The sequence below is a fragment of the Sturnira hondurensis genome, unplaced genomic scaffold (assembly GCF_014824575.4).
Source record: "Sturnira hondurensis isolate 20B ecotype Veracruz unplaced genomic scaffold, ASM1482457v3 Scaffold0022766, whole genome shotgun sequence".
Classification (NCBI taxonomy): Eukaryota; Metazoa; Chordata; class Mammalia; order Chiroptera; family Phyllostomidae; genus Sturnira; species Sturnira hondurensis.
Window position 1 is genome coordinate 2,179,003 of NW_028095397.1, and position 70,730 is coordinate 2,249,732.

Here is a 70,730-nt window from a genome sequence, read left to right on the forward strand (position 1 = left end):
CAAATACATTTTCGGGAACCCAAATTCCAGGCCAATATTAAATCCCCAGGATTTGATTCCTTCAGCTCCCCAGGAAAAACCATTCTTACTTTCTCCACATTATTTTGTGGGATGGCACAGGAATGATGCTCGCTTCTCGTGGCTCAGACTTCAGGCAAGCGAGATGAGTAACAATACAAGTCACTGCCCACAAAGGCATGCTTCAAGAACACGAAGATAGGAGGCATTAAAACAGTTAGCTGTATGTTCTTCACAATCGGTCCCCTCTGGGAGAATCAGTCCATCGGTGTGACTAAGAGACTGAAGAACAGGAGGTCGGCAGGCAAGTACAGCTGGCGCTAGAACCTGCCCCACTGAGGACACTGGTCAGCTTTTCAGCTCACAGTGGGACACATTCAAATTGGACATTGCCAGTGAAGCAAGCCAAAGTCAGAGGAAAACCCAAGGAAAACATCCTTAAATCTTGCTGCTGGCTGCAGTGGTCGTCATAAGCTTCACTCTATGTTTTAAAAAATGCCTTCTCCCCTGCTACAAATTCAAGTTTATGTATTTAAAGTTGGGCTTTTGGACTTCTATTTTAGTGAATATCCCAGACATGGAAAACTCACTCTTAAAATCTGAAAGAAGTCTCCTTACCATCCTTCTGCATAGAACTCACACTCCACCTGAAACTGTTCTTCTATTGATCTCCCACTTGGATCCAAATGTAGTGGGGAGCCAGATAGAAAGGATTATGGTACACTTCTGTTGTGCCGAAATGAACAATCCCATCTATCCTGACACAGAACACCCTCGTGCACCGAACAGAAAGATGACGAGAAACTTGGAAACACACAGAAGACATTTCCGGGCCTGGCGCGTGCTGTCTCAGATACATCCAACTCTGCAGCAGCGAGGGCCAGCTTACCGACCACCATCCATTAGATGTAAAAACACTGTGCCCGGGGCTTGGGGCCCAGTAACCGCCAGAGTCAGTCGCCCCGTAAGATAGTAACCCGTTTAGCATCTAAGCCAGCAATTTTTTCCTAACATTTCTTTTAAAAAATTAAGACAGCTAGTTCATTGATGTCCTTTGAATGAATTATAACATTTTACTGGTGCTTCATTTATTAATAAGTTAAATAATATCTTTGATAGGCATTTACATTGTATTCGCCTGATAGTATAATTTTAATTTGTTTGATAATTACTATTATGATACATTTAAAATAATAGTAGCCCTAAACAACAAAGCTGTCCGCGTATGAACCTGGTGCAGAATTGACATTTAGGAACGGAGAGGCCGGACGGGTCCCCCGTTCTATTTTTCTCGATTCCAGCTGATGCTCTCAAGGCACGATCACGGGGACACTGACACATCCCGGCCTCCCCCTCCATCCTCACACCAAATAAACCGCTGATGCTGAGGGCCCAACGGCCCCTGCATCTCACCCACGCCATGCCCTGAGTCCCCACCATCTCTGCGTGAGCACAATGCACGGCGGCCCCCTAGCTGGTCCCCTCATCTCCTTCCATTCCTGTCTCCGTCTGTCTGTCCTGCACATAGCCGCCAGGGCGCTTTATGTTCAAAACACTTCCTTGGCTTTCTATGGCCCATAATATAAACTCAAACTGCAGGGCCCAGCACAAATAACGCCCCTATCTTATTACAAAATCACAAGCACATAATTCTGTAGCATAACAATATTGCACTGAAGCACACCGTATGACATTTTAGGTGAAATGTTCAAATTAAAACAATACATTATTACACTCACATTCCCCTACCAACTGCACTCCAGCAGGCCTCACTTCTGCCGGGCCCAACAGTGCAAGCCAGGCTAAGGACCCCGTGTGGATGCACCCAGGCCCTGTCTCACCAGCCACACCTGGCTCCTGCCTCTCCATTGGCTAGGTGAAGGGTCAGCGCCCTTGCTCTCTAAAGGGCCTGAGAGTGAGTATTTTAGGCTTTCAAACCATATAGTCCCTTTTGCAATTACTCTGCCCTCATGATGCAAGAGGTGTCCCCAGCCAATCCCCGCCCGAACTCCTGCCGGCCTTTTTCAACACCTTCAAGCGTCGAACCTCCTCCTGCCCCAGGATCTTGGCACGCGCGGCTGTGTCTCTGCCTGGAGCAGGTTCTTTCCCTCCTGCCTACTCTGAAACACAAACAGCTGGCCACTAGTCAGTCACCTGGGTGTGTAATTGCACACCCCACACAGGAGTCTAAATGGAATAGTGCTTTGTGCAAGCTTCACTTCTGGAAGGTTCTGGATCAAATTCTGCCCTCCTCCCTGCCCAGAAAGAATGGTTCCTTCCCAAAGACCCAGGGCAGACTGGGCATGGGAGCCCCGGCAGGGGCCAGGCTGAGTGGGACAGGGCCTCAGGATGACAGCCACTCTTCGAAATGTCCAGAAGAGGGTGGCTCAGGGCCGGGACAGGGAAGCCGCTTTGCGTCGGGTCTGAGTCCCTTCCCACAACCAGGCTGATCGAAGTAACACAGCCAGATAACATGGGTTTTTTTCTTTTTGAAAACCGCCCTTACTGTTTGAAAATAAATTCACCAGCTCCTTCCTGCAAATACAGGTAGAAGATGCTTCTTTGTGGAAATCTTTTTGAGGAAATCAAAGTCAAAACAAACATTAAACCAGCAAACAAAAACAAATCCCCTTTCCAGATCAGGATTAAACGCTCTCTCACATCATTCCCCATTCGGTTTAGCTTTTCTGGCTGTGAGTCCTCGGAGTTTCTGCTGTTTGTCCTCGTGAGGTGGCACCCGACAAGCTGCCACGACTCAGCAGAAGGCGGTTACTTGCCTCTGCAAGCTGGTCCCTTGCTGGAAATTAGGTCCTTGGCTCCCATACAGGAAGCGAAACGCTGTGTTTTCATCTGCTCATTGTTGGCATCCAAGTCCCGGGCCACACACGGGAAAGAGACACTGCTTTGACTTCTATGCAGAACAGAAACCTGGTCTGAAATACTGTGGGAAAGATGCCCGCCCAGCTCTCAGAGAGGAAACAGTGGCTATGTCCCAGAGGGTCCAGTCCCTTTTCGGGGTGGCCCACGAGAGGCTGGACATTTGATCGAATAGCTTTGTGCCTACAGCTGGATAAACTGCGCAACTGCCCAGGGTCATGTGTTCTTCGCCGGACAAGGAAAGCGACGCTGATGTGGAAACCAGGAGATGCTGGGCGGGAGCAAAGGAAGGGAGTAGGGCAGTGGGTGTCAACAGGGACCTTGGGGACACAGGGCCCTGTCCCAGCACCATCTCCGCTTCTCCCGCCCTTCTCAGGTCGGGGCTGCCCTGTTCACACAGCCCCTCTGGAGGTCTCTTTTCTGCTAAGTCTGACATCCTTGATTCTTCTCTCCCATCACCTGCAACCTGTCACTGTGTCAGAGGGAAAAGAGCGCAGGAGACAAATGCGACCTTCCCTGGCTGTCACTGCAGGCTCCTCTCCCGAGTCGGGGTTGCCCCTGACCCACGGACGTCCCCTCTCCCTTTAAAAGTTGTCCTGCCCCGGACTTGTGACCACCTCTAAGCTGCTGTGACCCGGTTTGGCCCTTCGACCCTCTTGCCTTCATTCTTATTCTGTTTGCCGGATACCACCCACCCCTCACTGCCTTTGAATTACGTCTCCCCTATTTTTCCCTGGGGGATGGGGCAAACTGGCCCTCAGCAGGGCTTTGCCTGCTCCAGGTTGCCCTCCTACACTCCTCGCGGGGGCATCCGGGGGCCATGGGGCTCTGAACACACCACGCGGGGCTTTGAAGGGGGACAGGCAGAGGCCTTCTGCTCTCCTTCCAGAAGCACAGCTTGAGCCCAGATTCATCTTCCCTGGAGATGCTGCGTCCTGTCGTTTACTTTGTTTCTGGCAGGACTCTGGGGCAGCAGGAATTGTGTCGTGACCTTGTCCCCGGACCTCAGCGAAGGCAGTGTGCCTTTTTATTTTCAGTTGTGGTAAAATGCACATAACATTCAGCATCCTGCCCACCTCTAAGTGTGCAGGTCAGGAGTGGCAAGCATATGCCCACTGTTGCACAACCAGCCTCCAGGACCCTTTCATCTTGCAGACCTGACTCCACGCCCCACTGCGCAAACAGCACCTCACCCCCTGACACTCGCAGATGTCTCAACCGGAAGACTTGGCACCGAGCAGAGCCGGGCTCGGGCTCGCCGACTTGTGCAGCGGACTGTTTGATGGAGGCGCCAAGAGGAAGCACGTGTAACCACGCGTCTCTATCCAAAGGCTTCGCCGAAAGCAGCATCCATTTTCCGGGTGACGACAGACGTCAGCGTCATCTTCAAACAGAGGTGGTGTCTCTCTCATGTCCCCTTTTAACTTGGTTTTTGGTCGCAGCCAATATAAAGGGGTTTTCTGCCATTAATAAGGCAGTGACTCAAACCGCAGCGGCTGTCCCAGACGTGTGTTTACAGTGCTGCTTGGAGCATGTGGTCTGCAGCCACGGAGGAGGAAAATGCGCTCCCTGGACCAGAGGAAGGACTTCCGGGAGCAGGGACAGCCGGGGCTGGCGGCTTTGTGGCTGATCTGGCCACAGGAGACGTGCTTACTTTGTATATGTACACACACGCACACACTTGCACACCTCAGTGATCTCAATACCAGTGTTGGTGAGGTTGTATGAGGAGGAGTGTAGCGAGTGGACCTCTCACAAGTGTCGCTGGTGTATGTGAAAAACAATACCACGTGTTTTGGGAAACTGCTCAGAAGTTCCTTCTAAAGTTAAACAAACTTACCCCATGTTCTTGCAATACTCCTGTTAGGTCTTTACCCAAGAGAAATAAAGACTTCTGCCCACAAAACATCTTAAAAAGAAATTTTTATAACAGTGTTATTCATAATATCCGTCAAGCGGAAAACACCAGATTCCCATCAACAGGAGAAGAGATCTGTGGTGTCTTCAGACCCCGGATGGGTCACTGCCAGGTGGCAGAGAGAAGCAGGGCACTGCTGTGCACGGTGACACTCATGGATGTCTGACCGGTGACCACGAGCACAGGGGCCCAACGCTCAGAAGATGACACTCCTCCACAGCTTCATTTATATAAACCTGAGGGTGGAGAGTGCAAATCTAGAGGAAAGACAGCCCCCCGCCCCCGTGGCTTCCTGGGCCTGGGGGCAGGGGCAAGGGGACTTCCTGGGGTGATGGAGATGTTCTGTATCTTGATTGTGGTGGTGACGTGGGTGTGTAGTTCTATCAAACCTTGTAGAACTGAGCGTGTCCAATGGGTGCATTTTATTACATGTCAGTTGTCCCTTCGTGAAGTTGATCAGAAAAGGAAAAAAAAAATATTTGGTTGCTGGTTTTATCTAGTGTTATATCAATAAAATACACTTACTCAGTTTTATAATATGACCTAATATATAAGGCAAAATGTTTTAAATTTTATAATAAGAGAGGAATATCCTTATGATCTCAAGGTGAGAAAGGATTGCTCAAAACCGCAAACCTGAAAGAGAAAAGCAACACGACCCATCTGCCCCTTTCAGCCCCACGCACACGCAGCTGGCCGGTCCTGTTCGCTGCATCTCGCGGTCACCGGCATGTTTTTGCATCTAAGGAAAGCTGTCTGAGTTTTCTGGATGAGCACAGAGAAAGTTTCACTTTTCCGAAGGTGCTTCTCTCCCCTTCTTGTTAACAAAGATGACTGTCGGTTTTCGATTTCCCGATGTCCAGGAGGCTCAGGGCCTGGGACACACACCCTCGGAGGCTCGGGGCAGGTCCCCACTCGCTGTGCGGACGTGGATCTCACGGCACGTCTCCAACTGTCAGTTTGTCAGGCAGTGAGTTAGGGTTTACTGGGGATGACAACCTGAGCTCACGAGCGTGAACACACTTCACACACGGAAGACACTACTTCATTTACACGCACCCTTTCACCTCTGTCCTCCCTACACACAAACTTCCGTGCTCTCGTCTTTGGGGGAAACTGCCCACTTTGTGGGAATGGCTGATCCTGCCTCTTACATCCATTGTCCCGTTTTCTTCTGAGTTCTCTTCGCGGTTTGCCCATCGCTTCCCTCCTATCTGGCTGGTGTCTCCAACAATATCCTCTCCCTGGGTTTTACTTCTTTTGACAACAACCCGTTTCTCTCTACCCCATGCTACCCAAACAAGCAAATGAGAAGCAGCTTCTTCTTGCTGACCCTTAGATGTCCTCATCCCTGCCCTTCTCCGAACAATTCTTTAGCGTCACGACTTTCATACACCTGCCCCTCCCTCTTACTCTGCTGTCGTCGCCTCCTACTTCTACCCCGAAGTTGTACATTTCAAGGCCAACAACGCCCCAGTGATAACATTAAAGGAACACTGAAAATGTCACCCGCACAACGCCGGGCTTCCCCGCAGCAGTATGGGTCGCCGCCCTCCCCCTGCACTCCATTCTCTCTCTCTCCTTGCCCTGTCCTGTGCTCCTGTCCCACACGGGCTGTACATTCAGCCAGTGGAGCTCGCTCTTTTCCACCAACACCCCTTCCCAGGCCGGTCCCACGGATGCTCTCTATGACGGAGGCCGGCCCTTGTGGGGAAGCCAGCGAGTTGGGGTTGTCACCCCTCCTCTGAATGGACACGCCCCGAAAACTCCCTACCTCTACGGCCCTGCCTTCGTTTCTTGTATTGTTTTCTTTCGCCTTTTCTGGGTGAACCCCCTCCCTTTAGTGTGGAGCTGATCAGTAGGAGATGCCTCACTGTAGTGTGTCTCTCTCCAAAAGCCTCCGCGACATGTGGTGTGTGATGGGCAGACAATGACGGGCCATCCTAACAAAAATAAACGTCACAGCAGTGTGCGGTGAGGAAGGATGGCATGTCCGGTTTCCCCCTCGTGGGCGTGCAAAAGGGCTCTGCTGTGCTGACACAGACACCAGCGAGGTACGTGTGTGCACACACCTGAGGGGGGCGTTCCTCATCCCTCACGAAAACAGGGGGACCCTGTGAGAAGGACTCATGTCACGCTGTGCCACGGAAACACTTCATCTCGCCAAAGGGAGTCTAAATGTGCCCCCCCCACCCCGTTTAAATCAACCACCATGTTCCGTGTTCCTGCTTCGGGATGTGGGGTTGGGTCGGTCATTGCTTCAGAAAGTTAGTTACAGCCGAACAGAGAGCAACAAAACAAAATCGCCACTTGCCTCTCAAATTCTAAATCAGCTTCTAAACTCCAGCTCTGAGAGAATAGCTTCAAAGAAAAGGTTTTTCAGTGTGAAAAGCCCGAAGCGTGTGAATCAACAGCTGTTGCACCAGCGAACTGGGTGCAGACAATGACCGGAACCGAAATGATTACTATTCATGTCATGGCTGCAGTCTCCGGGCCGTGAGAGAAGACTCAGAATAGCTGGGGCTGTTCTAGAAAGACAGGTGGGCTCTTCCTCAGCTCCGGCCGCAGACCTCCCTACCTGACCAGCGGTGTTTATCCGGGGGCCACAGGGGTGCGAGCGCGTTGGGACACGGCTGCCGCTACCCGGCCAAGAACAACCAAGGGCTGTGTGACTATCTGAGGCAGTCCTTGCTCCTGCATTTAAATTCGTTTTGGAGCAACTTCAAGAGAACTTGCAGTGTTACTGATAACTCCTTCCTGGGTCAGAAAGACATTTCACTCATTGTCTTCCCCAACTCAGTGAGGCCTACAGTGGACACTACTGTCCATGCACTGGGCTTGGAGCGGGGCCTCGCTCCCTCAGGCACCGCTCCGTGTCCCTCTAAGGGGCCCTCCTGTCCCTCCTTTGGGAGGGGTTCGGAGAGTCTCAAGCCCTCACCTTGTAAACACAAGGCGTTCGTGGGTGTCACGCCATTACACAGAAGGTGCCCACACAAGGAGTGGTATCTGAGTAGGGCACAGGTGACAGGAGCAGGAGGGGGTCAGTGACTGGTCCCCATCACTGATGCTCATCACTGCTGGCAGATTCCTCCAGTGGGATTCAACAGTCTGGGCAAGGTTAGCTGGGAAATCCGAAAGTCAAAACAAAACAAGTGACGGACCAACCCCCGCAGCCAAATTGCTGGACCCAACACCTTTCTCAGCTCGGAGGACCGGGCTGCAGAGAGCCCAGAAGCAGGGCCTGGGTCCCAGTGAATCAAAGCCCCGGAGGGATCAGCGAATGGGGCTGAGCCACCTGCGTGTCACCGGAATGGCTCTTAGATGTTTGTCAGCAGGATTGGGCTCGGGGATGACCAGCCCAGGGACCCATGAGACCCCTCTCCCCGGGTGGCAGAGAAAGGCTCGGACTACTGGAAATGATGTCCAGACGGGACAACATACTGAGAAAGCTTTTCTCCTGCTTGGCAGTTCTGGGGGTTAACAAAGTACAATGACAAAAGTAAGAGTAACCACAAAGAAAGGGTAGACGGGACAGTGCCGAGAGCAGAAAAACCACCTGTCACCTCATGGACAATGGAAGCTGCCCATTTGGTGTCATCAGCAGCTTGCCCCAGAGGCTCTCAGGCTGACAACCTTGCTCTGAACTCTTCTGTCTCTGGAGGGTTCTAAAGAAGCCTTGGTTTAAGGCCTCTTGATGAGATGAACGCCTGATGGTCCCGGGAAGATGATCTGTGTGTTTTAAATTGGAAAGCCTGAATAGGAGCATCAGGGCCTGAGTGCTCATGGCGGCTCCACTGCGAACAACCCCCAACAAGGCCTTCTGATCAGCCACGCAGGGCGGCCTTCTCCTGGAAGATGGGGTCTCTAGGTGTCAGACGTTCCGAGCAGGGCGCTCGGGGGGAGCTGCTGCGTCGATGTGAGACGGGATGAGCAGGCTTCCAAGGCAGGCCTGGACCGCAGGAGCTGGCCACAGGGGCTGGCGGTGAAGTCTGAGCTACGTGGGGCGGCCTCTTACTAATTAATTCATAAGGCAAAAGCTGATGAACACCCTAAGTAGTTGACTTCATTGTCATGAAAGCTGAGGAAATACCGAAGGCCAAGGGACACTGGGTGTCTCTGAAACCCACGCTGATCATTGGAGAGTGTTGTTTATTTGCTCCACTTTCCCTGAGGACGGAGGAGGAAGTCTTGGTTAGTAAAAGGCAAGGCTTTGCAGAGTTCGTCGATAAGGGTCTTGGTGAAGTGCGTGACCTCTCACTGGGGCGATGGGTTAGATTTCCCCATAGCAGAAATTAAAATGCTGAGCAAACGTTCAGGCCACCAGTCTTCCTTCTCAGCCACGAAATGCCAGCGCATCCCGAGAATGAACAGAAGCGACTGGCAGATGCACAAATCGGCAGATGTGTCCCGCCCACTTGTGGGGTGACGGGGTCGGAGGCACTCAGAGGAAGCCGAGGCTTTGACCCCACCCACGTCCCATCGTTGGACGGTGTCCAAGCCGTGCCCTGGAAACATCCTTGGAAATACTCTTAAATACCCAGCCGACGGTGCTTCAATGTCATGGCCAATTTAGGTATATTATTATGGGTTAAACAATGAAACACTTGTCCCCAAATCCACCAATTTCTTGCCTGAGCAGGCGGCGGTTTTGTGAACATGACCATTAACTTCAGCAGTGTCTTCCCTCTGAGTCAAGGGCGTGTGGTTAGAAATGATCCTTAAATCCCTCCAAGACCCTTCCTCTTTGAGTGGTCCGTTGTGCAGTAATAATTTTAGTTCAATGTAGATGGATTACTTAAAAGGCACCCTGATGAATCAGCCCACCCACAGGAAGCCCGGATACACAATCACGGGCCTGAAATCCCGCTGTGTCAGCCAAGGGCATCGCAGGTTTTCTGACGTGGGTTCTACATACTACACCAGTGTATAGCAGATACAGTGTGGCCACTCCACAGATTCTAGTCATCGTCTGCCACGGTGCAAACATATCACAGTATTATTGACTATATTCCCTGTCCCCGTTCCCCCCATCCCTGCCCGCCCACCCCTCTGACAACCAGCAGGACGGCCAACTTCGCCTGCCTTCTTCCATGTGCACAGGACCCAGAGGCCGCCTCCTTGTCGGTGAGGCCGCCCGGGCCCTGCTCTGCAGCCTGTGGCTTGCTCTGCCTTTGGAGCACGCAGGGAGGGAGAGGTCCTGTGTCTGCGCCAGCTCCGGCTGGCTGGCCCCCTCTGCCTTGGGCTGTGGCTAGCAGCGGCCTAGTTCCACCCGGGCTCGCAAACAACAGGCCCCTCGTAATTTCACGCAGTCGTGATTAATGACGCCTGCTCCTGGCGGCACCTGGGGAAGAAGGCGTGGTCAGGGCTGGTTTCCCAAAAGAAAGTGGTCTCTGAGTAGGCCTGCAGTGTCTTAAAGTGCAGCGAGACGGGAAACCGATTTACAGGCCCACCTCTCATTTTAACGTCTTTGCTGCAAATCCTAAGTGCGGTTTCTGAAGCAAAGCTCCATGTCAGGGCTTTGAACGACCTGTTGTTGTGAGCTGGAAATACATACGGGAATAGAAGCACAGGCTCCTGGTCACTTCTACCACTTAAATCCCTAGCTTGTATTTGTGTGGAGTTTTGATCTGTGAAAATACTCCAGAAAAGTAAGTGTGACTGAGTGACTGTCAGGCCAAACTTCAAAACCAAGTTTGGCATTGAACGGCGGAGCTGAGACAAGGAAGGCATTGGAGAGAAGTGGCTTCTGAGTGGGACTCCAGGAATGGCCCGGGCCACCGGCGGCATCGCTGGGAGCCTGTATGTTTTGCCGTTCAGCCCACTGTGTTTGACCAGGTGGGCTGAGAGAGCGCTTCCGAGATTGACTGTCGACACGCTCTCTGACTCTGTGGTTTTATGACTTTGCTAGAAATGACTCGGTGCGGAGGGGTGAGATGGCTTCCCTCCTGCCTCTGCACGGCTGACCAGGTGTACTATCTGCTTCTCGTCCTCGGGCCCATCTGCTCCGAGACGGGGCAGATTCACGGCCCTGCCGCAGGCGCCCACTTACCTATGCTGCGAATGTGCCGAGTCACAGACCGAGTGTAATTAATAAGTTAGGACTGAAACGGCGGGACAATTAGGTAAGCTTCTCAGCACGGGCGTGGGCCGAAGAAACCAATCATAGAAGTGCAAGTCGTAACGCGGAGCAGACCCAGGGGAAGGACATTCGCCCCCTCCCGCAAGCAGCCGTGTCGAGTCCGCTGGAGACAGAGCATAACGTTCGGACAACACATTTAAATGGCCGGGTTGCCAGCCCCGGATCCACAGGCGATTATTGACACACACCTCTTCTTCCTTTATCCAAGTGATAAATCCTCCCGGTCATTTTCTGTACGGCAAGGGGAAGTCATGGAATCCTTACAGTCACAAGAAGCACAGGCCTTCCAGGCCCCCAGCACAGCTGTGTTTTCCAGGGACTCCATTCTGGTTTGCAAGCAGCCGCAGACGAGGCTTGAGAAAAGCTCAAGCTGACAACAAAGAAAACACGCGAAGACTAAGGTCTTCTTATCTGCAATCAGGGTTCATCTCTGTGCAATTTCCTCTTCCAATCCTGATGTTTGCACCGGTGTCAGGACCTTGAGTTTATTTACGGCCCCTTGTTGGACTCCGGCCCTGTGGGAAGCCTGGTACCAGGCTTCCCTGTGCACCGCACCACGGAGATAAAAGTCATCCCAGAGCAGCCCTGGAGGGGGGCAGCTGTCTCCACTCTGCTCTGCGTGACCTAGCAACAGCCGAGCAACAGCCTGCACGGGGGGCTGGCCTTCACGGTGGGCCTCTGCCCCAGAGGGAAATCTGAAGGTCGGTCCAAGGACATGCACTTTATGGCTCTGCCTGTGGACACCGAAGCAGGCCTTCGAATACAGCCTGGTGAGGTGAACGTGGGGAGAAGCGGCCAAGGTCGAAAGGAGTTAAAACCAAAAGGAACGCGGTGGCCCTGAAGTTTTCAGCTTCGCCACTGGGTCTGCCGCCCAGGCTCCTGCCAACCGAGGGGAGAAAGTCAGCAGAATAAGGGAGTTCCCACACTCCTGAGTTTCTGGTGCTGTGATCCCAAATCTCGTAGAAAACTCACCCAACTCCCTTAGCATTTTTGACTTGACATTTGTAAAATTTTCCTGAACAAGAGTCTTTGCCAAAACTCGAATATCAAATATTAAACATGGCAGAAGCAACGCCCTTAAGAGGCGATTGTGTTTAGTAGCATCTTTTATTCGTCAAAAATGAGGAGGAGATGTTCGTCTGGGTTTCTGAATTCCATTCGCTTTGTTAAAACAGCCTGGCAGCCAGGGGACCCTGACGAAATTTGCCCTGTGACAAACCTAAACGGTGACCCAAAAGGAATGACAAACCAACCTAATGAGAAAAGGCTGTGAAAGGCCAGCTCTCTGCTCTTCCCACAGGATTTCTAATTACAGAGAAATCAGCAGCCGTGCCCGGGGTTACCCAGGAGTGCTGGCCGTGCAGAATGGCACCTTGGAGGGGGGTGAATTTAAAGTAAATGGGCTGGAAATACTGGCGTTCCGAGCACTCTGGTCTCGAGTGTGCTGATCCCAGGCTTTGTGGTGGCTGATTCTGGGGAGCAGGCCCATCCTTGCGATCGATCCCTGATTGAATGGGAGAATCGTCTTTCACATAGACCGCCTGTCCCAGATCTGGACAAGCAGGGTGACAGTCAGCCCGGGATCTCGTGAGCGGTCATCCACTTTCCCCACTTCTGAAGTAAATATGCTCTGGGCTCTCTGACTTACTGGAGGAGTGTGTTCCTCTTCAGTGCAGTTGCATTTTTGTACAGCTCGAGTCATGTGGGGTATATCAAATGCAATTTTTTCTCAGCTTAAGGGAGCTTCTATCTTTTTCTCTTCCTGCTCCCTTCTATAGGAAGTTTATAATATTAGATAAACTACTTAAAATGTGCTCTGATGAATCAGCCCACCCATGAGAAGTCCAGACACACTGCCCAGTCCCTGAAACCCCGCTGTGTCAGCCAAGGGTGTCCCAGGTTTTCTCCAATGAGCTCAGTCAGTGAAATAGTGCAAAACCCAAAGGAAAAGAGAAGCTGTGTTTAGCTTTTAGTAACCCTGAACTTGAATTATGACACTTATTATGTACGTGAATAATGGGATGCACTTGACCCCCTGTTCGAATGTCCTATTACGCACGGAACATGAAAGACGGCCACGCCTGTTGAAGGAAGGAGCTAACTAGTGCACCAACAAGGAGTGTGGCAGGCGTGGCCCCCTCACTCACTCTGGGCCTTCCTCTCTGGGGGATGGGCAGCAGGTTTGATGCAATTCCTGCAAGGTGACCAGCGTTAGAAACATTTCCTTTGAACTTGGAACAGCGTTATCTGGTCCCTAGAATCCTATGTTCCCTGATCCCTAAGCAAAGTCCCATATTTCAGGGTGAGCCCTCTGGGATGGAGACAGAGGAGGCAGCAGACAAAGCCTGGAAGCTTCTGGCCGTGTGAGAGAGAAGGCTGGTCTGACACCTGTCACCGTGGCAAGGCGACTACATGAGCGCGGTGGCTGGAGTGTAGGGACCTGTGGTGGGCCCTGCAGGAAGGAGCCCAGGGGGCTCAACTCCAGACACAGCAAAGGACAGCAGGAATTTGGGGCACAGAGCAGGTGGGAACAGGGTCTAGGAGAATGCAGTGTCCTTGCTAAAGGGGCTTGGCAGCTTCTTGCCGAAGGCAGGTGAGATGAGAAGAAATGACCTGGGGCTGGAGGGGATTTGGAGTTTGGTCAGATGTGGAGTTATCAGCTCGCCAAGGTTGGGGTGCTGGCGGAACCAGCAGGGCTGGGGTCCAGCACGGCAGATGCTGACGGTCAAGGCAGGGACGATGTGCAGAGGCTGATGAGAGCTGGGCCACGGAGAGAAAGCTCATGTGTAGCAGTGCACACAGGGTAGGTGGCGCACGGCCCAGCCCAGAACCTGAGGACGGTGTCACGTGTGACGGGTGGAGGCGTCACCGGCGCTCCATGGGACGGGCACGTCTAGGGAGGACCGATGTTTAACACAAAAAGGAGATCAAGCTCTCCCGGAATGGGGGCCACACTAGCCAGTTCAACGGAAAAAAAAAAGAGTTGCAAAACTGTGTATTTAGTATAATTCCATAGTTGATCAAAGTGAATAATAATAAACAGGAGTTCATGCGCAGGGAAGACGGATGGGAGTGTAAACAGAATTGTTAAGCAGTTTTCTTTGGCAAATGGAGTTAAAGTGAAGGCTCAAGTTTCACGTTATATGTTTCACTAGTGTAGTTTTTAAATTAACGTGACTTTGGGAATTAGGAAAAACTATTTTTAAAGTGGAAGAGGGGCCCCAGAGCCCTGATTCCCGCTTCCCACGGTCCAGGAAAGAGTTCCCCCCAAGTGGCTGCGTCCGCCGACTCACCGCCTCCTGGGCCCCGCCGTAGTCCAGTCACCAGTGCACTTGCCCAGGCCAGGCACGCCATTCCCCAAGTTCAGACCCAGACTCAGGCCATGGCCATGGGCACGTCCAAATGCCAAGGACACTGGAGGAACGGATACGGGGACAAAGGTGTGGTGAAGGGCATCAGAAAAGTATCAGGAGCAGGTTCTTAACGAGCCAGCAAGCACGAGCACAGGTCCAACAAACTTTCAAAGGAAATCTGTGCCCCAGGTTCCGTGGGGAGCATGGCTGGGGGGCCTTTCCCAAAGGCAGGGAGTGAGAACCATCCCACCTCTGGTTTGACCTCTACCCCTGGGCTGGACACTGGGCTGCACCTCTGATTAGCTGTGTGACGTTGGGGACATCACCTAACCTCTCCGATGTTCGGTTTCTTCGTCAGTAACATGTGGGAAAGTATGGCATCTCCCTCATCAGGCTGTCCCGTAACCCACATCACGCCTCAGTGCAGGATAGAACTCCCAGCTCAGCGCCTGACACATGATGAACAGGAACCATCTGCTGTTCAAAAAAATTTTTTTAAAGTGACAAAAGGCGGCAAAACAGAAACGAACCCGGAAATAACCACTGACAACCCTTAATATGCTAAAACACAAAAGCATTAAATAAAGGTTTATTGGCATCTTATCACATGTGAACATCACAGCAAACTCTATATGATAAGCAAGTACCAAGCCGGGTGGTTGGGGTGGAGTATGAGACACCATTAAAATCGAAATTCTACGTAATCGGAGGAATTTGGCGATACTTTGTGGACTATTTCTCTTCTGTTTCTGCCCCTCCATATTTGTCCACATCAACAATAACTTGTTTATAAATGTCCGGGCCAAGCTTTGAAAGTATTTTAACTTCCCCCACTTTTATCAGTCCACCCTCCTGTGCCCTGTTGCAGCGAAATTCTGCCGCCTCCGGAAGCACGAGGCTCGTGCCACGCAAGTGGGAGTGAAGAGATGGCGCCGTGGAGCCAGGTGCACCCCCTTCGTGCACACCTGGTGACACCTGGGGTCTCTTTGTTCTCTGGGGTCTGCGCCTGTTCGCTGAGAATAACATCACACCTGCATTTCAGAGTCGTTAGGATTGAACGGCTGTATTTCTCATGCCTGGCACTCACCAGCTGCTGAAAGTCATTAGTTCCCTATGTTTCCATAAAGAACCTTAGTGCTCATCACCCTCCTCACCCTTTTACAAATGAAGCCATTCACGTAGCGGGAGTTAAAGCCATCCACGGCCACTTCCCAGGCCGACACTGTCCACTACTGTCCTTCCTCTCATTAGCTTGTTGAACTCCAATGGAAAAAACTCAGCACAATCAAAAAGTATTCTTTCCCTCGTTCTAATATAGGTAAGCTGCCAACACACTTTGGAAGTAGGAGTGAGTTTTATAGGAGCTAGTAAGTAGTCTATGAACGGCCCAAAGTCCTCAGAGATACTGAAAACTGGAGTTCTGTTCTCCCAGGATCTCCACGGCAGGACATAAGCGTTCTGTGTGCTTCAGCCCCTGGTGCTCTGGGTCGCAGAATTTATCCGCACGGGATGCTCAGCCAAGAACAGGCACTGGGAGTGGCCAGGTTGGCTCAGCACCCAGCCCCCTGCCCTTAGTAGACAAATACAACAAAACACAAGTCACTTCAATGGGGACGCTGTGGTCCTGCCCTGCTTTCCCATCTGTGTCATCTTTCTCCGCACCCGAAGACCACCCCCGGGTTACCCTCCAGAGCCCATGACCACGTGCATGATGGGAAAAAGCGAAATCGGGAAACCTGTCCTCTAGGTGTTGGCCGCTTCGGTTGAGGCAAGTTCTTAAGCCCTGTTTGCTAATGGACAGCGGGTGTTCCAACCTACCACATAAAGCAGTCGGCCAAGAATCTGTGCTTTCTTTGAAAATGCGTTTGTTCAGTGACATTTTAAAACTGGTTGAATTGTATTTGGTTACTTAAGAACTACCTATACTTGGTTTTTGCCCTCATTGGTCCACTTGCCTCCTTACCTGGCTCCAGGAGAGTTCTCACCACACCCAGAAAGAGCCAGAAACGTTCAGTGTTGCTACGGCGACTGCGGCTGTCCTGTACCCGGACACCCACATTGGAAAGGGGCCGTCGCCGTGACGGGTGGCCCTGGGTTGTCAGCAAACGCCTGCTGCAGCACACGCCCCGTCTGGCTGTCTCTGTGAAGTGGGCCGGCCACAGTCTGCTAATTCTAGCCCCAGGAGTCTGCGGACAGGCTCGGGCTGGGTGGGGCAGACTCGGAGGCCTCTGGGACATTTCTGTGGTTCTCAGGGCTAAGTGGCTGCTTCTAGAAACTGCCTGTTGACTGGGTGCCTGTTGATGGCCCCGCCTGCGTGGTGAAGGCACTAACATACTCATTTCAGAGGTCTGAGTTGTTTTACAGGAAGGGACAAGACTGACAGCTGAACCTCTAACCACTGCTCACACATTCCATTCTGTTGATTGTAAACAATTTTCCTCGGACGCAAAGCCCTGTCAGAGTTATAACTGAATGTGGACATTCTGGGGTCCCATCAAGTACATATAACTTAAACAACGTATACACAGGATTAGGCATAGAATCCTGCGCTGCCCTGTTTGTATAAGTTGGAAGAATCACACAGAGAACTAACTCTTGACAAGACATGGATGTTTGCTTGTTTCCAAACTAGGGCCATTTGATTGGGCTGTTAATTTCGGCAGGTCATTAACGCAAGAAGAGAGAGGTGGCAAACACTTTCTAACTGCTGCCTAGAGGCCACCATTCCGGACGAAAATTCTGGACTCGAACACAAAGCAGCACATCTGTCCCATCTCAGTTGTAAGGAGGTCGTTTTTCTAGACGGTTCCGACTGGACCTCATCGCCCACGGCAAGGACCCACCCACCCTGATGTCTCTGTTTCACACCTTAGTCTCCAAATAATCGCCCCCAAACCTGAAGTCTCGGGACACCCTGTGTCCAAGGAGGCTCCCGTGTTCCTTACTCAAAGCCTCTGTTCTCTCTCTTCCTAACCAGTTTCAAGAAACCCTTACACTTCCCTGGCCCACTGGGATGATGAGCTGCGTTTATCCGTTTCCAGTTTTGATGGGTCTTTTTCTGGGACTGACCCTCCCTGCACCAAGCTCTGCCCCCAACACAGTGGGCAAGTGGCTGACCACTGCTTGGGGCCGAGGACTCCACCCAGGGCCTGGCCGACCTTGGAGCCTGTCGTTTTTCTCTGGCAGCGACCAGCCACCTCCTTCGAACAAATAGTCTAAAATATCTTTGAGAGTGGTATAAGGGAGGTATGACAAGCCATTCTCGTTAACTTCCTTTTTAACCTTTGATGACTGAGTTTGTTTCTCAAAGGTTGAGGAGGTGGAAGGTACATGAGCAGAAATGAAAGAAATTTACCCAGACGCGCAATCGCCATTCCCAGGAAACCAAGCGTCTATCACAGTGTTAACAGACGGTGATTACGGTGAAGTTTTCTAGGGTAAGGTCGAGCGTAGGACAGATTCCCAAAGCTTTGTAAAATCAAGCCATGTTTGATCTCAAACGCCCCTTAGAGAAAGAAATGAGATAAAACTAAACTTTCCCCCATCTCCCCTCTGTGCCCCTCTTTCTTTCACTTTCACCTTCAAACTAACCAAAAAAAGCCCCAAGTCCAAAATCATAGTTCAGTTTTCCAGCCGGCACTCTCTGGGGACAGCACAGTGGTCAGTGTGCCCTGGTACCCCCAGGCCCCTTGGAGGAGCTCTCAGGATGGCCCAGGCCTGCCAGCAGTCACTTTGCTGGCCAGGGGACAGACCCCAAGGTGATGTCTCTGTATCAAAGAGAGAAGGCAGGACTCCACATGACCGAGTTCTTCCACTTCGATGCTGGTTTTGTGCACTCTGCGTTGGCGCCAGCCCCTGAACAGAGAGTCAGAGAGGTACGCGCGGAGTGACTTGCCGTGGCTTCCTACAGTGAACTGGGAGCCCAGAAATCTGGATTCTGGTCTCACTGGGCCTCAGTTGCCCACGTCAGAAAGGAGGCCGTGGCCTGGCTGGTCTCCCAGAGGGTCTCCTGACTTGTACCCGAAACTGTGTGTATGTGTCTCATGAAGGTGCCTGGACCACCCCCCCCGCCCCCCCCTCCGTTAAGAACCATTCAGCGTCTTTCAGACTCCGAAGATCATCTGAGTGATGAGTTTACTGAAGTCAGTCCGTTTGGCTTTGCATGATTCCAAAGTCATAATTTTCTCAAATGTATTCCGAGTAGCAAAAACACAGGGCGCTTATGTCTTACGGCCCCAATCCTTTGAGGCATGCCTAAAAATTAATCTGCACACTGATGATAAAGTAACCTAACCATTAGAATTATCTGCTAGAACTTTTATAGATTCTGAATAGTTTAACAAATTATTTAGCAAATACCGGGCTACCATTTAAGCAACTAATGATCGTGTAGCCTCAAGTTTGTGTGTGCACAAACCTAGATTAGAATATTTTGTGTCTCTAAAAATAGCCATACAATTTTTTTTCTTACCAGTTTGGAGTTATCTGTCGTAGGTTATACACAGAATCTTAAGGAAATCCAAAATGGTCTTTAAGAATGAGTTGCTTTAAAATCACCAATGGAAGTTTCTCTCCTTGTGGAAAATGATCCACAAGTAGCCTCCCCCTCACCCGAGAACTGGGGATTTGTACTCGGGTGAGGACGTGGGGCAATCCCACCACTCGAACTGTTTCAGCAACGAGAACTCCGTTTTCACTTCTCCGGTCTTCCATTGATGTGTGCACCTGAAAAATGAAGATCCTGAACTTGAACTATGTGTGTTCGAACCGCTCCTCCTCAGTGATGCTCTGGGGGTCCCGACAGGGACCCCCAACACCCTGCCGTCGGCTCAGACCCCTGGAGCTTGAAGGACACTCGGTGGTGCTTCTCCACAGCTGCTGCTCTCTGGTCCTTTTGTTCACTAACGACGCGTCTTCTCTCTTGTGCTCAGTTCACCAGGACGCCCCCAGAACCCAAACACAGTAGTAAATGAGGAAGACTTACGTTTACAGCTTTTTTTCTCTGTATGAGTGACAGTACTTTCACAACATCTCTTTAATTTTCCTGCAATTCTTAAAAGCCAAATTTCCCCGGTACACCTTGAAAGGGTTCTCGGATTTATCCAGACTCTGCGGACGCCACCATCACAGGCAGCTCAAAAGTAAAGGCTCGGTGACGAGGCCTCGGCCTGGCCCCCCGGATCTCTGAGTGTGAAGCCCGCCCCCCTCGGAAGCTGCAACAACTGGTGTGCCGCCGTGAACTCCGCACGTTGCTGCGCAGTGACACACCCGTGATGACGGGAGAGAGTGGACCCTCCCTCCAAAGGCACCAGGCTGATGACTCAGGGGTGGACGTCTCTGGGATGTCGCCAGTGTCACGGGCTTAGTTTCCACCCACGTTTTCCTTGGGTAGTTACACGCCTGCTCTATGAAAATCAGTTCAGATCTCATCGCTGTTTTGAACAGACAGATCTGACAAGCTCTGGTTTGAACTCTCAACACTGACAGGCTGGACCTCGCACTTTTATGGGGGACATTTTCTCCCAGTGGCCACAGCACCTGCCGGAGCGACACCACTGCCCCACCGGAGCCGTCAAGACCTGCACTCCCTGGGAACACCCCCTGCGCTCGCCCCAGGTGAAGGGCAGAGCCAGCAGGCCCAGGACCCTGGAGAGGTTAAGGGTTACACCTGTCCCTACTGCTGGTTCCAGAAACACTCTCTAACTGAGGGTCACAGATTCTACCAAGAGCAACGTGTTCTCGCAGAAGGGACGCTGCAGTGCCATCTCCCCCAAATGCGTCACCACCCGACTTGACGAAAAGGAAAGGGAGACAGCAGACAGTAACAGGTCTTCCTGAAGTCACATCGCTTCCACGCCTGGAAGTTCCGGACTCTTCTGAACCCCGGTCCAGGGCTCTGTGACACCCCACCGATGGAACCTGCGGGGACGACAGCCCCTGGGACAGCCCTTCCTGAAGGGCCCGAGACGCAGTCCTCGTTCTTCCTGGCCTCGGTTTCAGCGTACGCCCAAATTGGTTTTTAAAAATTCATGAAAATATCAAAGTTAAAAGCACCAGACTGTTCATGTTACGAAACGGCAGCTTCTGTTGTTTTCTTATTACTAATTACAGTCGGACGGAAAACTTCTGGAATGTCCCTCGCTTTGTACTTAAAACAGGTGCTCATTATTAAAGTGCGGGTTGTTTGGGACGATTTGTTGAGTCCGTTCGAACGCACCCACTGGGGGTCTCACGGCAGCAAGCTGTTTGCCGTCGAAACGCAACAACGGAATGTCCACCTCCGGCGCTGCCGGGGCTTCAGGGAGAGGCAGCAGGTCTTTGAACCATAAGAAAGGGTCGGTTCCGGTGCCAACGCACAGAAAGGCGCAGTGGGCGGGCAGAGTGTGAATTCAATACACCAAGGTGGATGCTTGGGAAAACAAGTAGTACGTCATCTAGTATCTTTAATTTTATGTACATGAATATCATGTGTCAACTTTGTACATGAGATACACACCGCATTTCAACACTTTACTCAACAGGTAAGAATTTACAGTATCACTGACTAGAGGGCTGTCCACTTAATATACGTAGATTAAATCTGCACTTTGCCAGGAAAAGAATTTAATAGTTTACGATCATAGAAACACAGACATTTAAAACAAGACTTTATAAAATAATTTATATATATATATATATATCTTCTAGCATCTATAGAGAGGCATGATTTGCATTTTGTGGATGTGTGCAATGAATGGCATATTTTAAAATTTTAGGTAATAAAATAATTTAGGAGCGGTTCATGCAGTGGTCAAAGCAAGGGATGGGGGTTCCTTCGAGACGTCCTCTGTCTGAGACATCAGCAGGCTCCGCGCCACTGGGGCAGGCTGGAAGGAGTCTCCCCCGCCCGGGGCACGCCAACATCCACAGACACGCCGACACCCTTCCTTCCACAGCACGGGCGCGGGCCCCGAGGCCTCCCAGCCTCAGGGGGGCGCTGGCTCACTCTCCGTCTCTCCTGGCGGTCTGCGTCCCGCACCTCTGCCCCAGGTCACTAGCAGAACCTCCTGGTTTTCACAACCTTGCTCTGGTACTTCACCGAGTGGCCCCCGTGCCCAACGACGTACACGTCCAGCAGGTAGGCTCTGCCCGGCTGGAGGCCTGTGATGGTCTCCGTGGTGACTGCTTTCTGCGGGTTCTGACTGTGGAAGAACTTGCAGAGCACCTTCTCCGACCTCTTCCTCGTGTCTGGTCCTAGACACTGGTTCTGCTCTCTTTTCTTCTGGTCCTCGCCATAGCCGTCGTCCACTTCCCTCTTGTAGACGCAGAACTTGTTCCTGTCCTGCGTGCCCAGCCAGGCCACCGTGGCCGACGAGCAGGTGCGCAGCTTGTCGAAGGCTTTGATCCTCGTGTCCTCGGGCAGTGAGGGGAAGGCGTGCTTGCCCGGCCGCGTGCTCGCCAAGACTTTCAACACGGACGCCCCTCTCTTGTTTCCTTTCAGGCGGACCAGATACTTGGCTTTGGGCTTCCCCCTGAGCAGGAACTGCCGGACGCCTTCCACGTTCTGGGACAGGACCGGTTTCCCGTCTCTCCTCACCTGGACCTGCACAGCGCCCAGGCAGGAGTGGACGAAGAAGGTGACCTTCTGGTGGGAGGAGACGGGGGCGAACCGCAGGAACTGGGTTCCCTTCCTCTTCACGAACACATCCGTCACCCTCCCGTCTTTCAGCTCGGCCGTCTTCTGCTCGGCCTCCCGCTTGGTCCTGGCGAAGGTGCCCACGTAGGCCGTGCTCAGATTGCTGCGGCTGCTGGCCACGAAGACGTCGAAGTAGTACTGCGTGTCGGGCTTCAGGTCGGAGACAGTGAAGACATTCTTGTTGCCTATGCAGACTTTCCGCACGTCGGCCCTGGGCCGCTCGGGGGCCGGCCGGCCCGGGCGGGGAGGTGGCTTGACCAGGACACCGGGCGGGAACCCAAAGTGGGCGAAGTCGAAGGGGTTGAAGTCCAGGCCAGGTTTCGGGGCCGCCATGAAGGCGTCGTCCAGGCTCAGCTTCGCCTCCACCGCACAGAGGCTCTTGAAGTTGTGTTCCCTGTTGATGACCACGCAGTACTGAGTGGGCTGCCGCAGCAGGGAGGCGGTGGGGCTCGGCTTCCAGGCCAGCGTGACCGTGGTGCGCCCCAGGGCCGTGACGTCCACTCGGGGGTCGTAGGGCAACTCTGGGTAGGGCCGGTCGGACTCGGGCGTGGTGGTGGCATAGACTTTGAAGTGCGTGTCCTTCTCCGTGGACAGAAGCTCCAACTGGTACAGGCCGGAGGGGGAGCTGGACGACAGGAAGGACTCCACGTCGTTGCCTCTGTAGGAGAACAGCTCCGCGCCCTTCGCGCTCGTCACCTGCTGCCTCTGCTGGTCCAGGGGCTCCGGCTCACCTGCAAGGCACAGACGGGCAGAGGCTGCGGGTCAGGGTGGAGGCCACAGTGGCCGGGCTTGCTGTGAGCCAGCACATACCCCTCCACTGTGGACACAACACCTGTGCCCGGCAGACACAGGAAACGGAGAGTAGGAGCAAGGCCCATCCACACCCACAGCGCACAGACCCCCTCGGGAAGATCTGGGGTTATTTCCACCCAGTCTTGTATATATATTTTTTACACAATCAATAGTATTCTCTCATTTTTCTTTGTAACTTAATAACTTGTCTTTTCATGACTACATGTATTTAGACAAGCCTCTACTTCCGAATCATGCTCTTCTCCCTTAAAATGATAGCACAGAAATGATACTGTGGTTAATTCTGACCATTATAAACTGTGCTGCCCCTCTGTGTGGAAGGCTTTTCTGATTTCGAATTATTTCCTCAGGACACACTCCGGTGAGTGGACTTTCTAGGTCAAAGACGGCAATCCTGGGAGAGGGTAATCCCCCCCTGTCAATCTGCCTACAGAAAGGGTGGCATTGTTGCATTTTGGTGGCCAGGCACTTTGCTAACCTAGCTTCTGTCCATAGGACCAGACAGCCTCCTGCAAACACGGTCAGAGCACCCCATCTTCCCTGGGTGGAACACGGGGTGCAGGGGTGGCATTGAGAACAAGCCCTCCCAGCTGTTGGCACTGTGGCTATCAGCCACCACCCAGAGGCCAGTGCGTGGGGACCCGGAGAAGGACTGGGTGCTGAGTGGGGGCGGAGCTTTCCCAGCTCGCCCCTGCAGGTGGACAGGGAGGTACAGGGTTTCTCGCATTTCAGCCATGAGACCAACGCAGCCCCCCCACAATGTCCTTTTCTCCCTCAGCCTCATCCCTCCCCATACGCAGTCAGTCTGTCTCTAAATACTCCAGTCTCTTGTCCCCTTCAAGCTATGATGCCTGTGCCCCCACCCCCGCCCACCACAGGGAACAGCAGCTTTCCAGGGCCCCCTGCAGACCCCTTTCATTGCTGGGCATCTCGCCTTCTGCTTTCCATCACTGGCACGGTCTCTAAATGCCCGCCCCACGCCTGCCGCGCCTTCCTTCTCATCCTGACTCACACTGGTTTCTCTCCTTGTTTCCACCCTTAACGCCCCAGAGATCAGAGGGCCTTAACCTTGGCTGCATGTCAGAATCACTGGGGCTGAGCCGGTAACAGTCCCCTAGTGCAGACCACCCCGGGGCAATCAGTGAGACCCTCAGAGGGCAGAACCCAGATGGCAGTGTTCTGTAAAGCCCCCAGCAGGGACTCCACGCACGGGCAGGACTGCAAACCACAGCCAGAGGCGCAGGTCCACACTGCGGCCTGCCCCGTTCCTTCAGCAGCCACAGCTGCCTCTCCCCACCTTTTCTTTCACCACCGTCTGGGCCACCTGATGCCTCCCCCTCCTCCCTCCCGCCCTTCCCTTTGTCAGCACAGCAGAATCTCCAGCCGCACTTGGGTACCCTACTGACTCAAGGCTTCTGCGCTCCGTGAGCCTTCTGCCCCCCACACGGAGGCCCAGCCCCGCTTCGGCTGTGGCTCACCTGACCCCTCCCCGCTGGCCTCCTCCGGCAGCTCCTGCAGGCTCAGCTTCCACTCCAGGGGTGTGTCGCAGGGTGTCACCGTCACCGACAGCGGGGTGTTGTCCTCTTCCACCACGAAGAAGTACCTGTGGGAAAGCACACTCCCTGAGACTGAGACAACGCGCTCTAACATGCCCCGCCAAGGCAGACTGGGAAAATCACGCAGTTTAATGTTCACTCGTGTCCCAGAGAATAAAACCGGCCGTTTCCCACAAATCGGGGCGCTCCCAGCATCCCCGTGCAAGTCCAGGAGCCCACAGCTCCGCAACCAGATTTGCCAGCCACAAGAAGACGGTGACTGAAACGAGTCACGTGCGTGGTACAGGAGTGAGGGGCTGTCACCTGCCCCTTTCGGGGCCGTTTCACACAGGCCTGCCACTGCACGGTCCGTCACAACCGAGGGAGGTGTCCGGGCAGGTGGCCCGAGGGGTCCTGTGTTTTCCATCAACGTGGCGGCACGTTTGTGCCACTCTGACAAAGTCACCAACTGTTTTAAAGGGTCCCTTTCACAGCAGTGGACTTCTAAAAGGCATTAGTGGCTTCTGTCCCCAGCTGTCCTAGGCCCTGTCTTTTTGCGTAGAGGTACCTAATCCCACTGAGAGGTATTTTTTTATAAGTAAAGGCCCAGGTTTCCATCAGTGGAAAGACATTTCTCTGTTACTAAGACTTCCCACTGGATTAAATAACCTGGTGATTTTAAAACAAATCTTCTTTTCAAGGAAGCAAAACATCCTGCTCTATGCTTTCCCTTCAGATTTTTCTGATGTCTCAAAAGACTTTTGAAGGAGGATGAAAATGTTGCCTAATGATAGCAAGGCCATACACACTCTCCCTCCGAGTAACCCACATGGTTCCGTGGCGTCGTCTTTCACGGCCAGCATCCTGGGGACCAGGAGCCAGGGGTTTCAGCCCCAGCCAGCCCGGCCGTGCACTTCGCCTCCGGGCATCTCTCCGCCTGCGTTCTCTCCACAGCCGCCCCACCAGCCTCTTCAAAGGGACTGCCATGGTTTTGGACTCTGTCCCGCTCCTCTCTGGCTCTTTCTCACCTCCCGAGCGCTGTGCACCCCGAGGTAGAACGGGGGGCTTCTGCCTGCGCGCTCCTCTCTGCCTGTGCTCGCTCCTGCGTGGCCTCACCCAGGCTCCCAGCTCCCACCTCTTTCTAGGTTAACTCCTCTCAAATCCCAACCATCAGCCCCAACTCTGACCTCAATTCTAGATACAACGACCTTCGGCCATCCTCACTTAGATTTTACTGGGAATTTAAACTTGGGGCATCGAATCCAAACCTGTGACTCTCGCCCCAGATCCATCCCTCCTGCAGCCGGCCTCCACCCCGTGAACGACGCCCCAGCCTGCCAGCCGCCCAGGACACACCCCGCGGAGTCATGGCTGACTTCTCGCTCCCGCCCCATGTGAACACCATTGGCTCTGCCTTCAAAATGCACCCGGACCCCATCGCCCTGCTCCCTCCTCCCCGCTGCCCCCCGATCCAAGCCGCCATCACCTCTTGAACTTTATCTCCTGCCCTTTGCTGCTACCCGACCTCCTCTGGAGTTGTCTTTAGTTGCAGTGTCAGCGATGACTATGTACATGTTTCACTACATACACATATACGTTTGTTTCTATGTATGAGCACAGAAGTGAGGTTTCTACCTTCACTGCAACTCTTTCCTTAACCAGTGCACAGTAACATTCCACCCGACGCAGGTATCTGAGCCCTCAGTTCCCAGCTGTGCGGAAAAGACAGAACGAAAGAATAAATAAAGGAAATAGACGCCAGGGAGCGGAGGCGCACGTGCCCACTGTTGTGAACGTCCTGTAACAAGAACATGTTGCTTTAAAGAAAAAAGGTATTCTAAGCTTTAAGACCACTCTGAGAACCCAAACCTACTTAGCGTTGAGAAAGGGGAAGTTCACGGCTAAGCTACTTATGTGACGCAGCGGGCGGGTAATGGTGTGGGAAGCTGAACTTGAAGAACACTGCCGACCACAACACAGGTGCCTGTGGGACATGGGAGTCATTTTTAAAGAGAAATTTCGATTCCAAAATGTCAACAGACAAAACAGTAAGAGAGAGTATGTGTCCGGCAAGAAATGTGCGGATAGTAATTCAGCTCCCTGGTCAGACTGTGTCCTGTGCCCGGGCCTGTCCGCCCAGGCCGGGCCTCAGTCTCAGTGGGACACGAGTCCTTCCAAGGTCACATCCCTGCGTCACGTGCCTTCGTTCTTATAAATGTCACTGAAAGAGCCGTCATCAAGACTCTTCAAACCTTTGAAGAACCACGTGTATTCGGTGAATCTCATTTTTACCCCAGAGAGTCCTTCCTAGAGATCCCCGCCCCCCGTCCTGAAGAAAAGAGGGTGGTCATTCCAGAATGCAAGAATTGCAAACTTGCCCTTCTCCACCCAAAAGGCCCTGGGAAGCAAGAAACAGAGCCCCCGGGGGAGGGTTCGGAGTGCACCCCCATTTTCCCCTGTTGGAGAAAACAGGCCAAGGGCCGACGTGCAGGGTGACGGGGACCTTCCCTGCAGAGCGGGGCATCCTGGACAGGGTTACTGACAAAGGGCGGGAGGGAGCGTACCTTTTGGGCGTGTCTCTGAAGAGGTAGCTGCTGATCTCAGCCCCGTCTGGAAGCACCGAGGAGCCGTGGAAGAACGCCTTGTCCCGGATCTGCATCTGGAAGAGCTCCTCGTCGCGGGTGGGCAGCTTCTGGGTCCGCGAGCCGAGCGCGAGCACCAGCCCCAGCAGCCACCACCGCAGAGGCGCCATCCTGGGGGACAGAGGCCGGAGGGTGAGCGGCACGCCTTCTGAAGGGGAAACGCACCAGCTTCGTTCTGGCAGAAGGGCAGGGCTGTGCTCTGTGCACGATCCCCAAAACTCTGTGGGCTTCTTTTTTTCTTCAAGGTATATCGTGGAGTTGATCATGAATTCGCTGGAACCTCAGATACGGTAAAAGACGGTGAGCCTCCCAGGACACAGGCCTCCCTGGGCGCTCAGAGAGGACACACGCCCCGCACAGGGGTCCCTGCAGGCACCTGCACACACACACCCCCAAGTCTGAGCCCCCGGGTGAGGCAGAGAGCCGCAGAGGGCCGGGACAGGACGCTGCACGGCCACTGTCCTCCTCCCTCGAAGACAGAGGGAGCGTCAGCCCTGCGTAGGAGCACCCTCACCCCCCACTCAGACGTTCACCGACCAGGGATTTCTGGAGATCACACAGAGTTCACCTTTCTCATCGGTTAGCCTGTTCATCCAAATCCGAAAGGTGAGTTACTGGCCCAGGGTGGCTTATCACCCGACTCTTGGCCACCCCTGCACATAGAAGCCCCCACTGCACTGGGGACGGCTTTGATTCCCAGCCTCAGACCCGGGGAGGCCAGCGGGTGGCCGTCCTGCCCCGTGGTGGTTCACTGTCACTGACTCCCACCACAGAGCCCTGAAGCCCTTACGAGGCACTGTCCCCTGCACAGCACTGGAGGGATGTTGTCAGGCCTGACTTCTGCTTGTGGCAGTGTCCCCAAGGGAAGCCTCACACAGGCAAGATCTTCCGTGTCAGGAGCGAGTGACAGGCTGTGCTTGCCCAGAGGGCTGGGGGCCTCCCCTCGCCCCGCTGCCCCCAGACGGAGCTGTCACTCGGGTCTCACTGCACTTCCCTGAGAGCGCCAACCAGGGAGCTGGGGCTCCGGGGAAGGTCCCAATTTTACTTGTAAGAGCTTTAAATAGAAAGTCAAATGCAAACACTTGCGATCATTTGTAAGGAAGCAGAGCCAGTTTTATTTCTGAAGTCATGACTGCCGCTCTGAGGTCACCTCCACTTGCACCATCTTTTGACTTTAATTTTATCTTTCTGGCGGTGCTATTAATAATAGGCCCACACAACTAAGACACTTCAAAGGGAGTGAAGGTTTCTTTTCTCTGACGGGCGAGAAGCAGTTTTATCACAGCAAGCTCACGCAACACGTCCCTTAACTTCTTTCCCCAAACGGTTTTCTCTGCCACGTGTTCTGCAGTTTCTAGACCGAAGCCTCTGCAGGGACGGAGAGTTGCCGCGTGCAGAACAAGGTGCTAAGTCTGCTGACGGGATTATCACATCTCGTCCTCACAACGACCTCGTGAAGTAGGTACTATTCTTTTTTTTCTTTTCTCTTTTTTTAAATTTATTTTATTTGTTTTTAGAGAGAGGGGAAAGGAGGGAGCGAGGTAGGGAGGGAAACATCAATCAATGTGCGGTTGCCTCTCAAACGCCCCCTACTGGGCACTAGGCCTGCCATCCAGGCATGTGCCCTGCCTGGGAATCAAACCCAGGACCCTTTGGTTCACAGGCCAGGACTCGAATCATTGAGAGCCACATTAGCCAGGGCCTATTCTTATATAATAATAAGCATTCACCTGGGATGCATAGTCCATTTGGTTAGAGCACCATCCCAATACGCCAAGGTTGGGGTCCGACCCCCAGTCAGGGATCGTACAAGAATCAATGAATGAGCCCTGGCTGGTGTAGCTCAGTGGATTGAGCGTGGGCCTGCGAACTACACGATCGAGGTTCGATTCCCAGTCAGGGCACATGCCTGGGTTGCAGACCAGTTCCCAGCAAGGGAACTGGAGGCAACAGGACTCACAGGAGGCAACCATACATTGATATTTCTCTCCTTCTTTCCTTCCCTTCCCCTCTAAAGATAAATAAATAAATAATATATTTTTAAAAAGAATCAGTGAATGAATAGATAAGTGGAATAACAAATCAATGGCTCTCTCTCCCCCGACCCTTCCTTTCTCTCTGAAATCACTCAATAAATAAAAGTTAAAAACCTCCTTGTACGCAAGCAGAAGACAGACGGGAATGCAGCTGGGTCTGACAGCAGGGTCCGAACGCTCATCTGCAGTCCCTTCTGAAGGGAACGCCACTACCATTCCTTGCCAAAGGCTCCTGCTCCCCACCTTCCTTCTCGACAGCACTGTCGCTGAATGAAAACATGGTGGACAGCTGAGAAGCCCAACTTCTTCCTTTCAGCTCCTAACTGGATGGGTCATCTCAGGCAATTAATTCACTTCACCACTCTGGACGTCCATTTCCTGAAGGATTTGGATAGATGATCTCCCAACTCTGAAAACCAATGAGGATTCGACTAACACTACTCCCAACCCCCGCAACTAGCACGCAGTTTAGGAACGAGACCAGGCCTCCTTAAATGTCCTCAGAGAGTCTGTCCCCCAGCTCTCCCGAGGATGGATGGGCAAGGTGAACTCCAAGGGCGGGTGCGGCTGTAAGCAGCAGCTCCGTCGTGAGTGACTCCCAGCAGACCAGCGTCACATCTACCAAAAATGCCTGGAGGAATCAGAGAAAACAGGCAGCAAACCTGCTCGAAACGAACAGGAGCTAAACTGGCTGGGACCTCTGCACACAGCCTTACCTGCTCCCCACGGACGCCCCTGCTCCTGGCGCTGACGGAAATGGCAAATCTGAATTGAACGCGACAGGCTGCCTCTGTTAAGAAATACTTGTCATTTCAGCAGGACAAAACATGCCCCGTGCACTCCGGAGGGGCATCCCGGGAACTTCACCCCCTAAGAGCGGGCAGCCAGACAATGAGGCAGGTGTCATGGGAAACGGCCAGCATCGGCCTTCCACACTGAGCAGGAGCCCGAGTGCGGGCCCATGTCTGCCTGGAACCGGTCCAGGGCAGCCTGGCCTCCCCAGGGCCTGTGTTCGCCGGCAAAGCTGACCAGTCCCCAGCACCACTGGACAGCAGGGCAGGACAGACTGCCCGGGGCCCCAGCACATCGGGATGCATAGGTCAGCCCCAGAGTTAGGAGAGTAGCTAGTTCTGACAGGCGGGAAACTTCCCAGCATCCTCAGCTGCCGTGCAAAAAACTTCCTCTTTGTTAAATCAGGGGTTACAGCGGTGAATTAATTCCAAGTGCACAACAAGAACACGAATGCATCGTGTTGCGTGCGGGCTGCACGCCAGGCAGGCCTCTGAGTGCAGTGCGTGTGTTGGCCCCCGTCATGCCAGCAGCAGCCCTGTGTGCACGTACTGTTATTTTCCTCCATTCCCAGATGAGCCCCTGATAGGGAAGACCCCAGAGAGAAGAGACTACAATGTGAGGGCTGCTCACAGGTTTTCAGGAGTGACTTCACAAATATGGTAAGAATGAGCATTGCGTGTCCCCCTCGTGAGCCGTAGCAATTCAATATTTAGTGAGGGGATCAGCTTCCGAGAGGACCGGGCAAAGCAGGGGCTGGGACAGCTCCCCGGGGCTCTCCCTGCTGGCTGTCGCACCTCTTGGGCCCAGAAGGACAGACTGCCCTTGTTCACAGTGAACAGTCCAGGAAGAAGAAGCCTCTGTGGCCATGACCCCTGCTGTCATCCAAGGCCTGAACTCCTGGGCTCAGGGCCCCTCTCGTAAGGGACCCCACCACAGGGGCCTCTTTGCACCACCCTTGGGAACGGGAGGTCGGAGGGCAGAAGGTGCGGACACCGTGGATTCTGCTGTTGCCCCAAGTAACGAAGTCCTTGATCTCGGACCCAGGAGTCTTGGGCCACCCAGCGTCCAAAAAAGAAAAACTGAGGCGCAGTAATGTGTTAGCCAGCGAGTGAGATAACCTCTCAAATCCTCAAAGTTCCTGACACTGAGCATTTACTTATCGAATCTTTTACGAGTTTATCATCTGTGCCGGCTCAGGTAGGCATTTTTATTTAGATTACCACCCACAGGAGACAGACTCAACTTTGTCTCCTGCCTTCTTTGCATAATATACCAGAGGTCCCCGGCTAGAATCCTCTCAGCCCGCACTTTTTGTTTCTGAGTCCATGTTAACCATCTTCATCGTCACAACGATTATGGGCACCACGGACGCCTTCCCAAGAATGGTGCTTTAAAATGAGCGTGATTCTTTGCATCTTTTCCTTGCTGTTTCTCTGCGTTGTATCTGTAGGAAAAGACGGGTGCTAGCCGAGCCTGCTGTGGGAGCCATTCCAATATACAACATACTTACGGTGTTGCAATACTTGCAACATCGCAATATACATCAATCGGACCATCACGCTGTGACGCCCTAAATTTAGACAGTGATGTACATCAATCACTTTTCAATAAAACTCCAGGGAAAATTAGTATAATCTCAGATACAAAGGTTCCTATCCTGTAGGAGTATAGCTTCCACATATTATCTAATAACATTCATTCATCGTCAGGTATAAGAGAAAGTCAATCATTCATTTGACTTGATCAGTTTACAGGCAAAAATTTTTGACAAAGTGTGTTTGAAGCATAGGATATAACTAATCTAAAACTATTGTGCATATTTTTAGAGCTTATATCCAATGATTCAAATTTAAAGCTTTACTTAGGTATTCTTAAAGGATGGTTTTAAGATTATATAGATTTTTTTCCTGACCAATACAATATTTTCTCTCATTCAGCTTAAAGGCTTAGTCACTTCAAATAATTAACTGAAAATTCATTCTTAAGAATAAGCCTGGGGTAAGGCCATCCATGAGAACAGACTTTTGTTCTAAGATCACAGAAGTGCCCTCTCACGCATGGTATAACGCGCCTCTCATTTCTTCTCGTGCCTTGTAGGTACCCAGAGCTTGTCTAAGGTTTAAGTTAAATAGCACTTCTCAGAATCCCTCTCTCAGCATTCTTTCTCTGTCCTGGGCCTCTGGTGGGCCACCTAGCAAACAGGTCTGCTCAGGAAGAAATCTTGTTCTCTTCTACACCCAAGGGTCCAGCCCCCACAGACGTAAAAAGTTGCTAAGCTGATTCCAAATATTTTACTTTGCTGGGGAGATCAGGCAACGTGGCACCCAACGACTCCCCGCCCAGAAAAGGAAAAATCAAGGCATTATTACCCTACTGTTGAGGAGACTGACTTGGGAAGTTCTGATGAGTCAAATCGGCAGGTGCCAGCCTATTGCCCTGACCTTGCTCCGGCCCTTAGGGGCCGTCACCTGGGACGCACACCTGCAGACGCTGCTGAGACAGAGGTGAGCAGAGCAGAGGAAGACAGACGCCCTTCCACCTGGAATTCAGACAGTTCATCATGTCGGTGACTGGTGACGCCAGTTGGTTTCGTCCGCTGGAATGCCAAGGTGTCCCAGATTAAAGTGGCTTTTGAAATATAATTGTCCAAAGATTGACCAGAGGGAGAGACAGTTTTAAACATTGAAAAGTAAGTAACTTTAAGTGTAATTAGTTCGTATGATACACACACACATCAAGGTCAGTGTATTTAGAAACGTTCTCTGAGCCCCATTGGTTGGTGTGAGAGAAAAGGTAAATGAGCAGCGGCCCTTTCCCGCCAGAGGACCCTTTCAGGTGCAAACGTTTATCTTTATATGCGCTGCCCCCTCTGTGGCAAGCAGGGCAACACTCCGGCTCGGGGGTATGGATGGGTTTTTGTCAGGAATCTTTCGGACTGAGGACAGGGCTGCTTCTCCCACTCAGTCTGCACCATCCCTGCTGGGCCCACTGCCCCTGCCCCGAGAGTGGACACCCATGGACTGGGGCGGGGGGGGGGGGCGCCGTGAAGACCAGCTGGCCATGGAGAGACGGGGCGGTTCCACTGTTGCAGGAGCAGGGCGGTGGGCAGCCGGAAACGTGCAAATCCCTCTCCCACCCGAAGCATTCCCTTGAGCTTGTTAGTCTACGTAGCCCACGGTGCAGCGGAAGCAGTCAAACCGGGCGGGGAGGTCCTCTCCCTGCAAACCCGGGAAGGTGTTTGAGAGCCGTCAAACGGCCAGCTGGTGGGCAAGGAAAAATTAAAGGAGGCTGGCACAGTNATATGCGATGCCCCCTCTGTGGCAAGCAGGGCAACACTCCGGCTCAGGGGTATGGATGGGTTTTTGTCAGGAATCTTTCGGACTGAGGACAGGGCTGCTTCTCCCACTCAGTCTGCACCGTCCCTGCTGGGCCCACTGCCCCTGCCCCACGGGGAGAGCAGACACCCATGGACTGCAGGGGGGGCGCGCCGTGAAGACCAGCTGGCCATGGAGAGACGGGGCAGTTCCACTGCTGCAGGAGCGGGGCGGTGGGCAGCCGGAAACGTGCAAATCCCTCTCCCACCCGAAGCATTCCCTTGAGCTTGTTAGTCTACGTAGCCCACGGTGCAGCGGAAGCAGTCAAACCGGGTGGGGAGGTCCTCTCCCTGCAAACCCAGGAAGGTGTTTGAGAGCCGTCAAACGGCCAGCTGGTGGGCAAGGAAAAATTAAAGGAGGCTGGCACAGTCCACCAGCGCATCGACCAACCCCCAGGGTGAGGTCTCGGCCTCAGGAAACACAAGCACCTGAAGAGCATCACGTGATCAAAGCTGGCCCTCCCTCCCTCTACACCAGCCACCAAGGCCCCCAACAACCTTGAAGACACATGTGACCCTATCTATAAAAAGTGCCATCACACTCTTACAGACACTGCATGTTTATAAGATTTAACAAGATCAGCATCCTCAGTCTAAGCAAGCCACACAAAGTATACAATTAAAAAGAAAAAGCAGAGTGTCATTAAGATTCACTTAAAACCTGTCCAATGTCCCCAACCCTATATAGGCCACAGACATGAAATAGACTTACAGGGACCCAAAAGGAGAATTCCAAGTGCACTGGAGGCGACAGCGTCTGGGATAAATGAAATCTAGTGTTTAATTACAGAGCGTGGAACCTCATGACTGTAATTTAGGGAGGATCCTTTCAAGGACCGGGCTGCCGCAGAGATTTCTGTTATTTTCCTTCTTAAGTGCAAATATTTAGTCTTTTAACTCTATTTTTAAACTCAGGGGCATTTGTTTCTGTCTGAATCAGCCATACCACATCTGATGGTAAATCTGGAGCATTTGACCCAACTGTAGAGGAAAAAGTGTAGCTTTGGTGGGGAGCCCCAACCCCCGGGTCTGCTGTGCCCTGTGCTGTGTGAGCCGCGGGCTGACTGGGCACTTCTCTCCTGAAATGCCCAGTCACACACACCCAGAGTCCCTCTGGCAGAAAATTAGCCACGGGTGGTGGGGAAGCCTAATTTCCAGAAGCCGCTGTGTTTTGTTGTTTTTTGCAAACAATGAAAATGTGAACTGAAATTAGTTGGTCGTTCTGATAAATACAGAAACCGCCTCTGCTGGGGTTGAACATTTGGGGAAATGGAGCATATTGTGGTTTGGTCCGTGTCCATATTAAAGAGGGTGAATAAAGCAGGTGGCAGAAAAGGGTTCCGAGAGAAGCCCTTAAGGAGAAGCCCCCCCCCCCCGTGCTCCCCCCCCTCCCCCGGCCAGGGAGCGCCTGGCCCACCCTCACCGCAGAGTGTGGCTGCCCCACGCCCACTCCCACGGCTCAGGACGCAGAACAGCATCAGGCCCAGCGCCCGCGGGCCAAAGCTCTGTTGTGCCACTGCCCTGACAGCTGGCGTGATGGTTAATGTTTGCAGATTCGAGACCTTCACATGCGTTTCGGCTGTAGTAGTTCCAATGTTCTCTACCATTTCTCTGTGCGACCCGCCTGCTCTCATTCAGGAGGGAAATTAAGTTAGGATGAGAAAGTGGTGTGAAATGGAAATCCGCCAGAGACCCGAACACAGTTTCCATTCGGTCACCCCCCTCCCCGCCCAGTCCTCACCCTCACCGGTCTCAAGGCGTGTTGGCTCACAGCTGGGTGGGCAGGGGCCAGGGCACGCCCGTGGTAGGAGGTAGCCAGGCCCGCACAATAACAACAGTTTGAACGGGGATCAGACTTCAGTAAGTCACTGTGCATTCCTACCATAATTAATGCCAATAAAAAGAGTAACAAATGANCTGATTCGGGATCTTCATGTGCGTTTCGGCTGTAGTAGTTCCAACGTTCTCTACCATTTCTCTGTGCGACCCGCCTGCTCTCATTCAGGAGGGAAATTAAGTTGGGATGAGAAAGTGGTGTGAAATGGAAATCCGCCAGAGACCCGAACACAGTTTCCATTCGGTCACCCCCCTCCCCGCCCAGTCCTCACCCTCACCGGTCTCAAGGCGTGTTGGCTCACAGCTGGGTGGGCAGGGGCCAGGGCACGCCCGTGGTAGGAGGTAGCCAGGCCCGCACAATAACAACAGTTTGAACGGGGATCAGACTTCAGTAAGTCACTGTGCATTCCTACCATAATTAATGCCAATAAAAAGAGTAACAAATGATAGGCCCAAACTAAATCACAGCAATAGCTGTGATCCAGGAAGGAAGGAGCAGATCTAAAATGTGATGAAAAGATACAATAAATCCAAAAGCAGTTTAGAAGATGATGCAACCTAAAACCGGGACAAAATGCTGACCACCTTCCTCCTATCAAAATTTCCTCTGTACTTACAACCGAGACACTTGGGAGGGCTTCCACCGTCTTCGGAGAGGCCCATGAGCTCCGGAGTAAGGGAACCCCCCCCCCCCCCCGGGGAGGGGCAACAGGCTTGGTTGCTTTTCTCACTTTAGTTTGGCAACTAAGCCTTATTTCCTGTTGATCTACACCCAAATGAGCGTGACTTCCTGTGCACCGCCCCCAAAGCATCTAGCAAACTGCACCCTCCCCCCCCACACCGACGTTGAGCTCGGAAGGCACACCACAGCCTGCCAAGAGTCTGTAGCAACAGCACAGTCGGCCTAGATGGCGAGACGTGGACGGTCACGGTCAACAAAGGCCGGTCCCCTGTGGTGTGTGCCACGCTAAAAAGGCGTGGAAAGGACAGAGATATGGACTATGGACCCATGCTGTCTGTAGTCGAGTTGCGTGGACAGTAACTACGCATGAAAGGACCCCATAGTGCAAGACGGCACCAACCAGGAGGCAAAGGGCAGCGAGGACACTAAGTGCCTGACAGAGGTGGAGTGAACAGAAGCACCCCCAGCACTGGCGAGGACAGAGCAGGACGCCGAGAGAAAGGGGGAGAAGGAAGAACTGGATTCTGGACGGGAGACGGAGGCGGGGAGCTGGGGCCGAGGCAGGCCTGCATCAGTGAGAGTTAAACCAGTGCGAACGGAGCGCCTGCCCTGTGCCGGACGCGGAGCACCATGCCGGGAACACAAGACGTCCTCTCTTCCTGAAGTGTTTATGGTCAGAAGGCACGTAAGAAGATTCCATTGACTGGTATTCCTTGCAACGTGGAGGATTAACACCGGCCTGCGTGAGAGCGTGGCAGGGGCCACTGTGGGTGAGCTGTTTTGAGACGCTTCCTTGGATGAAACAATATTGACCCTGAGATACGAACAAGAGGAAGCCAGTGGAACAGACGTCACGGGAAGAGCGTTCCTGGAGAGAAACGGCTCATGCCAAGGCCCTCGGGTGGCCCCAGGCCCAGGGCACTGCTGAAAGGGCAGGGTGTCAGTGTGGACCCGGTGGGTCAAGGGCGCATCGGAGGGCAAAGGGCAGAGCCCCCAGAATGCTGTGAACCGTCTACAGGAGTTCGGCTTCCATTCTGAGCGGGCGGCCTGGGACCTGACCCGTGTCTTCTAGGAATGACACAGTCCGCTGTGTAGGAAGTGGGTTGTAGGAGACGGGTAACGTAAAGGGGGAAACGCTGCCATCTGCATAAAAGAGCGAGCAGGCAAGGGCTGCGGGGGTGCCCGCGGCAGGCAGGTGGCACTCCAGCTCCCTGCAGGAGAGGGAGAGGAATGGAGAGGGGGGTGTGTCTCACAGACGGAGTCACCAGAATGGGGCTCCAGCAGGTGAGCTGGAGGCAGGACGGGAGGGAAGAGCGGCCTCGCAGACCCGCCCGGGGCACAGGGACACAGGCTCTGTCAAACAACGCGTGGGGCAGGGAGAGATGGAGGAACTGGGACAATGCTAACGCATCTTGTATGGACCGTGTAAACTGTCTGTACTCCTGAGACCCCAGGGCCAGGAAGGAAACCCTCTTCAGCTGCAAGTTATTATGCAGGTCACACAGCCCAACACCAAGCACTGGCCCACGAACATGCTGTGGGCGTGTAATGAATCAATGAACATAATAAATTTGACTCTAGGGGCTGATTTATGAACTTGTCTCACAAGAGGCAATATGAGCTAAATGGGAAATGATCGTTTTAGAGGTGTAAACTTTTATAATAACCTGCGATGTGACACCTAAAAGTTGGATATCACGACTGTCGGTCGGCGTGGCTGCCACAGACAGGCGTGTGCTGGGTGGCCCGGGTGCCGGTATAAGGGTGAACCTCTCCTGTCCCGAGGAACCCAAAATCGCCCTGGTGAGAGCAAGACAGGGCCTCTTCCCTCTGAAAACGTGTGGTACCTGGTTTGGTTGGGATGCGCTCTGACCGAGCCAGGAACCGTGTAGACGGGCCCCTCTCGCGCCTGGCCGTGCACGAGGATGGCCAGTTTTCCCACCGGGACGCAGACTCTACCCGAGAGGGCCCGGGCCCAAGCCACCTCCTTCCCAACAAGCTCCCAGGGGCAGGAAAGCCGCTGCTGGTGGGCGGCACCTGCGGAGCTCTGTGTCCTCCAGGCCTGTGACCTCCCATCAGCCACTACAGCGCCGTGATTTTCACCGCCCGGACTTCCATTGTTCGAACTTCCTGACTTCGAATTCCCATTCCTTATCCAAGTTTAACATTTTAAACACCAATTTAGGGAGAAGCAGGAATGACTAGTCCTTTGAGAACTGTTATTATACCCACATTATTTCATAGCCTTGTCTTTACTCTGCCTTCTTTACATAAAAAAGAAAGACATGCAGGTGTATTCCCCAGGAGACACGTTGATTATCTTAAAGCCCAGCAATGAGAGCCGTGGACCATTAGGAGACTATGACAAGACTCCAAGTTACACCAGAGTTTCTCATTGTTTACGTGCCTCATGGAGTTTGCAAACACAATGCCAAAAAGTAAGGTCCTGCCAAGAAGCAGTCATTTATTCCCACTGTAGAGTAATCATAGACTAAAGAAGTGGAGTTGATTCCACGGGCGGACCCAACCTCAGACTGCTCCAAATATCTGCCAGTCCTGAATCTTCCCCTCCCCACTGCCCCTTACTTTATGTGACAGCCCACAGCCTGTCTGCTCTCGTAGTACCCGAGGTGGCCTTCAGTGCCAAGCACGGGACAAAATCAAACCGTGATTTAAAAATAACCGTAATCAAGGTAATACACTCTAAAGTTGGGTGAGTGAGACAGACATACCAGGGGTCTTAAGTAGTTAAACCCTAAATGATTAAACCCTAAATAGTTAAACCCTAAAATGATTCTTATTTCCAGAGAGAAGAAAAGGGGGAGCGGTATCGGAGTACAGAGTTGTCTTACTCTTGAAAAAAAGAAGTTGGAGTAACAGTTTTTGTATAGGTATCTCTCTTACAAAACCCCAGGCCAAGAACAAACTTCAAACTGAGAGGAGCCGCGCCTTTTGAGAGAAAAAACAATACTCTCCAAGGACACCGATTCCTGACAATCTGGAAGTCCAGAGAACTTCGAAGGCACAGCTCACGTGCGTCTCCCCTTTGCTGCCTTGGTCTGACCTCCTCCTCGCTCCTGTTCAGTGCTCTCCTCCTAGGCCCCGGGCTCCTGCCAACTCAGACCCGGAGTTTCTTACAAATGCTTGAATTCAACTTGGCTTGTTCTTTACTCTCTTCTGTCCCCCACTCCCATGCCATCTGTGTGAGTGCGGATGTATGTACATTGGTACGTGCGCATTCGTTCAAGCCCCGGGACAGTTAAAAGGCTGCCAAAGTGAAACAGTCTGATCACCGGACTTAGGAAAAGAAGACTTGAGTTGACGAAGTTCTCACAGGACCATCGCAGGCGTTTATACTTCAATCAGGGACCCTTAGGTCGCTGTTCAGTGAGAGACTGGCTGGAAACACAGAGAGGGCAGGCCGACATGTCGGGCTTCTGAAAATGGTCACCTGACCGCAGAACACGCCCAACACCCTTTCCGTCAGCCTTGAAAGGCAGCATCCCAGGACCTCGATTTTGTGTGGGCAACTGGAGTAAATCCTGCTGCACAGTGAGTGAGCCCAGGCTCTCTCCGCACTAGGTCCAGCAGCGGAGTTGAGAGGCAGGTGTTGAGATGAGAGAGCTGAGGATTAGGCCCCGTTCCTGGGACGCTCGGCATTATTATTTCTGGATTAAAAGGTGGTTAAAGAACAGGACAGTCACGGTGCAGATGATATAGAGAGACCCCGCGGCCACTTTTAATGAGGAGCTGGTAGAAAGTGACGGAGACGTAACGTGAGCCTGTAAACCTTTGACAAATAAATGACAGGCCACGAAAGTCCCACACGGGAGTTCAACTCACAATTATTTCCTCCCTTTCCCCTCAAAAGTAAGATATACAGTGAGGTGTGGTTTTCTTTTTAAAAAACTATTTAGGGGAAGCGTTTTGGAAAGGCTGCAGCTGAGAGTGCTGCAGTCTCAGTGCCCGGCAGTCACTGCCCCGGGCTGAGCCTTCAGAGAGGAAAAGGGGTTTTCAAACCCCCTCTGTGCTGTCGTTGCCTTGTGGCGGGAACAAACTCAAAACGTCAAGACTTTTCCAGTAACGGGCTGCATTTGGTGGCTGAAGTGTTAGTGGTGGTGTGTGTGTACAGGCTCTTTCTCTATGTACACTTACTTATTCCTCATTATGTATTAAAGGGCTCTCAACTCTCAGGATATTTGGAATATCACATCATATGTGTCTATAATCCCCCTCATTTTCCCACTGAAATGCACAATTTCATCCAATGTGGAGGTAAATAAAATGTCGCTTATTGAAAAGATCTTAGAACTGACTTCACTACAAAGCTTACCTCTCAGAAAACGCCACATCATTCATGGAAATGGAATAACTGCAGAGCTGAATCACGATGCATCGCCACTAATCTAAAAAGGGATGTGAAATCGGTTTACTGGGTTTTAGTTTTGAATCCATCATACGTAACTGGAATATGTTTCAAAGTCACGGGGGGTTATGTGTCTCCATAAACTTTAACTCCTTCTTCCAAGAAAATATGTTTTATTACTTCCTCTTCCAGACAACTTGTCTCCAAAGTAGGTTAATGGCTTTCTCTGTCTCACACACACACACACACACACACATGCACACACACACATCTGACTGGACGAATGGCGCGTCTCAGGGCGTTTTAACGCCCAGACTGTTGTGGCCAGTCCGTTGGACGGATGCGATGAGGTCTGAGGAAGATCTGCCTTCAGGAGCCGACCCTGCGGTTGCTGCTCAACCAAGCGACGTGACCCACGAGGGTGCCTTTGGGGACTGGGGTGGATGCGTGTGACAGCGGCTGGGGAGCAGGGGAAGGGTCGAACGGTGACCTTCAGACATTCAGAGACTGACACTGCTTTCACTTTCAACAGTGTCCGCTATTGGACAGGTCTTCAACTTCCTAGCAGGGCAGGTGTGCACGTTACTCACCTTTTTACAGCTGCTAGTCCTTTGTGCTGTTTTGAACCAGAACATTTTTACTCTCTTTTACTTTGAGATGTTTAGGCAGGACCATAAATACTACCCCTAATAAGATAACTTTTGCCAGAACAAACACTTAGCACATAAGTAGTCTGCAATTAAGGTCTTGGGGAATTAAACTCAATGATATTTTTGAATCATGAAATTATTTTAAAAAAACAAAGTAAATTGTGTCCTTGCAAATTCATTTAGCAATTAATTTCTGTTTTAAAATTTTAGACATTTCCATCAATTTCACTTTTGAAATCAAAGAGGTATCACTTTATGTTAAAAGTCTGTGAGTTGGGGTGAGTCTGCTGACCCAGGGCCGGCATTTCTCAGGAATGGGAGGGTGTAACATCTTCCTCACTGGGTTCCTGGGGGGAGTAAGGAATCGCAGGCCGCAGGAATGCCTTGTACACAATGGTGGGTTACACACAGTTATAATTAACAAGCAGAATTGTTTTCATTTGCCTGAGCTCCAAAGCACCGAAACGTCTCCAATGTAGGTCAAGACTTGAGAATGCCATTGAAAATCAATAAAATTTCAAATAAAATATTTAAAAGGTAATACAATATATATTTTTATGAGGGCATGAAGAAGGATGGATAACCTTTTTAACTCATAGGATACCGAAATTTTTGGAGCACAGTGGAATGTAGCAGGTACATATGGTTAGCTGAGGAATCATGAAATGCTTATACAAGTAACTAAGACAATGGGGGTGATTTATCTGTGGACCCCATCAGCTTCCTGTCCACCTTTTCCCGAGAACTCTGACTCTAATGCATTATCTCCAAACCCCCCAGAACAGCAACTTCATAATATATATGGGAAATATATACAAATAACCGAAGGCGCCCTGTACTGGGACAGGAATCACGGTTGCAGAGGAGGAAGCGCATACTCGGACCTTTTCCTGGTTCATTCGCGGGCAGGGATGACTTCTTGTCAGAGGTTATTAGAATGTCGTCACTTCCACCTGGTGCTGCTTTTACGGACTCGGAGCCCCCTGCACCACCTTCTACTGCTCAGGGTCCATCCGAATGCCGAGTAAGGATGCCCTTGTCAACAGATACTATGTAGCATTAACCAAGCTCGCTTCCTCCTATGCACAGAAGTAACCATAAGTCGACTCCCGGAGGCCCTCACCCTTCGTCCGAACGAAAGGTCTGTGTGCCAACACGAGGCATGAGGACAGTCCCTTTAGAGGCTTCTGCTCTTCCAGAATGACCCTCCCAGAAGCCAATACTGACCTGTTCAGCATCATTTCAGAGGCAGTGGGAACCCTCTACCTCAACTACTGAAAAAGACAACCTTCTCTCTCTCACTTTACTTAAAAGACACGTTTTTTGCACAAATATTCATTGGACCTAACCTTGCAAAGGTACTCTCAAATGTCCTTTCTAATTCCTCGACATCAAGACTCTATGTCTTGCCCCGGCTGGTATGGCTCAATGGATTGAGCCCCGGCCTGTGAAGCAAAGGGTCGCCGGTTCAATTCCCAGTCAGGGCACACGCCTGGGTTGTGAGCCAGGTCCCCAGGTGGGCACGTGCTAGAGGCAACTGCTCAGTGCATTGCTCGCACACCAATGTCTCTCTCCCTCTTTTTCCTCCTCCCTTCCCCTCTCTAAAAATAAATCAATAAAAGTATTTTTAAAAGACACTATGTCTTAAATTCACACCAAGGTAGACTGGGGGTTAGGTCCATGATTTGTGGGACTCAGGGCAAGGCCTCAGCTCAAAAATGAAGATTCCAAGACGGCAGAGGCCGAGCATCCAACTCAGAGCAGGGCTGTCCGAGCACCGCCCCGGGTGTAACTTGTAACCGAGTGCGCACACTGAAAGTCGGTCCTGCCACCATTGCTAGAGGGCCACACCTTCCCCCCCACCCCCACTGAGGAGGCAGCTTTGTCCTTGCACAAAGAAGGAATACGTGGTCATACCACATCAAAGCCTGCCCTGAAGGACTGCCCAGAACACTGCCCGGAACAATGGAGCTGTCCTCGGCTCCGGAGGCCAGAGAGACGCACCCACCAGGCATCTCTGCTGGCCCTGGGTGACAAGTCTCTGCCACCACCATCGACAACAAATGCCCCTTCAACGACAGGGTCTAGAACTCCTGGGCCCACTGCAACATCAAGCTTCTGACAACATCAGTGTGCTTTAGGGACCACTACAACTCAATACAAAATTAACGCACTTTGGGCACTAGCAACATATGAGTAGTATTTTGTTTAAAATCTAGAGTGTCCTTGTGGATAAAAAGAGTTTTATTTTTGTCTTTCAATGCATTTTAAACAATGTAACGAATGGATGAAGTACATTAATGTTTGTATGTGTCTGTCTTTTTTAGTGTTGGGTGTTTTTTTATATGACTGATCACTTAATCAGAAACACATTTTATTACAGGAATAAAACACCTAACGTTACACTCGGCGCCACGGGCTTGGAGGCCACCTGACCCGCACACAGGAGGGCAGGCCTCAGGGACAGCCATGGCCGACGCTTCACATCGACACGCTGTGAGCTGTGACTGTCTGCACGGCAGGGGCCGTTGCAGCAGTGAGGTGGGAGAAAGCAGTCCAGAGGAAACCAAGCCCCGTGACACTAATGTGCCCCTTTTTGACATCATATTTTCAAGTAAGGGCCACGAGGCTGCCCCTCAACTTGTTTGCCAGCTATCCAGACACGGCACCAGCTGCCTTTGCCCACGGAACCTTGTTTGCAGTCTCTGTGTTATAACTTGGCCAATAGTCATGGTGATTTCGAACATGTCACCCTCTGCAAATCTCTCCAACTGTAGTTGTTCCTACTCATTTGATGAGTTTCAGTCTCATATTTTCCGGGATCTGTGTCTATTGGGATGTTGTCTTGGAGAATGAAATATGGTTAGGACGGGTTTTTAGTTGTGATAAAACACCTTTTGAGTGCAGTGCCTGCGTTTAGTCCTGTCTTTAGGTTGTGGGACGGAGGCCCGCTGAGCACACAGCTGGAGAGAGAGGCCGCTGACCTCAACTGCATGTGAGAGAGAAAAACACCAGCAGCCAGAACCTCGTATGGCGGCCCCTCTCACTCAGCCGCCACGGTGTGTGATGCCGGCTGAAGCCGTGCCCACGAGAGGACGGACGCGAGAGCATCACTCTCTGTTACTGGTGACTGCATTCCACACCACACCACGGAAGCCAGGGCTGGGAGTTCCACTCGAATAGCTCGGTTTCCAATCACATGTGATCATGTTTTTACTAAGTTCCTTCCAAAGTTTATGCAACCCCGCCGCTTGTAAAAAAATGGGTTTTTTTCTCACAACTATATAAAAGGCAGCTAATTCTTTGAAAAGAATAATTAAAAGAGACATCTGGGAAGTTAAGGATACACATCATGCCAGCTTTTGTTTTGAAAGGGTCAGAGTTTTCACAAGTGAAACTAAAAATAAAAACTTCGGGGAAATAGACGAAGCACTGAGTGTGTGCACGTTCAAATTGGCTGCAGGGGAAAACTGACAAATGAAAACCAACTTACTAAAATAAATGCGTTCCCAAAGGACCCAGAAATCATGGGGGGCACGATGACGTGTCCCCTGGGAAGTTTCCACACCAGCAAACTGGAGGTCTGCAGGCTTCAGAGTGAGGTCTAAAGCCAGTCAAGCTCAGTGAATTCTTTAAAAACAAATCAATGTCGTAACAGGACCCAGTATCCAGCTGTTCCACGGTCAAATCTGTCTCTTCATCTCGAAGGGAGAAATCTGCAGAAACGTATCGCTAGTTCTCTGTTATCCCATCAGGTCTGACACCTCACTCTCGATTTGTAAAATGCCATACAAGCAATACTTCTGATATTTGGGGTGAGCTCATATTATACATTTCATATTTTCAAACTATTTCAAAAGACTAGAGTGCATGGATTTGTTGGTTTGCAGTTGTTAGTAAAATACGAGCAAGAAGGGAGGGAGTGTGGGTACAGCATCTTGGGGGTTAGGAAGTGAATTTGGGGAGGACGCAGCCAAGAAAAGGCCCTCTCTGGGCACCGACGGCCTAGAGAACAGCAAAGAAGCAGGGTCAGCTCAGCCGTGGCAGGAGACACACGGACCCACCTCCACAGCCCCGCAAACACAGGTTCACCCTGCAGTGGTGTGGTCTCCCCAGAAATAAAACTGAATGTCCAGTCAACATAACCACGGTGAGATGCAGCGAAATGTTGGCGGCTCTGCTTCTCCGACACCTCCCGATGTCAGCCTGCGTTTGTGACATCATCCCGGGAAAACAGAGCGGAATTCAGCCCGACTTCAGGCGGCACGTTACAGGCTAGTTTTAAACAGAGCAAATCTTGGAGGACTTTAACTGTGAAATCAGTTTCAAAGGGAAGATTTGGATTTACTATTCAATTATAACTTGCTTAGCAGTTGCTTCTACAAAATGATTGTGAGCCAACAGGAAGGGATAAATTACTTTTTTTCAGAATAATCACTCCACACTAAATATTTATGGTTTCTAGATATTGTTTCAAGGTCAAAGGGATAATCTGAATGGTTTTCTTCAGGTGACGCCGGCCTGTGGCCCAGTGCAGACACCTCTGGGACAAGCCCAGTGGTAGGCTGAGGGCCGTTGCCCTGGGTGCCCGGCTCCCCGCAGCAGGGCCAGGCCGCCAGGCAGGGGGCAGAAAAGTGTGGGAGCGCTTCCCAGACCCCAGACCCAACCACCTGATTGCTGGGAGAATGGAGGAGGAAGGTTTAAAACAATTTTCATCAGCGCACCGACTCCTATGCTACCTGTTTATTCGGGCATAATTATTCCCCTCCCAATACCTACTCCACCATCAGGCAAGCTGAGAAACGAAGCTCCGTCTCCACAACCGTGACAACAAAAACACAATCTGTCCTAAAGTCAAAATTCTGAACTCTGGCTGGGCTGAATAAAACTACTATAGGAAAGAACACAGGAAGACACCCGACAGACACACTTTATTTCTACCTTTCCCCCTTTCGTTTCAACTAACGTGTTGGTTTTCCAGCACATTTTTTGCCCTCCAAACTCAGAGTCTGGTCAGTAGGTCCAAGCGAGAAACCTAGAATCTGAATCACCAGGTTCACAGAGCCAGTTGAAAAAGTCACCCCATTCGGTTTTCTGGAGGCTGACCCACTGTGGCCACCCCAAAGGCAGTGTGTCCTCAGCCCACAGCCAAGGTCACGGCACCGTCCCTCCGGCTGCTGTCAGTGAGTCTTTCCCGAACGGCTGTTCCCCAGACGCAGGACACCCGAGCTGGCGGTGGGGGTGGCCGTCCTTCAGGGAAGGATATTTTTCAATTATGTATTTGTAACATCTTAAGAGATAAAAGCTGTATCTGCAAGTGATTAAAAGATGTTTTATGCTCCTCGTCCCATCTCTGCTGAAATAAAGCCGTAATCTAAACCGCACGTCACTCCTAGCAACACAGGCCCATTACAGACTTCCAGCTTCTTCTTTATGATAGTTGCTAATTCAAACAGAGTGTTCCGGCCGCCTGAAGCCGGCGAGGCCGACGTGCAGGTTTAAGGAATAAAACGTCCTGACAGGAAGATGGAAACAAGCAGGCACACAAAGCTGAGAGCTGCTGGGTGTCGAGCGTGGGGACGCAGATTGCGGACGTCCCCTGAAGTCAAGAAGTGTGCAGAGCGAGCACACGCCACGTCTTTCTTTAAAGGAAGAAATAAGGACTTTTGAGAGGAATCTGAAGGAGAGCTGATGCCTCCAACTTGTGAGCCTCCCGTTCCCAGCTGACCCATCCCCATGAAGCTCACCTCACCCGAGTCACCTTTAAAGGGTGAGTTGATGTGATATTTTAATATAATCCTGGATATGGGCTTAGATTGAAAATGGGAATTGGGACCATAATTAACTACGTTGCCAAGTTTTTCTAACGTTAAGAAGCCAGATGGAGGCAAATGAGGACATTTCACAACACTGCAACCTTCTGAAAGTTCATGGGTTAAAACTTTAATAAAATGACAGCACCTTTTCCACATTTGATTCATCCCATATGCGGAATGAGTGTAAGCCATCAATACCCTTTCGGTGTTTCCCCTTCTGAAACCGCGGTAATAAGAGACGGGCATAAAACCAAAACCAAGTATCGGCACAGTCGGCCAGGGTCAGGGCCTCATTACCACCCGTAATGAACAATAAGGAATCATAACGCGGTCTCCCTCAACGCACCGGGCTCTGAGAGCCTCTCTGCTCTGGCATCAGTCCCTGGGGTCTTTGGGGACAATCACACACTCAGCGCCTCACGCCCTCACGCCCTCCTCGGGAGGAGGGCCCCGCTCTCCGGCCCGCCGCCCCAGAGCCTGCGGCCCCAGCGCAGGGGGCGGAGAAGGGAGCGGGCCCTATTGATTTCCATTGACGACGCCCGAGTTCTCACCGGCGCTCGGGGCCGGTGGGAGGAGAGGGGTGGGACGCGAGGAGGAGGTGGGACAGTCCCCCTTGGGAAGAGAAAGGGATAGGAAGCCAGGCGGGGGAGGGGACACACGGACTGGGGGCAGGGTGTTTAGACGGATCAGCAGCTACAAGAATAAATTCTTCTTTGTGATTTATCCTGATGGAAAGATAAGTAAACAAATTTTACCAACCCAACTAAGTTTATCCAAAGAACTCAGTTTTTTAAAAATCAAACCCAGAGACATTTGTTCGGGTTCATTTCCCCTCAAGGTCTTGGTTTCGGGGAGAACCTCGTGCCCAGAGCAGGAGACGGACAGCGCCCAGAAGGGGCCAGAAGGAGGACAGAGATCCAGCTGGATCGGGCGGGCGCGGAGACCGCGGGGTCCAGAGCATGGAGCCGGACTGCGGCTTTCCGGGCGCGGGAAGGAGGGTGCGCCCAGGGCGCAAGAGGAAGGCAGACGTCACCCTGAGCCTGGATGTGCCGGAGGGCAGAGCTGGCACCCGATCCGCCAGTCGGGATTCACGCGCGCCCAGGCCGCTCTCAGCTCCGTCCTGCAGGCTGGCCGACCAGAGAGGACCCTAACTCGCGCCATGTCCCTGCTTGGGCGCGACTCCCGTCGCTGCGTCCCGCCGCTACGCTGCTCTCCGGGCAAAGCGGGACCCGTCCCAGGGCAGCCCGCTCATCCCTGGAACTTTCTCGACGCTCGCCTGCGGCGCGGAGGACTAGAGAGGTTGCAGTGGCGGCGCCGCATGTCCCAGTGCCCGCACCCTGCCGCCCTCGCCCGGCCAGGCCAGCCCGCAGACGGCGCTCGGAGGGCCGGAGCCTCAGGGAGCCGCAGCCCTCCCGCGGGCGAGCCGAGCCAGTGCCCAGGCTCCGTCGGGCACCCGCGGGCTTCAGCGGATCCCGGGACCCCGCCTGTCTACCCCGCCCGCGTCGCCCCCCACTAGGCAGCTGCGGAGACCCGCCCGTGCCCCTCGGGCCCGCAGCTCTCGGCAGCGGGAGCCCTCGCCTGCGGCGACTGAGTGTAGGGATGCGCGTACCCCTCCAAGAGGGCGGCAGCCCCCCGCGGGCGCGTTTCTCCCGGGAGAGCGAGGGCGCCGGGCGTCGGGGGTGGCTTTCCTCTCCCCACTCACCTGGAGGAAACCTGCCAGTTCCTCCTGGGGGAGAAGAAACTCGGTCCCCGCGGAGTTGGCGCCAAACGTCTACGTCCCGCGGCGGCCAGATGCTTAGCCCAGCGTTCGGGACCCGCGGGGACCGGGCGGAGGCGGCAGCAGGCAAGAGAGTGCAGTTGCCGGGGCGTCTCAACTTTGCGGGCGGCGCTGCGAACTTCAAAGGCGACGCGGCTGCGGCGCGCGCGGCCGCCCAAGTTGCTGCGCGGAGTGGGGCGGGCGGCGCGGGGCGCGGGGCGCGGGGCCCGGAGCGGGGCCGGAGGGCCGGCGGCCGCGGGAGATCCTCGGGAGGAGAGAGTGCGGAGGATGCGGCTGGAGAGTGGGCGGGCGCGGGGAAAGGGGCGCACGGGCGGCGACGCGGGGCTCAGCTCGCTCCGCTCTCTGGCGGCTCCGAGCGGGGAGTGCGCGCTGGCTCCGGAGTGTCACCGCTGAAGCCCGGAGTCCTCCCCACCCGCCGCTGCCCGCCCCTCCCTCCTCTGCCCGCAGCCTCCCCGGGCCCCTCCCCTTCCCTCCCTCCCTCCCGGGGCGCGCCAGCGTGCGCGCGCGCGCGCGGACACACACACACACACACACACACACACACACACGCCCAGCCACCCTGCGCTCCCCGAACCCGAACCCTTGCGAGCGGCGTCTCTGGGGCCGATTGCGTTCCTACCTCCCGCGAACCAGGGGAAGCGGAAGAAGGCCCATGGGGACCCCCTCCAAGTCACAAAACCCAGGGCGACGCAGACGCGGGTCCGTCACCCCGTCCGGGAGACCCGGGAGAACAATAAGGGGGACTCGGGTCGATTTGGGGGCGGGGTGGGAGACCAGCGAACTGGAGGGGGTCGGGGGCGGAGGCAGAAGGCAGCGGGTGCACCCCTGCGGGCCCCGCGGCCCCCCGCCCGCCTGCCCACCGTGCGGCCCGCGCGCCCAGCCTCCTGGGGCTGGGACCCGGCAGGGTCGAAAAGGGCCCTCGGAGCCTGGGGGACGGGGCAGAGGGTGTGAAGCCATTAAGGCTGACTAGGTAATTGTGATAAGAAGTCACCTAATTAGCAACCTGGCCTGGGACTAGGAAAACCAAAGGAAAAAGTACGGAGTGATTTAGTGATCTCATTTTCACAGCTGCAAACCTAGTTTTCAGCAAGTCTAGCTTTCAGACTCTCGGATTTTAAGTTTTCGGGGCATATACTTCATTAAGATACAGTGTTGGTACTGAAAGCATGAAAAACACTTTCCCCCTTCCTATCGCCACAGCGAAATGACAGTAAATAAGATGAAAACCCACCTCACCAAGGTCACATTAAAACCTGTGGCCTTTGTGTCCCCGGTCTGGCCACCCACTGACACTGCTACAGCTTCGAGGCTCCTTGAGAACTCGATGGGAGGTAGGTTTAGGAAACCGTCGATGCTCCCCAAAATCGTTATGTAAAACATCAGTGCTCCCCAAAACCGTTATGTAAAGCCACAGAACTCTTGCTGCAAGAGGTGCTGACGTCACCGTGCAAACCTATTTTTTTCGAGAGGAGACAATGACCCTGGAAAAGGAGACCTCTGGGTGTCAGCCCAGAAGATTTGGAGAAGTGACTCCGGCCCTTAGGAGACGTGACCCAGAGCAGGTCGCACAGGCCACTTTCACTTTCAGCATTCATTAAGTGCCTGCTGTGTACCTCATCTGTCTGGGTGCTGAGATTTCTCAGTAAGACATAATGCTCACCTCTGAGGAGCCCCCAGCCTGGTGTGGAGGAGAAGGAGGCAGAAAGGAAGAGGGCGTTGCAGCCGACATAAATGTGTCTGCCCGCGGCAGGTGCTCGGGTGGGGAGGGGAGCGGCTGGCGTTTCGAAGGCACCCTGGGTGCCGAGTTTTGAGTGCAATGCTCAGAAGGATGAGGGAGAGGCCAGGCAATAAGGGCAGGAGGAAAGGGCATTCCACAAACAGAGAGAAGCCAGGGGCAGCGAGGGACTTGTCCAAATGTGCAGTGTGCCCTGGGGACTGGGAGATGGCAGTGGGAGGGAGCCAGGCCAGGCAACCTCTGGCTCCACGGGCCACAGAGCCAGAACCTTCCCCAACGTGGCCTGTGGTTGGGAAACTTTTAAGGACTTTAAACAAGAACAGATTCTAAGGTTTTCTTTTAAAATTGATTTTTATTATATGTTTCCATTATCATTTATCCCCCTTATATGCCACTCCGCCGCCCCACCCCCACAATCACCACACTGTCCTCCGTGAGTCCTTTTTCCTTTCCGCTCCATCCTCCACCCCCTCACCTCCCTGAAGCCAGACTTTAAGGTTTTTAAATGTCATCAGACAGGAGTCTCAGAAAGCTACATCTGTTGTAGAGGACAAAGCAGGAGACCGAGCCGGGAGGAGACAGTTTCCGGAGGAGACACTCGGGTGTGAGGCAGTGAGGCAGTGCCCTTGGGAGGGCGCTGTAGCGACCTTGAGGGAGTACTGAGGGGAGCACCTGATGGATGGACATGGTGGGTAAGGGAGGCAAGGAGCCGGGGAGGATGAATCCCAGGTTTCCGGCCAGGGCGAGAAGGCAGGTGACAGTGCCATTGGCCAAGGGAAAGAACACAGGAGCATTTTGGGGAGGGATATAATGGGGTCTGTTTTAAATCTGTTGAGTTGGAAGTGTGGGGGTGGGGGCGCCTGAGCACAGCACTGTGTAGGTGGCGGGAAGGGGAAGAGCCAATCACAGGCCCCCATCGGGATCATCCACATTCCAGCATCATCGATGGGAGGGCCAAGGGGGAAGGATGAAGAATGCAACCTGCAGAAGCACCCATGCCCCCGGCCCCAGGTCGTGACAGAGGGAGATGGGGACTAGGGAGCGAGGAGGGGACTCTGGAGAGAGCAGGGCTGGTGAAGCCAGGGCTGGAGGGGGTGGGGGGCCAGGGTACAATGAGGTAGAGCGATGGGACCACCAGGCTGGGAAGCCGCTGTTTCTCCACCGACCTTTCTGCTCCCCTAACCTAAGCAGTTGTGGTTTGTGGTGTGTTTGTGTGTGTGTGTGTGTGGGTGGGTGTGTGAAGGAGCCAGATAATCGCAAGTGGGGAAGGTGGCATCCTGGGGACACAGTGCCAAAGCCCGTTCGCCCAGCAGTCTGGCCCTGAGAGGAAGGAGAGGCTGGTAGGGGAAGCATTTGTGTAGTAGGTGTGCTTCTGCCTTCCTTACCTAAGACACCAGGTCATCACTGCGTGATGCTGAGGCAAAATAGGACGGGGAGGGGACAGCAGAGAAGTCGGTGAGGGTCTTTCTTGGAGGGTCAGCTCCCTCCTGGCCACAGTGGGGGCCACAGATTCATCTGAACCCCACGAGGCTGGTGGGGCATCCAGTCAACCAGGGTTGAGACAGCCCTTTAGGTTTCATTGGAGGGAAGGAGCAGGACAGACACCGCAGTGCGTTAGTCAGTGATGGGCCGAATCTGGGGGGAGGGGTCCCGGAAGAAGTCCCAGAAGGGGGTTTTGGTGAAAGTTCCTAAAAATAGTCCTGGGCATCAGGATTTGCTTATATCAACATACCTGTCTCCCACTCCCCCCCCCAAAATATACCATTGGTAAAACCAACGGCAGGGCATGTGTGTATTTGTATCTGTGTGTGTAAATATCTTCAATGTGTTTGGAGAGACTTGGGCGACCTGCCACCTTGGACAGAAATGCACTGTTTACTGAGACGGGCTTGCGTTTAACCCCAGACCCGGGATTATTTGCCGTGAGACAGACAGGCTAACCTCACAGAGCTGCAGCGTTTTTCTCCCGGCGTAAAAACGGAACAGGTTACAGCTGACGTTCGGAGGTGGCGCGAGGACTGGGTGGTGTATCGCGTTCAAGTGCTTGTCAGAGATTCGACTATTTATGTCTGAATTTACTTTCAAACGATGAAATGCACGAAGAGGCCACCGGGGAAAACACAGAGCTAAAAACCTATTACAAAATTATTAAGAGTGTAATTCGCGTCTGTCGACGAGAAGTAGGGTGCAAGTCTGGGTCTTGGGGCGGCGGCCCTGGAGTGTGGTCCTCGGTCCTGGGGGACGGGGCGACCCTCTGGTCGGGGAGGCCCACGTGGCCATCGCTGGCCCCCCGTTCACACAGGGGTGGTCACCTGTCTTGTTTACCCTGCTGACATCGGCACTATTAGGGCAAAAGCCATGGCAGGCACAAGGGCCAGCCCCGGAGCGTGGGTCTGGGGGTGACACCGCGCTGGCAGCAGAGGTATTGTCATCCCCACTGCCACCAAGGTCCTTGTCACTCCAGATGGCCTTTGATGAGGCAATAAAAAGTATTCATTTTGGTAAATTCCAGCCTTTGGTCCTGCCCCTCTCACTACCGAGAACAGTGAAATTGGGGGGACAGTGGGGGGACTGCGCATACTCGTCCTTTGCTGCTGGCTTCCTGAGGACCTGATCTGTCCCTGATTCAGACTGTCGTGGGACTGAGGTGCCAGCTGAACCAGCTGCTTCGGTCACAAAGGTGGCTTGATGGGAAAGAACGGCAGACAGACAGACTTCAGGTGTTCCCGCTCGGTGATCAGACAGACAGCTTTTTATTTAAAAAAAAAACAAACAAACAAAAAAACATGGAGCCTGTCTGGTCAAGGTAAACAACTGGTAGTGTTATTTTCAATGAACAATCTGAGCTTTCAAGTAAAACGCATATTGTTTCAAAAACTCGTCGCTGCCCGGTGACCTTGAAGCTTCCCAATACTTAGTCTTCCCGGTTAAGTCAGTGATCTTTCCAATTAACATGGCGTTTTGACATCGCGTGCTGGGAGGTGTCGACCTGTGGAAGCTCCGCATGACGCAGCCAGACAGTATTTTGCGAATGGCCGATGAGGTAGGGTGTTCTAACGTCACGCCTGAGTGAAAGGCCCATTCCAAGTTCAAGGTGGACCAACGGACCTTAACGTGACAGACGCGATCTCCCGTTGCACGTCGCAGTGATGAGGTTTAAGGAGCCAGCATTTGCTGGGGGTTAGTGCAGCCTACGGGAGGACTAGCGAGAATTATCCGAAAAGCTAACTGTTAGAACGCCACTTCATTTTCCAGCGACAAATCTGCGTGAGCCCAGACATTCCGCGCTCACTCCAAACACGACGACGGTGCCGCGGACTGGAACAGAAGTGACAGGGGGACCCGGCTGTCCTCTGCGGGGCCAGACGTCGGAGAGGCTGGCGCACAGGGAAACAGTGCCGCTTCTCTCACCAAGTGCTTTCCTCAGGAGCAGAGGGTGATTTTCAAAAAAGGTTCTGTTATTTGTGTTAACAGGGAGTAGGCACAGTGCAGTTACTTTTACAGGGATGGTTTCCAAACTTCCGTGCTAGTTCCTAATATAATGAATGCTCAGAAGTAACCCACATGCGCAAAAGTTGCTTGGGGTCCTCCAGGATTTCAGGTTGCTGAGGAGTCCCGAGTGGCCCGGCGAAGTAGGCCCGGAGGAGAAACGGACTGAACCCCCGGGGGCCTGGCGTCGCAGGCTGCGAATGGTTGCCCGCCTCTCCGTAAGGCAGCAAAGCCTCCTCTTCCCTGAGAGCCCCTGTTCGTGTGACATCCGTTCACTCATGGCGTTTGCTGTGAACGCTTTTACTCATCGCCTTCTACCCTTGGTCAGTTATGTGATGGGGAAACCAGCGGGTTTTGGACACACCCAGAAAGCGTTTCCCCGAGAGCTGCCCAGGCTCTGTGCACGGAGCCCCAGCCCGAGGTGCGGGCCGCTCTCCCGTGGTCCGGGCTGGTGGGCACATCGGCGTGGCTGCCACGTGCAGCACCGGGTGCCGTGCCGACGGTGGTGTCGGCAGCCAGGGCGCGCAGGGACTGACTCTGTGTGTGCACGGAAGTGAACAGGCGAGGGCGATGAGGGGCCACTGTAGTGTCACAAAGGGTGGCAAGGTTCTCAGCTGTCACAGGGAGTCCACGAGTGTGTGAATGACGCGCTCCTCTGACTTGAGACCACCCCAGAGCTGCTCTGTTTCCTGCACCCTGTGGCTTGTTGGGGCGCAGCCGGAAAGCACAGTCTTCCCCTTGGGCATGTGGCTCCTGAGCCTGGTAGTTTCGGGCCAGTGAGGTCATCCTGGCCCAAGGCCGCATGACACAGAGCAGCTCATTGCTCAGATGTCGTGAGGCTGAGTGGAGTCAGACAGAGTGGAAAGAACAGGCTGCTGCCTCTGAGGTTGTGTGTGGTGTCCTGCGTCTCCACTTAACAACCTGGGGACGCTGCACACTTGGAAAGCTACTTATTTCTTCTGAGGCCCTGTCTTCTCCCCTGTAAAATGGGGATAATAAAGTTTCCCTGGTAGGGTCAGGGTCCCAATTAAACTGTTTGAATATGTAAAGTGCCTGATACATCACACTTTCACTCCTACTGGTCAGAAAGCCATCGGTCAGTGACAAACAGGAAGTGAATGGGGTCATTCAGAACCTGCCCGTGAGGACGGAGTGATTTCACGTGTGATGAAATGTACAGCTGTAGCTAACACTCTCCCCTTCATCAGTTCTGTCCCAGTTATTCCCTAAACGCCCAGTGGAAGAGCCATGAACTTTCACATTTCTCGGAGGAGGAAACCGAGGTGTGGAGAGGTGAGGGGCCAGGCTGGGCTCTGGGCCTCCATCCGTCTGTCTGTCTGGCTCCGGGGCCGCCGTGAGCGGGACTCAGAACCCCTCCCCCACGCATTCTCATGGACCCCCCCTTCTCGTGGTGGCACTGTCTCACCGATGGCAACTTCCTGCAGGAGGGTTTCCCCACAGGATGTATACGGTCCGGGGGCTCCTTACTGGTAACAGACACATGCACCATGTGTGTAGAAGTGTGCCAACCCAGCCACCGCAGACACACACATCTCAGGCCTCGTCTGGAGGCCGAGCCAGAGGCTCTGGGCCAATTTGGTAGCTGCCCGAGCCTCTTCCCGGAAACCCATGTGACCCTGCCCTGTTCAGGACACAGCACAGGTCCTTCCCAGAGGCAGTTAGCAAACCAGCGTATCCACAGGCAGTCGTGTGGCTGGGAGGGCTAAGGCAACTTCTAAACTCTCCACACGTGCCGCTCAGAAAAAGTAGAGATCGACTATGTGCATCATTGATCCAGCCAGTTTCTGTTACCAGGAGCTCAAATATAGAGAAAGAGAGAGAGAGAGGGAGAGAGGGAGAGAGGGAGAGAGAGAGGGAGGGAGGGAGGGAAGGAGGGAGGAAGGAAAGAAAATGATAATTTAAAAAGGGCCTCCCTCTTAACCTTCCGGCAGTCCGGTCCCTGTTTCTCACACAGTGGCTTCTGCGTGCTGGCGCTACGCTGGCCTCGAGTCCCCGTGGAGTGGCGTCAATGGGTCTGGTTCGGAATCCCATTTCACAGGTGAGCCCACTGAGGCCGCTGGAACTCGTCACATTTTGTGCCGAGAAGAAATTTGAAGCTGGCCAGTGGTTTTTTCCCCTTTTCTCCGTAACCCTGCCCCTCCCCTCTTGGAACAGATTCATAGTATTCCTCGCAGATGTGCGGAAGGAGCTAAAGAATTCCAGAATGATCTGGGTCCGGCCACATCAGCATCCATCTTGAACTATTTTCTACTTGTTTGGCATAAAAGAAAACTTCCCTTTGAGGAAATAAACTTGTCGTGAGCAGAACATTATTTTTAAATTCTGTTAAGCTTCTCAGTGTGTGTTATCAGACTCGAATATATGAAATTCCTGATGGGAACAGACCAGTTAACGCCGGCTTTTGTCCCGTTTCTGCTTTTAAAACTATGACTAGAAAAGAAGCACGCCAATACTCACTGTGCGGGACCGAGTCCGGTCCCACCCTGGAACTGGATCCATGCAAGCCGCCACCAACCTGTCACAGAGAAGTCCTGCGCGTGCAGGGCAGTGAGAAACGGAGCGGCCCTCATGCCTGAGCCCACCTCCCCCGTCCTCACTCCGCTCTGTTGGAGAAAAGAGCTGCGTTATTTCAGGCCATTTAACAGGAGTTCAGCCTCTGATTCTAGGTAATAGCTTGTAACTGAGTCCCGGGGATTAGGGGGGACACGGCTCCCGCCCAGCAGAGTCCAGTGAGTCTCTGACCCCGCGGCGCCACAGAGGGAGAGCTGGATTCCCGCGGACGCAGGCTCGGGGCACCTAGTCCAGGCCCTCTCCACTCCTCCAGCGCGGCCCTCGTAGGGCGTCTTCTCTCCGTGAGGTGTAACCACCCAGAACCTCGAAGCGCCCTCCCTTGTCCCCCCACCGTTTCGCTCCTCACCCTCTACAGTCTGAGTCCGCGAATGTCTAGTGACGCGATAATCCAGGTGTTTTCCTATCACTTCCAATCCCCAGCCCTTACACTACTCAGTCCAAATCCAAGGGCATTCCTGGTGTGAACAAACCACGGGTTTAAGGGTGGGATATCCTTCTGCAATTAGAAGAGAATAACACCATGAAAATTCAAGGAGGTGGGGACTCAGAGGTCACGGAAAACCCAAACCTCCAAAGAACTCATTTGTATATCTGTCAAAACGTAGGGAAATCGTTTGGTTTTTAAAGGACTTTTCCAAGACCTTTCAAAAGAACCTGATCTGTGTGGGAAAGTGCACACCGATCTGTGAGGAAAATGTGATTCGTGTTGAACAGGGAGTCTCAGTCAAGAACTAAAAATCATCTCACATCCGATCAATTCTAGACCAGAAGTTGTGTAGTTTCTTTTGAGTGGGAATGTTCTTAAGGGGATAAGTCGTACAAGCCAGGCAGGGCCCCGGGGCGGGGAGAACCTCAAAAGTGCCGGGATGCCTGCCTCGCTCCACCTTCACAAGCTCGAACCCCTTCCAGGGCTCCAGCGCCCTTCCTCCGTGTGCCCAGGCCGGTGCGGCCAGACACAGGTGAGGGGCAAGGCCAACAAGGCAGAGGTGAGAGGCGACGAGAGATGGGGTGGCGGGGAGAGAAAGGTGACGAGGACAAGAGACAGCGGGTGGGTAAGGACTTTCTGTAGGGAGAGACAGAGAAGGGCAGCCAGGCAGTGAAATGACTGGAGTTGCCGCCCCTCAGCCCAGGGCTTGGAGGCTGGGGGTCTGAGAGGTGAAGAGGCAGGAAAAGAAAATGAGAAACGCACATGTCACAGAAGTCCCAAGAAAAGGGGTGACTTAGCACCAACTCTAGAGGCGACATCCTAAAGCTAACATTTACCTAACAAAGAAAGGAAACGGAGTGGGGACGATAACATTTACGGGGGCATCAGTGGGGCAGAGGGGTCCGTGTCCACAATTTCCATGTCACTCCCAGTCAGGAAGGAGGGCTCCAGGCAGTTCCAGGGGAAGGGGGGAGGACAGGGAGCTGAACTGGGAAGGGTCTGGAAGTCAGCGGGGTCCTGGTGGTGCAGGAGGGAAGGCACCTTGGACCGTGCGTGGGCACCGGGTGGGAGCTGAGCCAGCATGCCTTAGAGCAGAATTTCCCCGACGTTTCCCGAGTTTAAACACGGCCTCTTCGATTCCGTACTTGATTTGTTTAAACTGCAGACCTTCTGTTTTAGAATAGCTTATTTAAAATGGAAATTGACAACCTAAACAGTAATATCTGTTTCACGAGCCGGAGGTTTTTTTCTCATACACATTAAAATAAATAAAATATTTGCTATGGACCCTCTGAGATACTATTTCATGCGGTGCTGCTGTCCCCGAGCTGGAGGTGGGGGGCAGGGGGGCTCCTGTCTGATCCGAGGGGGTGGGAGCCCCTCTGAGACCCTAAGGAGGCAGGAGAGCAGTGGACAGGGGCGCCCAGGCCCAGCAGGGGGAGGGGACCAATGTGGGCTGCCCAGGCGTCCGAGCCCCCCTCAGCTCAGACGCAGCAGGCAGGACGTGTGTCCCCTCCGCAGAGAGGGAGGCGCAGCTGCGCAGCTGCTTTCTCCACACCGCTCTGCGGCCTTGGCGCTCCCTTAGGGTGCCCTTCCACCTCCCCCGGTGCCCGGTGATCCTGACTTCTCGTGCAGAGAACAGACCATGGTACCCTAGCCCTTCCGATTGGACGCTGGCTGGCACTCCGTGTTTCCTGTTTGAAAAGAAATCCGACGTTGACATGGGCCCCATTCTCTTTGAAGAAAGTTGGTGATCGATTGAGGACAGAGTGACACAGGTGACGAGATAAGAACACGACGGCCCTGCTTGCTTTCAGTTCAGGATGCGCCCGCCCAAAGGCTTTAAACAAGCCAGTCTGTGAGGGGTTTCCAGGCTGACGACACGAACCCAAGACAGTTCAAGTTCAGAGAGACTCAGATATGAAAACCACGCTCTGACCCTGGTACAGTTCAAGTTCAGAGAGACTCGGATATGAAAACCACACTCTGCGCAAAGCGTAGACTTTGCCCCAAAGGTGCGGAAGAGCTTCCTACCATTGGTGCCTTTAGTCAGTGTGCACAGGAGCCCTGGGACTGTGGTCGGGTGTGGGTGTCACACAGGGAAGTCAGCCGGAGACCAAGAGTGTTCTGAACACACTCGCTTCAAACAAATGCAGGGAAATCCAGATCCTGTCGTCCGAGTCCAGGTTGAGCCAGGGCACGTGGAAGGTAAAAGTAAGACGCTGGGGCCAATGAACACAGCGCTGGTGGGAATGGTGGGAATAGGAGCCGTTTATTTCTTACGGTTCCAAGCAGGTGTCGTGACTTGGGCCTTGCCTGGACTCTGTGCTCCCTGGGGCCTGTGTGTGGAGAATGAGGACTTTTTCAGACCCGTGACTGAACCTTCCTCAGTGACCGAGAGTCTCTCAATAGTAAACGCAGTTAACAGGGTGAATAGGCCCACCATCAGCGTCAGCCCTGGGCTGGTAGGCAAGGCAGGGGAGCCCGGCTTTCCAGGTGCTGAGCAGGACCGTGGGCCGGAGGAAGGCCTGGGGCCCTGCTGTGTAAAAGCTGCCCAGTAGACAGGCTTTAAGAATCTAAGGATCCCTCGTGGGGGATCTGAGCGCCGGGTAGGCGTGGGGGAGGACCTGACTTTCACTTCATGGCTGTTTGTGTTTTCTGAATTTTGTGCAGAGTTTGTATATTACCCATCCAAAGTGAAAACGGAACTAGGGCACAGAACTTTGTGTCTGCAGTGCCTTTATGGCTTCCTGGGCTGCCACTGGTGCGGCCCCTGGGGAGGCCCAAGGGACAGGCAGGCCCTTCTGGTTTGTCCACGAACAGCCAAGGGTGGGACTGTCTGCCTTCCTCAGCCTCCAATCGACGGAAGCTCCAGATGAAAACGGGTCTTCTTCGTCCACACTGTGCTTGCACCACCTGGCGCTGCCCACGTGGGCTCAGGAACATGAAACAGGCTGGGCAGAAGGACACGTCTGTCCTTCTGAGACGGAATTTCCAGGCCAGGCTCTGGGCCACGGGCCTGCCCCGGCAGGAACCTACCCTGGAGGACACACCTACCGTGGTGGACACACAGTCTCTGAGCCGCGGAACCCCCATGCTCGAAACAAGCAAGGTCTGCAACAGCATAGCCCTTCCCCCCGAGTCCGGGGCCAGGCCCCTCCCCACACGTCGCTTGCAGTCTTCCCCAAAGTATCACACACGGGCGTTCTCCCCATTTTGCAGGAGCTGAGGGTGAGAGGCAGAAAGGCCCCATAGCCCACACAACAGTTTGAAAGAGCCGTAAGGCCACGGCTTGGCTTCACTCTGCCTTGCCCCAAGCCCATCCTCTTGCTACCGCGCTGGGCTGTTTGCTGCCGTGGATGCATTCACAGGCGAAGAACAGCGGCGTCTCCCACAGAGAAGTGCGTGTCGTGGGTGTGGAGAGCCGTGGGTGGTGGGCAGAGACGAGTGGGGAGGAAACTGTTACACTGGTGACCCTAAGCGCTCTCTCCAAAAACGTCTGAGCAAAGTGCCATAGAGGGGAGGGGAGAGGAGGTGCAGGAGAGGCATAGGCTCCGCCTCCCCGATTAGCTGGGCGGGGCTTCCTGAGAAAGCTGGTGAGGCCCCAGCCAGGGGTAAGAGGTGGGAGGGTTGCCCCGCTGACTATGGAAGCGAAGCCCAGCAGGTGCGGACGAGCTCACGGTGGGCCCGTGTCTGCCTCGCAAAGGGTATTCACTTAAAAACCTCGTCTGGGGGCTTCCCCGGGTCAGTGGTGTTGAGGAGCCCTCACGGAGGGGCCGGCAACCCAAGCTCCTCGGGAGGAAACAGCACTAAGTGAACAGAGTAGTCAATGCGTTAAAATGTGTCGCAGGAGTGCCCGCAAGGTGACAGGAGGAAAGGAAGCCTGAGCGCCCCCCTCCACAGTTTCCTAGCACCTAGTCCTGGCCGAGGGCTGAGTTTGTAGTACCGTCTCGTCCCACTGTGGTGACTGCTCGGTACCTGACTGCGGCTAAAAGACACTCGAGGCCATCAAGATCGAGACGTGACCGTCCAGGGCAGCGGCAGGTGTTCCCGCTCCCAGACGTCCGAGCCACCCGGTGGGAGCGGCTCTCCAACCCTGCTCGCTGGAGACTGGACCTTCGGACGGGCGCTGGGTCCCGCAAACAATGGAGACTGAAATTGGAGACTTCCGCCAAGATGGAGGCATAGGTGGAAACACTGTGCCTTCTCCCACAACCAAGTTTGAATACAACAAAGGTTTGGAGAAACAAAGACACAACCAAAGGACAGAAAATTGAATTATACGGAAGTCCGACTACATCTAACCGTTCAACGGGGACGGTAAGAGGGGCGGAGCCAGCAGCGAGCAGGGTCGGNTTAAGAAAAAAAAAAGAAATTGCCCAGAAAACTCACCCATTGATTTTACCTATTTTTTTAATGTTGTCATCCCAGGGAAGGTTTGATCTTTAAAAACTGTTTCACCGTCTAAGCTAGACGACGTGCATCCTTGAAGTGTGTTCTCCACGTTCCAAGACCCAGGACTTAAAGACCCAGCACTTCTGAGCCAGGCTGGGGGTGCTCGCAGCCCTGTGAGTGACAGACAGGAGGCTGGCCAGCCACACCCACACCACAGTGTGATGGAAGGGAACTAGACAGGAGGCAGGACCAGAGGGTCTTCCCAGGATCCTGCTGACGGGTCAGGAGGGTTGCCTCTGGGGGGTGGGGAGGCCTGAGCATGGCAGCCGGCCTCTCAGGTGCCTGCTCCCTCCCCCGTGGGCTGGGGGAGACGCCCCGCCTCCTCCAGCTGGGTCCCAGGAGGCCCTGAAGGCTCTAGGACTGAGGCCCAGGGCTGCATGTTGGCTTCCTGCGGCTCGCCATCCTGGCAGTTAAGGATGTTCCCGTGGACGTGAATCTGTACACTCAGCTGAAAGAGTCACTCCAACTTGCGGATGGCTAGATTGCCCAGCACCAACTGAAGTGATTTCCCCCTTCGTTCGGTATCATCGATGACACATTCCTCCTCCACTGTGCACGTGAGTGTGTAAACACTCACACGGGCTCAGCTTACACTCAGGGAATGGGCGGAACTGCCCGTTCGGTGCAGGTGTGCCCTGCTACGGCTCTTCGAGAGCCCAGGGTGACAGAACCACCCTGCTATTTCACGTGTGGCTCATGTGTGTGACCATATAACTGCCTGGCATAGCTGCGATCGTTGTTACCTTATATAGTTATTCACACAGAAAAACAAAACAAAACAACACTGCCTAAGCAATCACACACACTGGGATTCCTCCCAATGTGGCAGGTTCGGTCACTTTTCCAAACTCATCTGTGTTACACGCGTCTCGAACTCCTGTGATCGCCTCACCACACAGTGGTCACGGTGTGCTGGGCACTGCATTAGGCGCTGTGGTTACTAGGCCGTGCACAGACCACACGCAGTCCCCAAGCACCAGTTCACGAGCAGGCAGGCGTGCAAACAAGCAGGACAGGTCAAGCACGACTTATAAAGTGTGGGATGCAACTGGAAGCACCAGAAACAAATGACTACCTGGCCCACGTGCGCGGGTTAGTGAGGCCTTTCCAGGGGGGAGAGGTGCATGTGAGCAGAGAGCCTTGGTGGATGAGGAGCCAACCCCACCACAAGGCTGACAGTTGAGAATGACGGTGATCAGGCACCATGTCGGCAAGGTAAGGGAACACCATGGCGGCGGGTACAGAGGACTGGAGTGCCGCGCTTGAAGGGCCAGAGGAGTGGGCAGCAGCCAGATCAGACGCACAACCATAAACCAACCCAGGAAGCTGGGCTCCACCCTGTGAGTCACTCGGGGGTCAGTGTGTTAAACCCGGGGGTGGTCACACTGGTGTTTGTCAGGCTCACTCAGCCTTCGGCACAGAACAAGGATTGCCCAAAACCCAGCCTGGAGCCAAGTGACGAGTCAGAAGGTCCCGGCAGACACCCAGGGGGGACTTAGGGTGGGCTTGGCCATAGCTGTGGGTGAGCAGTTGGGGAGACAGGCCCCACACTCGACTGGGTGTGGAGTGAGAGAGGGGGCAGCGCAGGTGGGAAGCTCTGGTCTCCGACTCGGGAACCTGGATGGATGCCCCTGCCTCTCGACTGATGAGGAGCAAAGCTGCAGCGAGTGGAGGGAGAGCAGCGACGTGGAGGGAGAGCACCCGACGTGTCCACCAGGGGACACGCCATCGGGGGGCAGGTGTGCCATCCAAACAGGCAGGTCTAGCCGGCGGCGGTGTGCAGGCCTGAAACTGGAAGAGAAGCCCCACGGAGCCTGCCGTTGTGGGCCTTTCGGCCGTCCGTCCAGGGGAGGTGACAGACCCACGTAGAGAGGAAGAAGGCCAAGGGCAGAACTCGGACTGATGTCCACATTTTCAGAGGGGGAGGGAAGCCAGGAACACGAAGTCCCAGCTGTTCGAGGGAAGAGGCGCCCAGGGAGGAGAGAGTGGTCGGCGGTGCCCGGTGACCTAGGGAGGCCACTGAGGAGAGGCCGCCCAAGTCTGCCTTGGACTCTGCAACCGGGAGGGAGGCCGGTGCGTCCCTCGTGGGAACAGTCTCCCCTGATTGACGGGATGGAAACCAGGTCACAGAGGGTCAGGGGCAGTGGGAGCCTCGGGCGGGGGCACCGCGTGTGGAGAAAACCCTTTCAAGCAGGTGGGCTGTTCAGGGGAGAGAGTGTGTCGGGTCGGGGAGAAAGGGGGAGACTTCAGCCTGTCTACCTGCTGATGGGGAAAAGCTAATAAAAAAAGGGGAGGTGAGCAGCCAGAGGCAGGGAACCCAGGGGAGGTGGGAAGGAGGGTATGAGAGGCTGTAAGGCCCTCGCCAGGGAGAGGTGGCCCCTGCAGGTCACAGGAGGAAGAGACGGTGACTGGTTGGGTCCCGGAGGACATTGTGATAAGAGCTTTCAGGTGCAAAGATGAACGGGTCAGGTCCAGGCCTCTCTCAGTGGGAGGGGGGATGAAACCTATCGGATGGTTTCATTTCGAAGTAGAAAGTGCCCACGACGTGACACACTTGGGAATGAAGGGCAGTGAACGGTCACTCGGAACGGCTGTTTCTTTTTTTTTTAGGAGACCACCATGCCTATCCTCAGTCTTTGAGTGACAAGTCACAACGTATTGCTCTTTAGTGAAGCTTTCGAAAAGTTACTTCAAGACTCTTATTTTTCAGTAAACTTTTCTGGTTTAAATATTACACCAGATGGTTCGATTAATACACCTACTACCTGAACACTGTATTATACTGACCTCTTCTCCAAAACTTTATTTTTTTAATTTATTTAATTATTTTTCAAGTACAGTTTTCTGTCTATTACTCCCATCCCATCCCATCCCAACCCGCATGCTCCCCCCTCCCTCCATTTCCACCCTTCTCAGCTGTTGTCCATGTATCCTTTATATATTTTCCTCTAAATCCCAGAACAGCTGTTTCTGACCTGGCCTGAAGGGCTGTCTCGCACGGGAGGTGAACTCAGAGGTGTGGAGCATGACGGAGCAAGAGGACAGGTGAAGCAAAGGGAAGAGGCCAGCGAGGCGAAGGTGATGGCTAGGGAACGGTGCGCAGACACGATCTGAATGAGGTCTGAGCTGCATGGAGTCACAGTAGGGAAGGGCCGCAGGACAGCCACACACAGCAGCCCACGGGCTCGCCGTCCGGGCTGTTTTCCGTAGGCAGTGGGGAGTTACGGTCTAAAAATACAGCATTTGGGAATCCAGTTAGACAGGTATGACAGCCTTGTAAACCTGAAGCCACGGAGAACACTGAGTGCTAAAAATGGTGTACGACACATTTGCCGAATATTGATGAACGGATGCAGGGTGATTGGGAGGAAGGACAAGCGAAGGCATGTGCGTTCCTGCCAGGGGGGGACCGTTTGCAACTCAGTCACATGGGGGGCTACTTCACTTCCCCCTGCACCACTCCCAACGCCACTGCCTCCCACCGCCAACCCGCCTGCAGCCCTGGGGCAGACCGGGGTGGTTGTCCAGCTGGAGGACTGCGAAGTAAGCCGTGAGATGTTTCCAAGGACGAAGATTGTGGAAGTCAGACTCACAGGGTGTGCACGGCTTTCGTATGTGGATGGACAACGCAGTATCCAATCAAATCCCGAGGTCGGAGACTTCATTTGACAAGGGACTTAAGGGAAGAATAAGACATTACTATTTTTAGTTTTAAGAAACTAATGTATTTGCCAAATCTCTTAAGTCCATTATGTAAGGAAGAAAGAATATTTAGTCTCAAAGTTTTAAAAAATATTTTTGACTGAAGGCTTTGAAAAAATGTAAGAAAGTGTTATAACTATTTCAATTTAAATGTTTCAAACATTTCCCTCAGCTTTACAGAGAAAAAAGGATTACTGTATTTTGAATGACATCATGGTAACTCAGACCAGCTCTGTGAAACACTCACTCTTTGATATTTCCAATAAATACGCCATCAAAGGGAATGATTGATTTCTCTTTATCAACTGTTGAAAGCAGACGCTGGCAGGAGCCCGTGGGGGAAGGTTGTCACTAAGCTGGCAGTTCGAAGCCCCCGAGTTACATTGTGTCATAACTTTGCTCCTTCAGAATTGAACTTGGTAAAGATAAGTTAGTCACCCTGGCTAGTGTAGCTCAGTGGATTGAGCACGGGCCTGTGAAGCAAAGGGTGGCCAGTTTGATTCCCAGTCAGGGCACAAGCCTGGGTTGCAGGCCAGGTCCCCAGTAGGGGGCGCATGAGAGGCAACCACACATTGATGTTTCTCTCCCACTCTTTCTTTTTCCCTTCCTTCTCTCTCTAAAAATAAATAAATAAAATATTTTTTTTAAAAAGATAAGTTAGTCATTGCTTCCAATGCCTGTTTAATTGCAACACTTAAAAAAATAGCTCTAAGGCACTAAGTCGATACTTTAAAAGTATTAGTCATAGACTCACAGTAACAACAAAACATTGCGCTAGACACTGCCTTAAGTATACTAAGGGCAAATCGTGACAAACTTTAGCTAATAAAAAGAATTTTTATATTCCTGTCGGCAACCTCAACAGGCCCAGAATGGAATTTGCAACTTTACTGTGCTGTTTGCATTAGCAAATAGGTAAAATATGCACTTGAAGCACAGTCGTGTGTGCGGGGCAGGAATGTGTGGTGGATACACAAAGATACTGTTTCTGGGAGAACTCGGCAGACATGACTAACCAACAGACATTCCTGGTTGTCTTCGTGTGTGTGTGTGTGTGTGTGTGTGTGTGTGTGTGTGTTTCCGCGCTTGCGGTTTCGTCTTTGTTAAGCACACTAGCTTTTTATTTAACCTCTATGAATTGTGGATCTTAAGACACGTTTGATAACTAAGCTGTTTTCATTTGTTGTCAGTTAGCCGGTCAAGTATATTGGGGGGGGGGAGTTTTAAAAAAAGAACTTGCCACTGAACACCTTAGCTAAATTGACTCTCGGAGACGCAAAAGTTCTCAGAATACAAACTATCCAGTGGTGTGCATTTTAAATGCTAGTGTCATTTATATAAAAAGGAACAACTTCGTTGGGGTTTTTTTTTAAGTTTTTAACTATGTAACTTCCAGGAAGGAACGTTTTTTCGGAAACAACCCCCAAAACAGCGTCTCTTTCTTTTGAAACAATAGCTCCATCTAGTGGCGATTGCTAGATTACTCCACGTAGCAAGACGGCTAGGACACAGATCTTGGATTCCAACTGTTAAAAGCCTTTTCCTTTCATGGGCTCAGCGTTAAGAGAAGATAACAAGGGTCACAGCATGTTTCCACGAAGACCTAGAAATGGAAACAAGGGCCGCCTTTGACCAATCACAAGTGGCCTAGATATTTTAATCAACAAACCTGGTTATTATAACATATGAGGAAGCGAAGCAACCGATCAAGAGGAAAAGGCACATTATTTCAGACCCGAATGTCACACAAAGAACACGTCTCACTCGGGCGCATTCGATAGTCACCCGTGCCCAGCCTGCGGCTGCACCCCTGGGTGCTGGTGCCCCGGGTGCTGGAGTCAGGCGCTGCCGTGGACAGAGCAGGAGGAAGCGGGGGTGGGGGGTGGGGGAGACCGGCCGGGGCCCCCGTGGGTCGGGTGGGGCAGAAGCAAAGGCCCCTGCGCGGCCGGGACTGGGTGCGCCCCTGAGGCGCCGCCCCTCTGCAGGTGGGGAGCGCTGAGGGCCATGCCAGCCCAGGGGAAAGTTGTCGGCCTGCGTTCTGTCCTCCCGGGGCCCTGCCAGGGGTCTGTCCAGAGGGACCGCTCATGCTCAGGGGGCGTGCGGGAGACGTGGGGGGGCGGAGATGTGGGGGAGGGGTGGAGAGGGTTAGGACAGCGACCTTGAAGGTGTTGCCTGGCACATGCCAGCCTGGCTGTCTGTGGTCTCTCACTCTCAGCCACCTCCACCCTCCAGCACAGGTAGATTCTGGGTCAAAACACCCCACTCACCAGGGGACTGTCCTCCTCTGGTCCTGTCGTGGGCCGGTCCTGTCACTGTGGGTCCTGTCACTGTGGGTGCTGTCGGCTGTGTTAAACAGACACCACACACAGGCAAAGACGAGGGACTCAAGGACCATCAGGAGGAAACTGATATGAGAACAGACTGCGTGAAGGCCATGGACGACTAGAGAGGGGCACACAGGACGGAAGAGCCCAGGGAAGGTGGCCAACTACAGGACAGGCACTGGAGATATGGCCTTGGCGGTTCCCATGACAAGGTCAATGTTGAATGAATAAACAGCAGGAGAAAAGGCGGAGAGAGAGGCTGTAGTTAGAGTTGACCGGAGAGCATTAAAGAACTCCACTTGCCCTGGCTGGTGTGGCTCAGTGGATTGAGCGCCAGCCTGCAAACCGAGGGTCTCCGGTTTGATTCCCAGTCAGGACACATGCCTGGGTTGTGGGCCAGGTCCCCAGTGGGGGGCACATGAGAGGCAACACCCACTGATGTTTCTCTCCCTCTCTTTCTCCCTCCCTCCCCCTCTCTAAAAGTAAATAAATAAAGTCTTTAACAGGACCCTTCTGAGGGAGAGGGATCTCCAGTCATGAAGCAGAGTCCTGCAGTGAAAAGTCGCATTTTTAAAATGTTTCAAAGAAGCACCCAGCCCATGGGTTATTTCATGGGAACTGTGTTTGGTCTGCATGTCCACGCTGTTCCCGCCCTTTCCTCTGGACCGGCCTTTCACATCAGATCTGCATCAGAGAATATGACGGATGTGTTGAGATGGTCAAGGCCGAACAAGAAAGCACTGAAATGTCAGTGATTCTGTAGCAATGGCCACAGGCTCACAGAGGGTGCAGCAGGGTCTTTGGTCCCACACTTTGTCCGGACCGTCAGCAGCAGGGGAGTGGGCTCTGAATTTCACATTAACTCATCTCCAACGAGCGCTGTCACTTGGAAGCAAGCGCAGGGAGCAGCGCAGCCCCAGAATGACAGCCACAGGCAGGCCTGGGGACCGTGCGGATCTTAAATCAAAAGGACCGCCAGCGAGCTTCAGCCAGCCGCAGGCCGCCCGAGCGTTACTGAAGCCCTCCTGGATTAAGGGGCTTGTTTGGCCATGAATAAATCACCGGAATCATTGGAAACAGAAGTAGCTGTTGCATGCTGTCCTTTCTTCAGCGGCCGGACACTTCAGGAGGCCGTGTGCCCAGCAGTCCCGGACTGCCTTGGAGGACGCCCCAGTTGGTGATGGTTCCCCGGAGCCGTTGACGGGCATTCTGGACTTAAATTGGTCTATTAACGAGTGACCTTCAGTCTGCACGCTAATTTGGGGAGACCGTAGGCGATGGCGTCCTCTTTCAAATGGTCCAAGTTTAAGGTAAAGCTGTGACTCTGAAACGTAGCTCTCGGGGTCTGGAAATGAGGCCACGTGGCCGCTGCCCAGCACGCAGGAAATGCCACGGGTCTGGTCAAGAGGCTGGGGGGCTGGGAACAGGGTGAGAAGCCCTAAGGGGCGGGGGTGGGCAGCTGTTGAGTGGCTCCCGGTGCCTCTCATTAAAAGGGACTTAAGTGCAGAGTCCTGGCGTGAAGGGGCGGCCAGCCCGGCTGGGCGGAGGCAGAGGGTTCTGCTAACGAGATCGGTGTGGGAGGTCTCACACGGACCATCCACACAATCCACTTCCTTTGTTGCTTCTGCGGACTGTTGTCCAGGAGAGGGAACCTGGGGGGTTGTTAGGGGCACCCCTCCCAAGGGGGCTCCGGAAGGGGAGCCCAGTGCTGATGTGCAGCCTGGCTGAGGCGGCCGGGTCACGGCCCCACAGCACCTGTGGTGATGGCCCCGTCATGCCGGGAAGAAGCGAGCTGCCCCCTGCCTGTGATGGGCACGAGTGAGGTGTGCCCGTAGACCCACAGTGTGCCGAGACCCCTGCCGAGGGCTGCCTGGCGGAGGCACCTACCTGGTCCCATGACACCAGCACTTCACCGCCGGCTGGTCTGCACTCTGCATGTGGGCAGAACCAGGTACTGCACGTCCGATGGACAAAGTGGCTGGTGTTCGTTTCAGCCCTTAACATGTGCTCAGCACCCTGAGGTTCTCTTACAAGTCCATGAGCTCCCCCAGCACAGAGGGCGACCGGGTCTCCACGACTCACTCCCTCCTGCCTTCCGAAAGGGTGCTCACCGTCAGTGAGTTGAAGGAAAAGACCAGGTTCAAAGCGGGGCGGTCACTCCTGCGGGACAGCCTTCACAGGGAAGTCCGGGGAGATCACGCGCTCGTGCGCTTCTCCCCTTTAGACCAAGTGGGGTTTTGAAAAGTGGGGGAGGGGGGCGAAGGAGACAGACCCCAGAGAGAACGCGTTCAAGAGGGTTCTTGAGGCGGAAACGACGCAGGCAGCACAGAGGTCTGCGGAGCCCGAGGGCACAGCTTCACGCGTGTGTGTCTCTGGAAGGGTCCCCGGAGAGGGGTGCGTGCGGCAGCGGACGAAGACGGCTGACTTTGCAGCCTGGCTGTTACCCACACCAACACTGGCCCTTCCGCTGCCGAGAGCGGAGCCCTGCGCCCGACCTGCATCTGCAGAGGAGCTCTCCCCGCGTCTGCTGCAGCGTCGGGAGCTCCTCGGTCTGACGCCCTTTCCCCCGAAGGCCCTGGGGGTCCTGGTCTGGGTGCTGGTGGTCCGGGTAGCGCCGTGCCCGCCCATCCAATGTGTCTCCCCTCTGCTCTCATTTCAACTGCGTTTCAGGGAAAATCGTGTCATGAGTGTGGCTTATTGAAACTGTGTGAACAATCCTCAACGCCTTGGGGTCAGTCTGAGGAGTTCCATGTCTGATTCTGTTCTGTGAAAGAGCGACAGAGAAGCAGGGCCGTCATCGCTTTTATTGCCCAGAGAGACAATCCCCCTCCCCCTCCTCAGGGCATCGCGGTGAGCCTTGCTCCTGAGGAAGCTGACCCTGTGAAAAACATCGTCACCGCCACCAACAAAATGCTAGGGGACAGGGAGGTTTCGAGATCACGAGCGAGAACTCAGCAAGGTCCTCCAATAAGAAGATTCTGGAAGGATTCAAACGACAATAACCACTTTGTTTTACTAAACGTGCTGCAGCCACAGAAGCGTGCACACGCCTTTTATTCCCAAACTTCCAAATCTCCCTCTCAGTGGGGCGATCGTGACTGTTTTCTATAGAAGCCGTTTCTGAGGACAACTGCAGAGACTTTGGGCAGAGTCTTTACAAACGGAACTCACAAAATCCAACTGCCAGGATCACAGGGTCTTGCCAGGGGGCCTTCCACAGATTTTCTTCGTATGGTTTTGGTCGACTGTCTAGTATTAAGCCATCGGTGGACCAGCACACTCGGCTCCTAACCTTCTCCAGCCGCCAACGGACCTTCCCCCTGGTGGGACTTCTGTGGAAGGAGAAACAGTCCCAGCTGCAGGCCCGGCCGAAGCTCTGTTGCATGGGGCGTTCCTTCAGCAGGGGCTGGAGTGCGTCTGGGCCATTACAACAAAGCAGCACAGACTGGCTCAGCTTCCGAACAGCAGAACTTCCACTCTCACCGTCCGGAGGCCGGAGTCTGAGATCAGGAGGCAGTGCGGCTGGGCGCTGGTGGCCGCCCTCTGGTGAGTGACAGAGCTTGTGCCTGCTCGTCCCTGTGCCCTCGCGTGGCAGCAGGCAGGCTGGCCCTCTGGGCCTCTTTCTTAAGGGACCTTGTCCCATATAGAAGGTCTCCACCTGTGACCTCATCACCTCCTGAAGGATCATCCCCTTGGGCACTGGGTTTC

At 53.4% G+C, this 70,730-nt stretch overlaps 1 protein-coding gene across 1 annotated transcript; it reads right to left on the reverse strand.

Annotated features, from left to right (window-relative positions):
* Positions 1-14,874: 14,874 nt before the first annotated feature.
* On the reverse strand, positions 14,875-48,649 carry NDNF (neuron derived neurotrophic factor). Its single transcript, XM_037036295.1, has 4 exons — positions 48,224-48,649; positions 26,893-27,081; positions 24,272-24,396; positions 14,875-22,711 (listed from the first exon to the last, which is right to left on the reverse strand). The coding sequence occupies exons 2-4, from the start codon at positions 27,078-27,080 to the stop codon at positions 21,339-21,341; spliced, it is 1,686 nt and encodes a 561-aa protein (XP_036892190.1). The 5' UTR covers position 27,081; positions 48,224-48,649; the 3' UTR covers positions 14,875-21,338.
* Between the last annotated feature and the right edge of the window lie 22,081 nt (positions 48,650-70,730).

Coding starts and splice junctions, on each gene's coding strand:
- NDNF (XM_037036295.1), bottom strand. CDS start 27,080: ATGGCGCCTCTGCGGTGGTGGCTGCTGGGGCTGGTGCTCGCGCTCGGC. Junction 24,397..26,892: donor TTCAGAGACACGCCCAAAAG/GTACGCTCCCTC, acceptor GCTTTCCCACAG/GTACTTCTTCGTGGTGGAAG. Junction 22,712..24,271: donor GGCCAGCGGGGAGGGGTCAG/GTGAGCCACAGC, acceptor TGTGCCTTGCAG/GTGAGCCGGAGCCCCTGGAC.